This window comes from Gymnodraco acuticeps, unplaced genomic scaffold (genome assembly GCF_902827175.1).
Source record: "Gymnodraco acuticeps unplaced genomic scaffold, fGymAcu1.1, whole genome shotgun sequence".
NCBI classification, from domain to species: Eukaryota; Metazoa; Chordata; class Actinopteri; order Perciformes; family Bathydraconidae; genus Gymnodraco; species Gymnodraco acuticeps.
The window spans coordinates 21,479-93,567 of NW_022990771.1; the positions used below are offsets into that span (position 1 = coordinate 21,479).

A 72,089-nucleotide genomic window follows, 5' to 3' on the forward strand; every position below is an offset into this window, starting at 1 on the left:
CAAGTAGCTCTGTGTTCCCACACTGTTTAGGCTATCTTCTCAAATATGTTGTTTACTCTCTGCGAAACCAGTTAGATGGGCTGGCAAGAGAGAGGCTCTCCAGAATTGACGTGGCAACTCTACCGTGAAGTCAGAACCTCTGACTCTTGGACTTGTGATGTGAATCCTCCGGCCGTTAACTCCAAATAAACCATCATGTGTTTGACATCAAAGCTACTGCTCCTACCGTGTCTCCTTCCTGAGTCGGTGACTCCCAGTGCATAGCTACACAGAAGTTTCCTCTACAAATTGGCGTTGTCGGCAGGATGCCAATAAATCTACAGGGCTGGTAAGTGTGATTTTCAAATCTACATTTGGACATTGCCTTACCAGAATCTGTGATTGACGGTATCCTAAAATTACCTGTGAAACTGATCGGCTGCGTTTCCTTTTGGTTAATGAACATTTGGGGATAGTTAAACCCAGGGAATCAGTGTCTGAGGACTCAGTCCTGGCTTATTTCCTCTGTGTATGCTGCTCGGGACGGAAGTGCCATACAGGCATACACAGCTCATGTTTAGAGATACCTTAAAGAAAGAGCATCAGTGAAGTGGAGCTTCTGTGTGAATTGAAAGCAATGTAAAAGATTTGTATTGGACAAATCGCCGGATTTTGAGGGTCTTAGCGGCCAAACATAGCAGTTGAAAATAAGCAGCCAGAGATATTTACTGCTATCACCTCTCTGTAAAAACACGGCTCCAGCTGCAGCCTTGTGTGTGTGTGTAAAACCTCCCCGTGTGTGTGTGGGGCTGGAGCAGTGCAGGCTGAGAGGGAGAAAGTCACAGCTTATTGCCTATAGGCTTTAACTCACGGCACCACCGTCCTTCAAACGGGACGGTCTAAAAGCACTCGTTGTTTAGGACCGCTTTTCTCATGGTTAGACGGGCCAGCGCGAAGTGCGTGCATCACCCGATGCGCTACGGCTCTCTGGAGCAGGTGGCGGTCAGGAGTGCATACATAAAATTATAGGCTAATTGATCAGAGGTGTGTAGTGGCAAGCAAGCATAGGCAAACTGTGTTTCACCTTGAGGTGAACTCGATGGCGAGTAGATATAGGCTGGTCGTACGGACTACAGTCAACTGAGCTGTTGTTTGGAGAGAAAGGGCAGGGAAAAAGTCTGTGGGCTCCGATCGGGGGGGCACAGCGCCACTAGAAACAAATAGCCTAGTGGTTGTCGCAAGAGGATAAGCTAGTTACCGCTCTTGGACGGCTTTCAGGCACCGATAAATCACTTGTATACAAGGGTGAGGCGTGAGAAGACGCCCCACTAATTCCCCACCCCCTCTAAGATCTCTCTAAAATCCGGACTAAATTGAGCTGGATGAGCTTTGCTGTCGCGCTGGTGTTTATTACGAGTTCATGTTTTGTTTGTCTGATTGTTTGTATGGGGGGTCTATATTGGTTTGTCCCGCCGTCTTGTGTATGTTTTGTAACAACTAATAATGAATCAGTCCATAGACAGGGTAAAATGAACTAAACTGTAGTCATCTCACCAAAAGTAAATGACCTGAGAAAAATAAAAAGTGTTTTTATGTCCTGCCTCTGAGTGCAGGGGAACATGTAAACAAGAAGCACACTGTTCAGGGTGAGCGCTAGGTGTAAGAAGAAAATAAGATTATATTGCTTTAAGAATCCATTCTTAGATGGTATTGCTGGTATGTTAAGATATCTTTGTGACCTTGTATAAACCCTATGCCCCGTCCTGCGCCCCGAGACCCTCAGAGACCTGCCTGAGGAGATCAGAGTTGCAAAATCTGGTTTTAGGTCAATGTTGTATTATTTGTTTCATTTATTCTTAATCTATGTATTGTATAGTAATAATGAATAAAAACGTAATGTATTGAACACATTCCGAAACAAAGCAGATAAGACAGAACTAGACTCAGACATAATACTAATTGTTGTTGAAACCTTTTGCGCTGTTGCAGCAAAATGGAAACTTTGTTAATGATTCTGTTCCAACTGGCCACTGGAATCAGGTAATTAATATAAGTTGAAGTTCAATTACAGTTTTAAAAATAGTTTAACACTCTTTATTAAACTGCTTGAAAATATTTCTAGTATCAACCAATTGGTCTCCATAGACAATACTAAAATTAAAATAGTTGTTAAACTACTGACAAGTTTTCTGAAACCGAGCTTATGAACAACAGAGTAAAGGTTGCTGGTTAAGCCAGGATCAATATATTTGTTGAAGTTTTTATTGTGTGCATAATAAATGTGTTAAATTAATTGAGCAATTCTTTAAAAGTATAATGTTGCAATTTCTTTAAAATAAGTAATTACAGTTACAAAATAGGTGTTGTTTTCCAAGGGCCTCTCTTTCACAGGCCCACACTTTGAATCATAACACTTCCAAGTCCTACAGAGATCAGTATCATTTTGTGTTGCAAGCCAAATCCAGGGGTTCTACTCGAGCCCAATTTTAAATACCATAAAGAAAAGTATTGAACCCAGCTCGAGCTAAATGTCAAATGTATTTAATTAATGTGCAAGTGTTTTGATTTATTTAAAATGTTCCAGTCTAGCTTCCTTCAAGTTTAGTGTAAACAACAGATTGGTTCTCATAACATTCTCACTGCTGTGCTGTCCCAAATGTTTTAAACCTTGGGCAGACAAACACACACACACACACACACACACACACACACACACACACACACACACACACACACACACACACACACACACACACACACACACACACACACACACACACACACACACACACACACGCACACACACACACACACACACACACACACACACACACACACACACACACACACACACACACACACACACACACACACACACACACACACACACACACACACACTTTGGATGAGTAATCACTTCATCCAAATTGTAAATTGTTGCCTTCTTTAAAGTTATTAGTAATTCAAGATTAATTATTAAATTAAATTAGGTACATAACAATAAACAAAATAACTTTGACTTGATCATTTTGTTCACAACATTAGACCTTGTCCTCTAATCTCTACTAGAATAAGATAAGTGTGCATGTTTGGGTGTGGAACACTCCTGTAATGTACCTAATCTTGTTATCCTTTTCATTACAGAGCTGGGAAAATGGTGTATTGATTAGATTCTGATCCGTGCAAAGTCCAATTTTGACTGACTTTAGTTCTAATGTTAATTTGATTTCAACCCATAAGTAATTATTTAGATTAACTCAACATTTCACATGATGGATTAGTGATCCACATTTTTCTCACTAATTTGTTGTGCAATTTGGCCAAAGGTAAAGAGAGACATTGATGACCTTGTGTCCCTTTTGTTGGTACGTGGTTCCATTTTGTCTATGGCCTTGGACGGCTTCACTAAGAATCACCCAGTTCTGACACAGTTCTGAGTGCAGTCACAGAGATGCTATGGCTGCTCTACATGACATTAATGGTCTGGTCCGAGAATGGACACCATTACCTGCTTCCAGAGACAATGCCGCTCCTCAGACTGAACAATACTGTCTCACGTGGGCCACTCCCCCCACCAAGCCATGAACTGAAAGCTTGACATCTGCTTTGAACACCTAGAAGCCTCCCGATCACACCAGCACCAACCCTTGGGTCAGTCAGATGGGACTAACGGCTTAACTTAGGGCATTTGGTTCAGAAATATGACTCTCGTTACCGCAGAGTGGGTTGTTTTTTTAAGGCTATTCATACTGCTATGCAGAGGATGCCTGTAGGTTGGCAAGCTGTTAAAAGCCCCTACTATTTTTTAAAATAGGCCTAAATGTCAGGGGCCTCTTAATGTCTAGTTCTACATGTATTCACATTATATGGACAATGTTTCCACCTGGTGAAACTGAAGGCTGCACGGTACTCAGGCTACAATACGACCATTCTGTTCTGCTCTAACAATTCAATTGATAGATTCTACATCAAAACAATTAGCTTTTATTGTTTCCAATGATAACGTCATTTTAAGAGAAGGAATGCAAACCTGTTTTCAAATGTAAGGTTTTGAATGTGTTTGACATTTGTCAGTAATAACACCCTCAGACACCCACTATCATTTATGCTATGCTTTCAGTAATAACTCAGATGTTAAGGGGGATGAAGCTTTTCCTCCCAAATCAGATATGCTTTGTTTTTCAACAAAGGTATACAGTTCCTGCATAATATATGTTTCTCACAATTGTTTTTTTTTGTAAGCTGCACACAGGTGATACTGAGTCTTCTCGATTAATAGATTACACCATGCTTAAATAGACTCCTAAGTTATTATTTCATATGAGACATATGTAAGAAAGGGGAGGGAAGAGTCAATTATATTGAGTAATTGATTTTATATTGGAACATTTATTTCTCAAACCTGTTTTATGGAAGAGGAAAATATTTCTGATAAACTAATATGTTATCAAACGGTAAATGGTGAATTAATATAACATTTAGAATCATTGAGAAGGGGTGATATCCGCAGGGACTAGCTCACATTTAAATTACAATAACATTTCTCTACTTTGGACTGATGAGTTTATGATTCTTGCATGTTAAATGACTAACACAAACCTTACATTTATGCATGTGCATGTCTCAGGAAGGCTCCCAAATAATTCTGAGGGGCCTATCCTATTTTTGTATTTAAATGATAATGTGCTAATCCATTACCTTGAGTTGTCTGCACTCAGGAAAACATCCCTATCAAGTGTTAACCCAATAACTACAGCTCTGAAGGCCAAGGGTCAGAGAGAGAGCTACGTGGGTCCACGCCAGCCACTGCAAGGTCCTAGTCACCAACAAAAGTAGATGACAACAAGTGATGTGTCCTAATCACCAACAAAAGTAGATGACAACAAGTGATGTGTCCTAATCACCAACTTGCACCACACTTGCACTACATACACCAAAACACACTACACACAAGGTGTCACAAGCGAGTGCCAGCTGAGCGGTTCCATATGCTCTCTGGTTCCTCGTTTGTGTTACCGGTGTGCGGAGTCTGACTGTCCGTGTCACAAAATCGACCGAAGGAATACACACACACCCCATGGAGCATTCTCACCTCGTGATGACGGCTCGCCTGGGAAAACGACAACGCAACCGTGAGCAATACAACTGGCCTGGCCCAGTGATGTGGGGTTTAGCTCGCCACAAGATTACGTTTGGTTGTGCGGCGACAAGCTCTATCAAGTTCTGGCTCCCCTCTGGATAGGTACATGCACTCTAGTGGATTTGAATCCAGCAATCAGGCTTAACAACACTACTCTTTAATGTATTATCCATGATGTTTCAAGTACTGGATTAATTTCAGTTTTGGCCCAAAACAAATATTTAGAATATTTCATATAACAATTATGTAGCATATTTGATCCTCAAATTAGAGAAGTATAATTTAAAGAAATTGATATTCTCAACATTAGATAAACACAGAATAATCCTTTCCAAGTACCATAAGTAGCTCAGGTAAGTATGGCTAATATGAATACTTGATAGACTTAATTTGGTACAGATCAGTGGTAGCATTTACAAATGTAATAATTCAAGGTTTAAAAATGTTTAATCCTTCCTTTCCAGGTTTTTACAAATGTCTTTGAATATTTGCCTAACTTTTCCTTTTCAGATTTTGAACAATGTACTTGACTAAAATGAATGTATTGATTTCACTAAGTGCCTTACTCTTGACTAAAGCGTATTTAAGTAAACGTAAAAGTAATCCTAAAATTGAGGACACTGCACTTTTGCAGATTACAGATTGATCAAATCACCAGTGTGAATTCTATACTCTAACTGTACATTTGTAGCTGGATCTCTTACGATCCAGAGTTTTAAAATGCTTTTGACTAGTGATTGCCTTGAAGTAAATCTTTAAAGCGGCAAGCTGGTTTTGATTTTATAGTTTGATGAATGAAATTAACTAATGGTAAATGATAAAAGATATTAGTTTAAAACAAATATTTAGCCATTGTGCACCTGTGTTTTATGTGTGTTCATTATTATGCTTTTGACAAAAGATGATCAAACACTGATGAGAGATGATTTTTCCTATTATGATTGGCTGTATCAATCATTGTGATTGAATGTTTCAATCTTATTCTACTTTGTGATGTAATTAATGTAAGGTGAGACCACACTCGAATCTGGAGACGCCTATTGAGTTAATTATTGACCAAATTATTATTAGACTAATGTTTTTAGGTTATCATAAATGATAAAAAGAGAGGACTGTTATGGAAATAATTGTCATAGACGCCAAGATGTGACATACAGGACAAACCTTGATGTCTGTTTACCTTCTTTAAGGACACAGGCTGCTTAGCCAATAATGTTATTGTTCCCATTCTGTGACCGGTCAATACTGGGTCACAGATGGTCTGTGTTGTGGGTACACTGGGACATTTCCTTCTCTGTATTTGTGGACTCCAAGGTGAAATCTTCGAGGTCATAAGTGTCCGAGGCAAGTAGCTCTGTGTTCCCACACTGTTTAGGCTATCTTCTCAAATATGTTGTTTACTCTCTGCGAAACCAGTTAGATGGGCTGGCAAGAGAGAGGCTCTCCAGAATTGACGTGGCAACTCTACCGTGAAGTCAGAACCTCTGACTCTTGGACTTGTGATGTGAATCCTCCGGCCGTTAACTCCAAATAAACCATCATGTGTTTGACATCAAAGCTACTGCTCCTACCGTGTCTCCTTCCTGAGTCGGTGACTCCCAGTGCATAGCTACACAGAAGTTTCCTCTACAGTATGTAATGAGTATAACATGTCCAGTAAGTATAAAGTGTTTCCTAATACTGTGTATTCAACCACTATGGAATATGTATGTGGGCAGACAAGATTCAGACACAGTTGTTCTGTGTGTGATGTAACCTCAAGTCACTCCGCAGGCACATTTTGATGCAGACCAGTTTGTCAAGACAAAAAAGGGCAAGACTAGGCTGAGAGCAGAGGCTATACCCACCATCTTCGTGCATCGCCCTGTGGTCAAAAAGAGAAGGGCCCCTGCACCACGATTCACCCCGGGACCTGTATCTACAAAGCCCATAGCTCATGATCACAGCTATAGTGTGAAAGGTGACACAGGTATAATAAGTATGAACTCTTAGTAACAAAAGTAATATTTGTTATTTTTAAGTGGTATATTATTTAAAATGTTCGAAAATGTACAGTGCCATGTCTTCTACTTACATTAGTCTCAAAGATTGAGGGAAGAAGGGACGAGGAGACTGAGAGAAAGGAAAGTGAGGGTGAAGAAAGTGAGGACATGGCTAGTGAGGAGAGACAGGGAGGGCGGACACCACCCACTCAGCCAGCAGCCAGTCAGCATACGAGGGAACCAGCAGCCAGTCAAACAGATCTATTACAACAATTAAAGAGCCAAGAAGGAATCACCAAAAAAGCAAAGGCTGCACTAAGAAAAATCAGGAAGGAAAATGCAGCTCTCAAGAAAACAATGAAAATTAGGGACAAGAAATATAAGAAAACGTTTTCAAAAGACCAACTGAAGGTATTAGGCAGACTCACCACAAAGGGGATGAAATGGAGCAATGAGACAATTAAGAAGGCTTTAAAAATTCGCTTTGCGAGCGGACCAATAGGTCACAAAACTGCAAAGAAGGATGCAATGTGTTAAGTTTGAGCCTGGTGTGTTGACAGAAGTCTTTGATTTCCTAAAATTGAAGGCAATCACACCAAGTGTGGAGTTAGACATGATTACAGGCAAACTGTACGGTGATGTGACTTTACCAGGTCACACAGGGGTGGCAACACATGCTTGTGTGTTTATGTTGGCTGGAAACACAACACGGTGGAAGCAAGTATAGTGGCATATCATTACACTGGCAATTCTACCAATGGAGCAGAGTACAGGCCAATCATTATTGATATAATACAGAGGGCAGCATCCATAGGGCTACATGTGCTTGATGTCACCACCGACATGGGTAGCCCTAACCGAGCCATGTGGAAATCCTTTGGGGTGGACCAAAATAAAACATCGGTGCCACATCCAGCAAAACCAGACAGGCAGCTCTATTTCATGCCCGATGTCCCACATCTGGTAAACAATTAAAAAAGTGCCCTTGTCCACGGACAAGGGCACTTCAGGTCTTCATAATTCCTGAGGATGTTGTTAACAGAGAGAATCTCCCCTCTAACGAGGTTTCTGTGGTCCCCATTGTTAGGGAAATAATTATCATAGACGCCAAGATGTGACGTACAGGACATACCTTGACGTCTGTTTACCTTCTTTTAGGACACAGGCTGCTTCAGCCAATAATGTTATTGTTCCCATTCTGTGACCGGTCAATACTGGGTCACAGATGGTCTGTATTGTGGGTACACTGGGACACTTCCTTCTCTGTTGTCTGAGGACTCCAGGGCATGACATATCCAAGGCCATAAGTGGCGGAAACTGGTAACTTAGTGTGCCCAAACTATCTAAAGCTATCTTATCAAAACATGTTGATGACTCTCTGTGGAACCAGTTAAATGGGCTAGCAAGGGAGAGGCTCTCGAGAATTGACGTGGCAACTCTACCGTGAAGTCAGAACCTCTGGCTCTTGGACTTGTGATGTGAATCCTCCGGCCGTTAACTCCAAATAAACCATCAGTGTTTGACATCAAAGCTCCTGCTCTTCCTGTGTCTCCTTCCTGAGTCGGTGACTCCCACTGCGTTGCTACACAGAAGTTTCCTTTACACCCATTAAGGACTTATTGACCTTTCAGGAAGGGATGGCCTTAAAAATAGCTCCCCATCTTTCAGCTGCAGCCATCGAGCCAAGTCACTTTGATAAGATGAAGGTTGGTCTTGCTCTAAATGTGTTCAGTAAGGCTCCAAGTGCTGGGCTGAAATACATGGTGCAGCAAGAAAACCGCCCTCTGTCATACCTGACGACAGCGTGGTTCCTGGAGCAGGTTGATCGTTGGTTTGATCTGATGTCATTTCGCCATCCAATTACAGCCCTGAGCAGGCTCAAGATGGAGGAGTACCAAAAGGCCATCACCTTCCTCCAGAACATCGTCCATCTGTTTCGTGGGATAAAGATAGGTCAAAAGGGAGGTTGGAAGCCTGTTCAAACAGGGGTGATAATGGCAACAACATCAATTTTGGCCATATAAGAGGAGATGCTTACACAAGGACACAGGTTTGTGTTAACGTCAAGGTTCACACAAGACTGCCTTGAAAATACATTCAGCTGTGTGAGGTCTAAAAATCCTGTCCCAACTCCAGTGGAATTCCATCATGCACTGAGAATCATATCTGTGGGGCAGTTCCTCACCACCATCAGGTCTGGGAGCTACCAGGAAGACCACAGTAGCTTTTTGGCAGAATTCCTGGACACAGGGGAGCCAAAAATCACTCCATCAGTCAGAGTGGAACAGCTGATGGCGGTGAACAGAGCAGCAGCACCTGACCTCACACAAACTGAGAAATGTATTCTCTTCCATCTTGCAGGCTACATCGTCCACAAAATCATCAAGTTTGCCAGCATCTGTGAAAAATGCAAAATTGCAACAGAGCACCATGATGAGAGTCCTTCTGGTGACAACAGCTTGTTAGTGGACTTGAAAGACTTCAAGGCAGGTGCTCTTTGTTGTCCCTCCCAAGAAGCCTTTGACTTCATTCACCAAATTGAGGAACTATTTAGGACCAAAACTGGTTCCTCCCTCATGCAGCTCCCCAACGCAGTGGGTGTCTTGGAGAAAGAAGCTCAGGCCCTCTCCAGCAGGCTTCCGTCATGCTGTGGAGTACAACAAAAACTCGTAAAAAGATTCATACGGCTGAGGCTGAGAATTGAGGCCAAACAAATCAGAAATGACAGAAAAAAAATAAAATTAAAAGATGGCCATTTTGGAAGCAAGAGCCAATCCAAAAAGGTGAAAAGGAACAACAGCAGCCAAGCTACCACATCCAGCAACCCCCAAACAGATCCACAGCTGCAATCATTTCCATTAGCCGTTGCAATGGAAATATTTGGACTAAACATTGCTCTTCCACCTGCCAGCACCCAGCTAACATCACTGCCCCTCCACCTGCCAGCACCCAGCTAACATCACTGCCCCTCCACCCGTAACATCACTGCCCCTCCACCTGCCAACATCACTGCCCTCCACCTGCCAGCACCCAGCCAGAGGAGCGCAAACAACAAAAACAAGCAAGGTGTCCTGTCATGTACTTGGAAGTTTAGGTTGGCAAAATGGAGTAAGAGAGGGACTTGAAAAACCTTGGTGGCTCTCTACTCATGTTGTTACAGTTGTCTTGGTTACAGCTCTCAAGTTTTTGTTTTGTTGCCATTTCCACATCTTTAGAAAATATGAAATAAAAAATTGAAGTGAAATCAACCTCTTCTCTGGAGAACAAACTTTGATTTCTCTGTCTTGTGAGTTTGCAGTCTTGCTCCTCCACCTGTAACATCACTGCCCCTCCACCTGCCATACAGTAGGTTACTAACAAGATTACTTATATAATACAGTGATAGAATACATGTTTAGTATGCTTACTTATATAAAACAGTAGTATTAAACTTACCTTGTGTTTTCACTCTCACTTAAGTCCCTCTCCCTTTGCCATCAATCCAAAATCAGCTGAGCTGCAACATTATACAGACAGGTAATAATCAACATAATCACAAGGACACAATATGGCTCTGCTAAAAACACTCACTCTTACACGCACCAAAGTTATATTTATCTAATATTTAACTCCCTCCACCCCCGCATACAATCCCGTTTAGAAGCCCCTCTTCTCCAATTCAACAACGTTGGACGAAATGACATTAAGAGAACGGAATTTACAATTAAAAGGCTGTTCAACGTCTGTTGCTAACTTGCTTCGGTATCCTAGCTTAATCTGTTATCTGTAAACGTTCCCTAAATCTACTAATTTAGGGATAATCCACTGACATCCTTTAATACACATGTTAATGTGAATCAGATGTACTGATAATATCCGCAATATAAATCTTTAAACTTCTTCTTACCTTTAAAAGTCCGTCACGAACGGTCTATTATGCTGCAACTCTACAGCTCTGCTAGCCTTGGCGCTAACTTCCGGGGAACGATTGAGAGGCTCCACGATCCGCCATTGCTGTAAAAAAAGTGGTCCATTGGAGAGAACGGAGATGTCGTAACTCTTCTATTATATGGCTCTGGCGGGACGCTATGGAGCTCAGGTATCCACCATCTGAAGCTTTTAGGGCCGACAGGGGGAAGAGAATACAAAGATGTGTGTATTTATCGCTAAGCTAGCTGGACGCTACGGTTCAGGTATCCGTCCTCTTTATTGCGGACAGGTTGAGGAGGATGTCCCGCTCCTGTGTGTGTGTGTGTGTGTGTGTATATGTGTGTGTGTGTATATGTGTGTGTGTGTGTGTGTGTGTGTGTATATGTGTGTGTGTCGGAGCTCAGGAGGGCTCTGATTACAGTACACTGTAGGAAACAGTTCTGAACTGTTTCCGCCAGTTCTTTAACTTCGTCGTTGGCGAACAGCTTCTCTTTAGCTTTTGGCGGAAGGCGGCGACTCAAACAAACGAATCGTTTTGTGGGAGGAATCAGTTCATCTCGTTCACTTCAAAGATTCGTTCAAAAAGAACGAATCGTTCGCGAACGACCCATCACTAATAAATACCCTTCACTTCAGTAAGATAAGGTGGTAAGGCGATTTTATTTTAAAAGACAATGAAGGCAGGTTATATTGATTGATATATTTATTATATTGAAAGGCAAATTCATACATAGTCCCCTGAATCTGGAATACCGTACAATTTACAGCCTCACAATGTCAGGAACTTTTCATCTACAGATTGCTTTGGTCTGGCTTTGCTCTTCACTGATTGGTTACTGAAACTTTGAACTCAAACGGACCTCCCCGTTAATTAGCGCGAAACTACGCTCGAATAAACGCGCGAATAATGGCTTTCTCGCATAGCCGCTCGCGGGGGTTTAATCTGCGCACTAGGGTCATTTCATGCGCGTGTAAAAGCACATTTTCCGCTCGTGAGTAGCTTTGCGCGCTAGAATATTGACCCAAATCTGACTCCATAATAACCGAGCTGTCCGACTCAGTGCTGGAATTGGGCCGGTACTCACCGGTACGCAGTACCGGCACTTCTGGTTCTGACCCATGGAGTACCGGCACTTCTTTCTCAGTACCGGCATGCTGGCGGTACTCCGGTACTCATGCACCGTGCCAGTACTCAACACTCTCCCGCCGTTCTTATTATACATCCATATATATATATACAGCCGCCCGGTACTCAGTAGATGCGTCATGAGGTGCTGAACGGACATTCTCATCGCTCTAACCGCTGGAGTTTCACAGCGGCTGTCAGCTGTTTACTCCTGTCATTCAAACAGAACGTGCTGGAGAGGGGGCGGGGCTTATCTTCTCCATGTAAATACTGTGGTGGAAACGACTATGTCAAAATTAACCTATTTGACCGTGATTTAATAGTAATACACGTTTCAAAATAATAATAATAATAATGCCGAAGTAACAACATACTGAAAACTGTTAGTAAAACCATGTTTTAATGCTTTACAATTTACATACCTAGATGCACGTGTGTTGTGTTTATGCAGTGCAACTCCCACCCAGTGGGTGGCTATGTAGAGTGATAGAACAGAGCAGGCACGCCCCCGAGAGAAGGAAAGCAAGTCACGTCACAAATTAGCATTTCTAAAATGTTAGCGTGGATTAATAAAAGTGCAAAAAGACAGCGGTTGTCGCCGGAAGAAACTTCAAATACAGAGAATGCTGTGCCTGTGTTGGAAATTGTGTCTGATGGGGAGCTTTCTTTGGTTGATCCTCCTGCTCCAAGTTCTAGTGCATTAGCATTAGCACTAGCTCCGCCGCCTCCTCCAGAGCCTCTAAAGTTAGCTGCTGCTGGCGCAACGGCCACCACCAACACCGGGCAAAGCGATGCACCTGACTGCTGGACAACGGACCAGGTGCAATATTTTTGCAAGACCAATGCATGGCTCCTTCTTAAAGATAAGAAGCTAGGATGTCGGATATGCAGAGATGTCAAATCTTTGGGAATACACACTGGACAAGGACTGAAACTGTCAACTGAATGGGGTGAGTGTGCAGTGTCTCATTTCGGTGTTGACAAGGGCAAACAACAAGCTAGCCTGAGAAAAAAAATCAAAGAACATAAAGAATCACATGCCCATGTAAAAGCTGCTGACATCCTTACATCTGCTTCACGTGAAACTATTCAACATCAAGTGCAGTCTATGCATAAATCTGAATTAGACACCACTATCAGAGTTTTTCGAACGGCATATAAAATTGGCAAACATAGCCGGCCATTCACAGACATGCCAATTGATTTGAATGTACAGAAACTGAATGGGCTGAACGTGGGCAGGGTTTTGCACTCCAATAAAACCTGTGGCGAAATCATCGACCACATAGCTCATGAGCTGAAGAAAAAAATGGCAAAAGACATTACAGAAAACCAAAGAAAACTCTGTGTTTTGGTCGATGAATCTACCACTATTAGTGGTAAAACGGTGCTTGTTGTGTGTCTACGCTCAGCATTAGCTGATGCTGAGCCCGAAACGTTTTTTTGGGAGCTGATCGAGTTGGATGGAACAACGGCTGATGACATCACAAAGGCGTTAATGGAGTGTCTTGGAAGAGATTTTAACGAGGACTTTTTAGGTCAGTGTTTCGTTTCTTTTGCATGTGATGGGGCTTCAGTCATGCTAGGGAAGAGAACAGGCGTTGCTACCCAGTTGTGTAGTAAATTCCCAAGCCTGTTTGTGTGGCACTGCTCCAATCATCGTCTAGAGCTGGCAGTTGGGGATGTGGTCAAGGAGGTCTCAGGGCTCAATCATTTCCAGATCTTTTTTGACAAACTCTATTCCTTGTTCCATGCCTCCCCCAAAAATCAGAGGCAGTTAGCGCAGTGTGCGCAAGCAGTCGGACAGCGTCTCCTGGTGATAGGGCGTGTTTTGTCCATCCGCTGGGTGGCTTCAAGTGAAAGGAGCGTCAGAGCAGTCTGGGAAAACTACCGAGTGCTTCATGATCACTTCACAAATGCTGCAAACGACACGAGCAGGGATTCCAGAGACAGAGCAAAGTACAAGGGCCTGGATGATGTGCTCACATCTGCAACGTTTGTCAGCAATCTGGGACTGATGTACGATGCGCTCACAGAGCTCAGCGACCTCTCTCGGCAACTCCAAAAAAGAGAGATGACACTGCCTACAGCAGATAGGCTCTTAACTCGAGAAATACGAGTTTTTGAATCCATGGTCACCATGCCTGGCCCACACATGACTACAGTTCATACAGCTCTAGCTGAGAAGTCCTTCAAGGGTGTTGCCCTGCGTGAGAATGGCAGGCTTGTACAGATTCATGCAGGTCAGTTTTTCCGCAGTATGGTAGAGAATCTGAGACACAGAATGACTTCCACAACCTCCTCTCATGTCAGCACAAGAGAAATCCCATTACATGGCCGGGAGGCCCGGGACAATCAGCTAATCCAGGACATGAAAGTTATCCATCCTGGAAGTTGGCCTGAAGAGGAGTTAGACGTACAGTATGGGGACGTAGAGGTGCTACGTTTGTGCGAAGTGCTGAAAGTGGACAGAAGAGAGACTGTTCAGGGCTTTCGCGAATACAAGGAAACCAGGGCATCCCGTACACCTGCTGCCATGGAGCCTCTACTGAAAGCAGTCCGAACCATCGCTGTCTCCACTAGTGAGTGTGAGCGGGCATTCAGCTGCATGAACGATATCCTTACTGCAAAAAGGAATGCTCTCTCTGTCAGCCGACTGTCCAGCCTGGTTTTCATTAAATATAATGGACCATCACTAGGACAGTTCAATCCGGAACAGTATGTGAGGTCCTGGCTGGCAAAGGGAAGGAGAAGTGCTGATGAAAGAGCCTGTCCAGCTCCAGCCCCTGATACTGATGTCCCCAAGGCCTTCTGGAGCCTTTTCTAACAATGTGAAGTATATTGCAAAGCAGCTCACCCAGTGAGAAGACTTTTGGCATAATGTGCCGATTTGTACAGATCCTGGAGATAGAAGGACTTCAGACCAACCAGGGAGTTATCTGATCAGCTTGGTGTTCAATGTAACTCTTTACCATGGCTCAGACTTTGTTACTTGCAGTTACAGTTTCTCATTTTAGATTGTGCAAATTTTGCATTTGTTTTTACATGTTCTTTGTTCATGCTCTTTATCATTTTTCCGAGTTGGAAAGTTAGATTGCATCATAGTTTACTTTATACATATTTGTATTCTTCAGTGGTGAAGTATATTGCAAAGCAGCTCAGCCATGTGAGAAGACTTTTGGCACTTTTTCGTTTTTCGTTTTCTGAGTTGGAAAGTTAGATTGCATTCAAAATGTACAGAAATACTTAATTTTGTTAAAGCTTTTTATAAAAAATGCTTCTGACCAGAGCTTTGTTTCCTTGTCATTAATGTTGAACACCACCAGAGGGGCTCTCACCTGAAAGGTCTCTGCTTCATGTGTCTTCAGCAGAAGATCTAGACTTTGATTGCTATATTTTCAGTTAATATTGACCTTACTGAGCTTTAGCCATATCCGCTGCCTATCATAAAAAATGTTAAGTACAGTGAACCTTTCTAAAATATACAGTAGTAAAGAGACAAACCCACCAGCATTATAGTAGCCAAATTCTTGTTTGTGGGCTGTATATATAAAATTGACTTGAAAAAGTTGCTGATTTTAGAGTACTGGCACCTTTTTCATTCCAATTCAAGCACTGGTCCGACTTCAGGTGAGCTTTTTGAGACCTCCCCCGGCCGCAATCGGCTCGTCTACTTTCGAGGCGAGCAGCTCTTTAACGTGTTGTCGGTGGTCGCGAGACTCGCGACTGAAGCGCTGTTGTAGGGATTATGTTATATTTTATATATATATATATCTAAACATCCATGATTATTTGTGTGTGATGGAAACATTTCTGACTTTCTGGCATCATTGATTCAAGACCGCCTAAATGTAAAAATAAATCATCTCAAATGTGAACGTACCAAAGATAATAGCCCATTACCTTGCCAAAACATATTTCTATAAAGATTTGTTTTCCTATTTGTAAAATGCCTGCTTGATTGATTGGCATTAAAGGTTGCATGGTGCAAGCTTTAATGCCCACCACAAGGTGTCACGGTCCAGGCAAAAACAGGGCATGAAGACCGGCTGCCTATACTCTCCTCCTACATATTCATTGTTTTATAATACAATCCTGTTAAAGACAGTTTGGTCATTGGTATTTAAGCCTACGATTTGTAATACAAACCTTAAAACTAGAGGCAATCCTTTACTATATTCACTCTGTCTCATCAGGTATGAAGGGGGAGGGGTTTCAATCACATCACCTGATTCATCTGTTCAAACCTGGTTCTAGCCATGGTTCTAACGTAACGGCCCATTACCCGGAGTGAAGCTTTGAAGAAATTATCCAGTGTTGACAGAAACTGGTCTGTCCACCTTTTTCCTCATTTCCCGCCCCGCCCTCCCCTCCCTGTTCACCAATGGGGATATCACTGTGTCACCGGAGAGAAACATGTGTTAAATCGAAGAGGCAGCTTTCCGCTCCTTACATGCTGCAGGATCCATTCCTTCACTCACCAGGATAGCTTAACAACCTGACAAGAGCAATAAATGGAGCTGTTTTTATTTATTAACAGATGCTTACATTTGAACTGCTATCAAATGTAGTTAAATGCATGAAAGCACGTAGGTAACAGAGGACTTAATTGCTTGTTTTGCCTGAGAGGTTCAATAGAACCAGCCTCTTACACGCCTAGTTTTCTCAGTCTCCCATACAAACTTACCTGCACTAACTAGAAAGTCCAGTTTCTCCAGCAAGTCCTAGAGAACACCGGAGAGTCCTGGAGGCAACATGGACCTGGACAGGTAAGACATATTACATTCAAATTGCGAGCAATAACCTCTGTCAGTTTTACTGCAACATTTACTAGTGCTAGGAATATTTTAGATGTCTTTTGTCTCTTTGTTCTCTCATAGCCTGACATGTATTTAATAGGATTAATTAATCAACTAATTTTATATGTAGTACCACAGCTTGATAAGAATCCTGTCTTATCAAGCTGTGGTACTACATATAAAATGAGTTAATTAATTAATCACATAATGAATATAACTATAATAATAAAGTGTATTTTTTTTTAATTGAATGGGCTCTAGTTAAGCGATATATTTTTGATATGTTCAATTATTAGTAGAAAAACCTTTTACTTTACAGTAAATAAAAAGACTGTTGAATGTTTGCTCTTCTTGCTACCCTCCCTGAATGATTACAACATATATATATATATATTTGGAAATAACTCTTGTGTCACCCTGGTGTTTACAGAACACGTTTTTGTTGTGTATTTATAATATACTGAAGTGAACATAACATAAACACATAGAGCATAAAGCGGACAATTGCATTGAAGTTTGGTGAGAAACAGCCTGGGGCACAATTGGTGGCTTGGCAGACGCAGCAGCTGGTAATGACAGACTGGCTTTGCAGTGACAACATGGCTTGATCGCTCTCTTCCCGTTGTCCTGTGGCCTTCTCAGTAAACGGCTGGTACCAAATGAAGTGCTGGCGCCGTCTCGCAGAGTGTTCAGTGGCGAGGATGAGGCGTGGAAGAGCTACCTAGAGAACCCCCTGACTGCTGCGACCAAGGCCATGATGAGCATCAACGGAGACGAGGACAGTGCCGCAGCTCTGGGACTGCTGTACGACTACTACAAGGTGTGGAAAGTGTGACATCACAGCCAATTTACCAATGACATAACTGGGCTTGACAATAACATTTTCCAGGTTGCCTTGGTAAACTTTTTAATTAATTGCCAAACAATTACTGGCCAATGGTTGACATCAGTGGCAAATATGGACTTCAAAATACATACTGTATGTGGTGTTACAGTCCGAACTGAAACCAGACAACGTTGCATATGCGTTTACTCTCGTGCACTTACTGTGCTCACTAATTGACACGTTTGATGGACTTTGAACGTATGGTTTCTCATTTATTCCAAATATAAAGTGTCTAAATACATTCTGATTTGTTTTAAACACGTTTTGTGTGTTTGCTTTAACCCTATCAGGTACCCAGAGAGAGGAGAGAGGGCCCCAGCGGAGTCAAACCCACAGACCCCTCTGCTGATGGGCCAGATGAAGGCGGCAGCTTGGAGATGTTAGATCCCCATGTTCAGGCTCTCAGATCCATGCCTGTCAACCTCTCACTAAACAACAGCAACACTGCAGAACACCAGGGCTCCAGGTTTGGAGAGACCAGAGGAGGAAATGGTAAAGGTGGTTCAGCTCTTCCTCTGGTCAAAACCGAGGGCCACACATCTATGGGAGTTCCCTGCTTTGGAGGTTCCTACAGAGAAGAACCCAGAGAGCCGACAAGGATGGTTTACGAGCAGAGCCACTACTATTTGTCCCGTGCTGGGTTCTTGAAAAATGAACAAAGAAGCAATCCAGACAATATATATGAGGACGCTGTGGAAGGAGAGGTGAGACTTGTCATACAAGGGGGTGAGGTGGAGGTGATCATGTGTCTCACTTTGTAAACCAGGATCCCATTTGTAGCATTTCTTCTTCTGAAGCACAGTAAATATTCTTTTTTAACAGATGTACAACAGATGTCCCTCCTCAGGAGATGAATTCCACTACAGCACACCGACGTAAGTCAAAATTCACATATAGGTACAAACGTTAAACCTACATATTTTTCAGGGACATAAGCACAAAATGAAAATGAAAATGTTGAGAAATTAATATCACAATAGAAAAGATATATAAATATGAAAATCATCATATTGCCCAGCATGCATGGATCAGTACGTGCGGTCTTGTTTTGGGGACCATTTTTTGTTCTATGGCCCAGAGGAATGAGATATATCAAGCTTTCAATACTCACAAAATACTTTTTGGTTCTGGGATTTTCCTGGGTATTTGCTGACAAAATTAAAAAAAATACCAGACTTGTCAAATAAAGAGTTGCTGTTGTATGGGAGAACCTTTTAATACATAACAAAATCAGTTTGTTTAGAGCCTCATGGTCCATTTCTTGCTTTCTTTGAATGCTGTTTGTTCTTGTACCAAGAGATACTGTATTTTTATTAAATCTGCTCCTCACATGTTCATGTTCAGTGACGACTTCCAGTACTGTCTGGAGGCCAGCATGTCGCTGCGGCCGCGGCAGGGGGAGGGGCCCATGGCCTACATGAACCGGGGCCAGTTCTACGCTTTGACACTGTCCAAGGCCAACTGCAAATCGTCAATAAATCAGCCCAAAGGCAAAGTGCGGGTGAGTGGACCAGCGCCTGATGGGGGCCCATCCAGTAATGAGCAATGCGCCAGGGGAGGCTCTGAGCTGCAGCGGGACAGTATTGTTCAGGTGAGGGAGGAGGGGGGTCATGGAGAGGAAGCATAGGTTACAGTTCAGGGTTTTACTTTCAGCTTATTGTTGAGGAGCTTTAGATCTTGTTAAACTTACAAATGTAATATTAGTTTTTATAAATTGTTACTCCTTTGAACGTGTTTTAATGTATCATATCTTGTATACATGTGTTTCTACTTCAGAGTGTTATCATGGTTGTCTTTGGAGAAGACAAGTGCAGAGACGAGCAGCTGAAGAATTGGAAATACTGGCACTCCCGCCAGCACACTGCCAAACAGAGGGTCCTGGACATCGGTGAGCTCTTCTGCTACACTCATGGCTTGATGGGGTTTTAAGTTAAACCGGAATTACTAAATTACAAAAGGAATTTAATGTCACACTTACAGATATTATAACAGCAGAGCTCCACAAAATCAGAGAGTTAAAAAGAGAGTAAGTAGGTGGTAAACCTGGAGGAGCCTTCAACAGGATCCTGTCACATACCCTGAGGGGAAACCCGACACAATTTGAATAACTGTCAATCCACGATTCCCACAAGAGCACTATGAATAAACAGCCAATGGGTCTGCATTTGCATAGACGTTAACGGGTGAAATAGGTGGGGGCCTGGACTGAAGCCAGAGGCAGGCCTCAACCTGTGGTTGAAAACTTGATGGAATGTGGCAGAGGTATCAGACTCTGGTGGTTTTGTCTGTTGTAAGTTCATGCCAGAATAGTATTAACTTTAAAATATATAATCTTTCTTATGTGGGTGAAAATAGGCCCATTTGATGAGGAGTTGAGACTTTTTGGAGGTAACAATTTCAATGTTGAAATGTTTGCTAATTTGCAACTTGATTTGTTGGCTAAATTGTTTGACCGAAGAAATATGATAGATGAACTTAAAAATATGAATGTGAACTGGAAATGAAACCAGATGTTGGTAGTAGTTCCACTTGGTTTATTTTGATTAAAAGAAAGGGCTCAAGTTCCAAAGGGGTAAAGGTCTCCAATATTTCCCAAAAAGCAAAGAGTAAACATAAATAGTTAGTACATCCCCTCCAACTGGTTTTGTGACCTTTTTAGAGAGACAGATCTTCAGGGTATAGGAAACACGAGTCTCAGCTGCCAAAAAGTATAACGGTTCCACCATGCAGCTACACAAAATAAAACCGCCTGCTTATGCTTGATAATGAGTAAAATATCTTCTGTTGTTGTTTGTAGGGATATCACAAGAATCAATTTATGGGTACCTCGTCGATGCTAACATTTAAAAAAAAAACTTGACAGTAATATTTTTCCTACAGAACTGCATGCACCATAATATTTTGTAGTGCCATCAGGACTCAAGACAAGTGGCGTTCTGTCCTCCCGTGGCAGATGGAACCTGTGTTGGGGCGCAGAAATCTCACTATCTATGCATCCAGGGGACGCACCTCTTACAAAGAAATGAACAGTCTATACTTTTAATGGTAGGTTTATTTGAACAATGAGAGTAAGAATATCAAAAAGAAAATCCAGAAATTGACATTATATGAAAGATCAAAATAGATTTGCATTTAACTTTGGGAAATAAGTATTTGATCCATTGCAGAACATGTGTTAGTACTTGGTGGAGAAACCCTTGTTGGACACACAGAGGTCAGACGCTTCTTGTAGTTGGTCTCCAGGTCTGTGCACATCTCAGGAAGGATGTTGGTCCACTCCTCTCTGACGATGCTCTCCAAATCCTGAAGGTTTTGAGGCTGATGCCTGGCATTTGGAAGCTTCAGCTCCCTCCACAGATTTTCTATGGGATTAAGGTCTGGAGACTGGCTAGGCCCCTCCCTCACCTGAATGTGCTTCTTCTTTAGCAGCTCCTGTGTTGCCTTGGCCGTATGTTCAGGGTCATTGTCCTGCTGGAAGACCCCTCCATGACCCATGTTCAGAGTCTGAGGGAAGGAGGCTATCGGACAAGATGTTACGGTGCATGGCCCCGTCCATCCTCTCCTCGATGCAGGGAAGTGGTCCTGTCCCCTTAGCAGAGAAACACCCCAAAGCAGAATGTTTCCACCTCCATGCTGACGGTGGGGTTGGTGTTCTGGGGTTATAGTCAGCATTTCTCTTCCTCCAAACACGGCGTGTCGAGCTGATGCCAAAGATCTCGATGTTGGTCTCATCCGACCACACCACCTTCTCCCAAGCCTTCTCTGAATCATCCAGATGTTCATTGTCAAACTTCAGACGGCCTTTCATGTTCTTCTTGAGCAGGGCGCTGCAGGATTTGATCCATTATAGTGTAGTGTCTTACCAATAGTTTTCTTGGTGAATGTGGTCCCAGCTGCCTTGAGATCATTAACAAGTTCCTCCCGTGTAGTTCTTGGCTGATCACCTTTCTCCTGATCATCATACCCCACAGGGCCAGATCTTGTGTGGAGCCCCAGACCGAGGGCGATTGATTGTTGATTGATGCCCATTTGACTTTTCTTCCATTTTCAAATGATCGCACCAACAGTGGTCTCCTTCTCACCAAGCTACTTGCTGATGGTCTTGTAGCCAATCCCAGCCTGGTGCAGGTCTACAGTCTCGTGCCTGAGGTCCTTAGACAGCTCTTTAGTCTTGTCCATGGTGGAGAGGCTGGAATCTGACTGATTGATTCTGTGGACAGGTGTCTTTTATACAGGCAACAAGTTGATATTATGAGTACATTTTTGAAAGGAAATGGACTCATGTAACTGGTCTGAGGGAGCCAGAATTCTTGTTGGTTGCAAGGGGATCAAATACTGGTTTCCCACAGTTAAATGCAAATCAATTTATATCTTTTATATAATGTCAATTTCTGGATTTTCTTTTTGATATTCTTACTCTCATTGTTAAAATAAACACATTACAATTATAGATTGTCATTTCTTTGTAAGTGGGTGAACTTACAAAATCGACAAGGGATCAAATACTTATTTCCTCCACTGTCTATAACTTAATTTAAAAAAACAAACATTATCATGATCTGTGTGAAATTTTGGGCAACTTGAACAAAATATAATTTCACAGCTATTAAAAATAAGATATTGGCGAGGGAACTATGATCGTTTAAACTATCAACAGAAACCAGTATGCAAAAGGGACTGTTGAATTGTTTAGGATTAATGACTGTTTTTCAGTGTTAGCGTAGAGAATTGTGGAACTGACTTGGTTTTGGTGTTGACGAGTCCAACATCCACTGAAACAGTTCTCTCTGTTCTTCACTCTACATGCAGCTGACTACAAGGAGAGCTTCAGCACGATTGGGAACGTGGAGGAAATTGCCTACAATGCTGTCTCTTTCACATGGGATGTCAGTGAAGAAGCTAAGGTAAAAAGCAACAGAAGTATAGGGTAAGTTGCTGTTTAAAATAAAAGCAAGAAATGATTGATCTACAAACACACATTTCAAATACAATTGCTTTCACTATTGATTATTTTATTTACTCTTACATGCACTAAGGCACATGACTTGTTGGTTTTGTCATTTACTTTCTTTGTGTAAGTAAAAAATCAGAGCTTCCTGGAGATTGCTCCATGAAACCGCAGAATATTCAGAGAATTCTAAGGGGTGACAGAGGGAGCATCAGACCAAGGGACACATTTAGGTATAAAAGACATACAAAAGTGCATTTTGCATGATAGACCTTTTAACACACACATCATTATTTCAGCTGTGGAACAATAACTGCTCCAGCTGTGTTTCGTTAAGCAGTACTCCAAGTAAAAGGCCACAAAGAACATCTAAAGGTTAAAATGTTCTATTTGTCATATGCACAGTTACAGTGTAGTTGTGCAATGAAAATCTTGAATCATAGGTTTCTCCAACAATACATAAATGTAGATAAGACATAAAAGAACGACTAGAAACAAGACCGAAACAAAAGTTTTGCCCAGTGAAATAAATAATTTTCATTCAACTGCTGACAACACTACTTTGAGCAGGTCAATTATTTTCTGTTGCAACACTCAATCTAGATAGCAATTTCTTTTTTCTTTTTGTATGTTTCAAGATAAATAAATATTATTTCAAATAAAAAAACTCTTATAGTGTATATTGTGGCGAACAATGGGAATGGTCTAAAAAAGAATATGGAAGGTGGAATTGGAAGGCTCATTGTCGGGTAGTGGAGCACTTCATCCTCTTGTGGCCGACATAAGGATCACACAATAATAACTAGAAAATGCATTTCCTGCTGAAAATGCGTGCGAATGATGTAAGCTGCGTACATTTGTTGCTGAATTTAGCTGAAAAAGCAGAATATTTTATTAGTTGAAGGGTCTCTGTAGCTGCTTTTTATTTACAGAAACCAAGTCAATGTGTTGCTGAACTTAGTGGGAAAATGCAGAAAAGTGAAATGATTTGAATCAAAATAGTTGAAGCTCAAATTCAGGGCACTGATTTTGTTGGAAAACTTTAAAGTGGAATGTTAAACTGGAAGAGTAGGAAAAATAGAGATGAAGCTTAAGAAACAACACAATGTATCACCTCAATGACCTGAAATAGCTGAATAATTTAATAGTTGAATTTCTGTAGCTGAAAGTAGGCTGAAGGAGTTATATATCTACTGTAGTAGTGGTGGTGTAAGTAGTAGTTGTATAAGTAATAGTTGTGTGTATGTGTGTTAAAGGTGGGGTAGGTAAGTTTGAGAAACCGGCTCGAGATACACTTTTTGTTATATTCCATGGAATGCTCTTAACATCCCGATAGCAATGAATATCTGAAGTGCTTTGACAAAAAATCCATACATTTGTTTTCATCTGTGGAAGCCGTAGTACTGTAAAAAGCACGACCAATCATCTGAGCCGGCCCGGCTAAAGTAACTGGATGGCCTACCTGCCTGTCAGCCTTCCATCTGTGCACAAACTTATCTCGTGCCCTCATTGGTCATGTGCGCGTTCGTGTGTGTTGGAGGAGGGGCTCTGTGAGGAAGTGGCAGATTTTTTCCGGCAGTGTATTTTCAAATTCTAGCGCACTCGAGCTGGTTTCTCCAAAATTACCTACCCCACCTTTAATATTCTAGGGCTTTTATTTTGAAAAAACATCCCTCTTCCAGCACTTCCTGTAACGATACAGGAAAACTATAGGGCTTTTATTTTGAAGGGGTGTGTGGTTTGGGGGATACATGAGAGTAACACATGCGTCACTTCCGGCAAAAATTACGGCTCTGCCCACTATTGGGGGAAAACAAAGCTGTAATTTGAATGGCGGTCAATACAAATTCTGAAGTTTTTGCCAATCCGATCAGAAATGTAAGAAAACCGTGGATTTTTGGATCTTCAAAGAGCCCGATTACAATGGCCAGACAGGCAAACAATTACATTAAATCGTTGGAAATTGACGATCTGGCTCGATATATGGTTAAATATAGTAGTAGGCGATCAATATCCATAGAGTAACATCTACGTCACTTTACGGCCCCACCCACTTTTGGGGGAAAACAACGCTGTCATTTGAATGCCGTTCCAGCCTGAAGCCACAGAGCTCTTCTTTAACTGTCCTTTTTTCTTAGAGGAAGTACAGAAACACGTAACTCTGGATTTTTTTCAATGTTTGAGGTGCAATAAATGACACAGCAGCTTTTTGGCATGATAAAACTACAGCTGACAGTCCAAGTCCCTACTGACTGAGCCACTGTCGGACATACCGTAAATGTGTGTGCAGTGGCGAGCCGTGACTTTTATACCTAGGCCCTCTGACCCCCACCCCTTCCCTCGAAAAAGAAAAAAAGTTATTACGTCACAGCCTATACTTCAGCGGAATATCAAAACAACGGCCCGGGGTGCAAAACGCATCAATGAAAGCGACCCTCTACCACACAAAACAACTCCTGTAAATAACCCAATTTGTGTTCTTTGAAATTGAAATTGCATTGTGTTTGTTACTGTCGTTGCAGTTGTATGTCTTTCATTTTTTGTAAAGCACTTTGAATTGCCTTGTGTTGAAAAGTGCTATATAAATAAACTTGCCTTGCCTTGCCTTGCCTTGCCTTAAGTGTAATTTGGCATGCTTTTATTTTGAAGGCGAGTTTACGATGTTGACAGGAAGTTGTTGTTGCTACGGAAACAAGAAAACTATGGGCTCAGAACAGTCTCATAATACACACATGCACACAGAAGGATTCACACTTGTATTTCCGGATCCACACTTGTGTTTTTCAATGTACACACAAATGTGTTCAGTTTCATATACATGTAAATAAAATCCAAATACAGAAAAAAGTTTTACAAATGTATTTTTGATCCTCACATATTAGTTTTCCGTTTAAAACCTCTGCACCTGCAAACACAACCCGCTTTCTGTGCACGGATCGCTGTGCATTCGTGTGTGGGTTTTTTGAGACTCCCCTGACGGTCAGCCGATTCATACTTGTAATTTTTTCTATCTATAGCCAATCAGATGTCTCCTTCATTCTAAGCCAATCACATGAGCGTGCCCCCACGAGGGTAGATTTCTTGCGTTCATGACGTATTAAGGTACAGCGCCACTTTCCGAACCATTGATGAATGCTTGTGTACACAAACGGCAGGCAAAACCGTTTTAAATGTGTGTTTCCTGTACGGTGAATACAGCTGCTTTATTGATGTCTGTATGAAGTTGTTGTGAGTGTGGAGGGAGCAGCTACAGGTTAGCTTAGCCTTATCGATCAGTGCACTACGAAGCCAGTGCTAGACAGTGAACTGTCAACGGGGGGGGGAGGAGCCCCGCCGGTCATTATCGGCCGATATTCACTCTTAATAGTTTGATCGGTGCTCTCTATAAAGGCCGACCAGGAGAGCTGGATCTGATCGATATGGACATAAACGCGAGTGAAGTATAACCGGACGCGAGAGAGAGATCAGATCAGCTGCTGAGTCTGACGGAGACACGCAGCTCTGTATGATCACCTGATGCTCCGCCCTCTGTTTAGCGAGCTGACCGGACTGCGCAAAATGCATATATGAAGTGTCATGAACGCAATAAATCATACCCTCGTGGGGGCGCGCTCATGTGATTGGCTTAGAATGAATGAGACATCTGATTGGCTATAGATAGAAAAAAACCCACACACAAATGCACAGCGATCCGTGCACAGAAAGCGGGTTGTGTTTGCAGGTTCAGAGGTTTGAAACGGAAAAAAATATTTGAGGATCAAAAATACATATGTAAAACTTTTTTCTGTATTTGGATTTTATTTACATGTATATGAAACGGAACACATTTGTGTGTGCATTGAAAAACACAAGTGCGGATCCGGAAATACAAGTGTGAATCCTTCTGTGTGCATGTGTGTATTATGAGACTGTTCTGAGCCCATAGAAAAGCTTCACAGCGGGCGGAACTTGTCAGAAAGTCCGCGATAATAAAACCCACCCATTTAGAGGGAAGATATGATTGGTCATTTGTACAGTCATTTGACATTACTCTTTCGTTCAGTTACTATAGCGGGCCCTCTGTAAATTTACAGCAGGACCACCAATCAGCTCCTATCTTCACAGTAACTCGCAGAGACGGCTAAAGGAGCTTCTTTAATTTAACCCTTCACATTCAAACAGAAACTGAATAGGCAGATTCGAAGGATTTATTTCTTTGGAAATGTTATTTTAAATACAATTAAATCAAGTTATTTTGGTAAAACTAATGAAAAATATAACTAAACAAAATATATTTTTAATGTTTTTAAATATTATTTTGTAGAATATCTTAGGCCCTCTGGGTCTAGAGGGCCCTGATGGCTCGACACTGTGTGCAGGGCCGCCCAACTTGGGGCGACATTGTGAGATGAGGCCCCCCCCCCCAACCGACAGTTGTTTTTGGAAACAAAGTAGGCTACTTTGCAAATATAATTCCTGTTTATTATTATTATCAACACAGTTACTTTTTTATACAGTGAGGTAAATGTGCATGTATGTCATTCAGTATGCGTTTACAGGTACATCTGCATTTCCTGCCAAATACTAGCCTCAAAAAGATTAAAATATAATTAATGCAAATAAACTACTTCTACTAATAATAATAATAATCATAATCATAATCATAATCAATTCAATAATATAAATATATTATTTTATTATAATATTGTTGTAATATAGTCAAGACAAAACATGCTTATGACATGCTCAAAAACTGATATTTCTTAAATCTGTATTCAAATATAGTTCCCTCTGTCAGCAATGTATCAACAACTACACACACATTTCTATCAGTATTTCTGTGTGTTGTGGTTGACATGATGATGACTGTTAGGAGTAAAAGTTTACTTTTTATTCATGTACTTTTTATTCATGTATTTTTTATTTTAATGTTTCTTTTACTGTTTTTAAATGCCTTTGTCTGAATGTCTTTCATTTTTGTAAAGCACCTTGAATTGCCTTGTGTTGAAAGGTGCTATATAAATAAACTTGCCTTGCCTTAAGGGGAGAGGCTGAGCGTCACCATGAAATGTGCAAATAGACATAAAAAGGAATAAAAGGGGAAAAAATGCTCCATGTTTTTTAGGCTGCAAACTTTAACTGTTATGTAAGCCAACTAAACAGACAGTGTATCACTCTTCCTCCTGTACATTAGCAGATACAAGGCATCACATACTTGAATGAATGTTACATAAAGAATGCTGGAAATAACTGCATCTCCATTAGCCTGTATGCTCTGCAGAGACTGCCTTCTTCATGTCGTGAATTGCAGCTGATGTTTTAATATGGCAATTGGCAATTTGACTTATACAACATTCACAAGTTGTACATTTGACTCAAACAATAACCCACCTTCGAGTGATGCTCTAGTTTCTTCATGTTTTGTTTTTTTCCCCCTCTTGCTTGCCCCGGACTGAAACTGTCTTTTCACCGACATCTCTTCACCTGCACTAGTGGCCGTATCAAAGCCGTGATTGGTCAGATGTCGATTCATTGCAACGGTGTCGGGTTACACATGTGCTCCCCTTGTCACCTCTCACTCTCACGGAGAACTGCGCACAGCAGCTGAGGCCCTCTGGGCGGGGCCCCCTGCGCAAGGCGGGGCCCCATGCAGCCTGCGTGATTGGCCTGTAGGGAGGGGCGGCCCTGACTGTGTGTATATATAGATAGAGATTTTGGTCCATATTGACATGATAGCATCACGCAGTTGCTGCAGATGTGTTTGCTGCACATCCATGATGGGAATCATTGGTTCCATCACATCCCAAAGGTGCTCTGAAGCAGTGGTTCTCAACTGGTCAGGCCTCGGGACCCACTTTTTACTTTGTCAATAAATCGCGACCCAACATTTTGAACCACTCAAATCTATTCAACAAGAAATCGTGCTGTAATATATATATATGCTTTTCAGCATACAATATTAATTGAAGTGAAGTACAGTGCATATATCCCTTATATCCCTTCACAGAACTATAGTATGCTTTTAAAAAAGGTTTAATGAGATGATGGAATCAAAGCTGAAATGTATCACATACAAACGTGACCCAATCCCAGAAGGGGGGTCTGGGGGGATTTCCCCCCAGGAGATTTTTTAAATACTAACAAACTATGCATTCTGGTACACTCTGAGAAGAAAATAAATAAATATATTACTACCCGACATATTAATAATATTTGATGCCATTGTTTGTTTTTCACTTTGTTCTGACAGCTGAACTTGTCTGTGTGAATTACTTTGTGGGTAAGGGTAGATAGCCCCCATTGTTCTGTGACCTGTCAGTCATCAAACCGGGGGTCATATTTCATTGTGTTCATTTTTATCTGAAGTTGTACACATGGATGTATACTCCACCGCAGATTCCCAACGCATGTAGCAAGGCCAGCAACACATCACAGACTACCAGCAGAGAAGCGGGGGGGTCACAACCAGCCAACCCACACTGCCAGATAAGTTACATTTAGTTCTATGCCCGCTTTGAGGCCCTCAACACCAACCAACAGAGAGGGATTGTGACCACAGAGCGCACACAGGACTCACCACTCACTGTGACATCAGCAGAGGTGCGTACGGTTCTGAGGAGAACAAACCCACGGAAAGCACCCGGCCCAGACAACATCTCCGGGCGTGCCCTCAGGGTCTGCTCATCAGAGCTGGCTGATGTGCTTGCTGACATTTTTAACCTGTCTCTAGCACAAGCTTTTGTGCCCACCTGCTTCAAGACAACCACCATAGTGCCCCTCCGAAAGAAAAACACTGTGACCTGGCTGAATGACTATCGTCCTGTCGCACTCACCTAGTGATTAAGTGTTTTGAGAAGATAGTCATGACCCACATCAGGAAGAACATTCCAGACACCTTGGACCCTCTGCAGTTTGTGTACCGTCAGAACCGGTCTACTGACGATGCAATCAACACCGTCATCCACACCACCCTCACACACTTAGAGGGCAAGGATACATATGCAAGACTCCTCTTCATTGACTACAGCTCAGCCTTTAACACGGTCATCCCACACAAACTCTATGCTAAGCTCCTCACTCTCGGACTGACACCTGCTCTCTGTAACTGGGTGCTGAACTTTCTGTCAGACAGACCCCAGTCAGTCAGAGTTGGCAACTGCACGTCAGGCACTAAAACTGTAAGCACAGGGACCCCCCAGGGCTGCGTGCTGAGTCTCCTGCTGTACACCCTCTTCACACACGACTGTGTGGCCTCCCAGAGCAACACCTGTATCGTCAAGTTCACAGATGATACGACTGTCATTGGACTGATCACCAGTGGGGCTGAGGCAGCGTACAGAAGAGAGGTGGCGGACCTGGTGACCAGGTGTCAGCACAATAATCTCTCCCTGAATGCAGACAAGACCAAGGAGTATTGATCCACGGAGGAAGAGGGTGCAGCACACACCATACATAGGTGAGACAGAGGTGGACAGGGTGAAAACCTTTAAATTCCTCGGATCAGCGAGGATCTCACCTGGTCTCACAATGCACAACAGAATATTAAAAAAATCCCAGCAGCGACTGTACTTCCTAAGGAGGCTGAGAAAAGTGTGGCATGCCATCCAAAATACTCAGCAACTTCTACAGATGTACAGTTGAGAGCGTCCTTACCAGCTCCATTACAGTCTGGTATGGAAACTGCACTGCTCAGGACAGGAAGGTACTCCAGCGTGTGATAAAAACTGCACAGTACATCTCAGGAGCATCCTTCCCCTCACTTCAGGACATTTACACCACCAGGGTCACCAGGAGAGCACACAACATCATCAGGGACAGTACACACCCCCAGCACAGACTCTTTACTCTCCTGCCATCAGGCAGGCGCTACAGGAGTCTGAAATCCAGGACCACAAGACTGACAAACAGTTTCTACCCACAGGCCATCAGGCTGATGAACATGCTACCCCCCCCACAAACAAACACACACACACACACTGATTGAACTGTGAGTGCTACACAGACACACACACACACACACACACACACACACACACACACACACACACACACACACACACACACACACACACACACACACACACACACACACACACACACACACACACACACACACACACACACACACACACACACACACACACACACACACTGATTGAACTGTGAGTGCTACACAGACACACACACACACACACACACACACACACACACACACACTGATTGAACTGTGAGTGCTACACAGACACACTGACACTCACCATTTGCACTACCTACTTTAACAATGCATAGTGCACTTGTTGTCTGCCGTGCAATATTTGATACACTGTGAACCATGTGCAATACAACTATTTATATACTATTTAAATATATTTTAAACTGCTGCTACTTATGTGCCCTTTTATGCTGCTGTTGCCATGTGTAGTATTTATTTATTTTTATATTCCTGTATTTTACTTGCGTAGGGTGGACTAGCAAAGTAAGATTTTCATTGTACGGTGTAACTGTCTGTTTACTGTGCATATGACAATAAAATATCTTGAATCTTGAAGAATAGTTCTACCGCTAAGTTATTCTCCGTGGGGACTTCCGGCAACAATCTTGATTCTGATTGGCCAGAAGACTCGAAAAAACATCAGCAAAGATGTTTTATTGAGAAGATGATCACTACGTGACAGATGTTTTCAAAACAGTTTATGGTCTCCGGTACTTGCAGTCCAACGCCGACTGCATGCACAGCGTTAGAAAATCGGGCCTTCAAAATAAAAGTTTGACTTTTTTCCCAAAAAAAAATTTTTTAAGAGAATATCTACAGCGCAGATTGATCTCCAGAAGCTGATCTGTGTTCTACCTCTCTGCCCCCCTCCCCCCCCAGGTGTTTATCTCAGTGAACTGTCTGAGCACAGACTTCTCGTCGCAGAAAGGAGTGAAGGGCATGCCTCTGATCATCCAGGTGGACAGCTACAGCTACAGCAGCTGCAGCAGCAGGCCCATCCACAGGGCCTTCGCTCAGATCAAGGTTTTCTGTGACAAGGTGAGGTCACTCTGGACCCTTTATTGGAACTCCATGAGCATCCTCTCACGTTCTGTCCATCGTGCTTTTTGCAGGGTGCTGAGAGGAAGCTTCGTGATGAAGAGAAAAAACAGCTCAGGAAGAAGATGAAGGGTACAAACATTTGGTACTCTGTAATTTGAATGGTTGCCTGGCAACAGATGCAAGTTCACACTCTGTCTGAATAGGGAAAAATGGCAGCTCAGGGCAGACCCCCCCCTTCCAGAGGGCGGGCAGCACGCTGTTTAAAGCCTTGCTGGACCTGGATTCCCAGCCTGTGCTTTTCATTCCTGACGTGCACTTTGGAAACCTGCAGAGAGCTGGACAGGTGAGGGACACACACGCACGCACACACACACACACGCACGCACGCCTGCACGCACACAAATACAGTGCTTTCTTAAGAGAATATCTACAGCGCTGGAAAAAATGAAGAGACCACTGCAGCATTATCAGTCGCTGTTTTGTTTTTATTTATAGGTATGTCTTTGAGTAAAATGCACATTTGTGTTTTTATTTTTTTGCTCTATATATTTTTCATGTGTCTTGGCCTGCTTTCGACTAGTCCTTCACATTGCTTTTGGAGGACTTCATGCCACTTCTGACGCAAAAATTAAAAAAGCTGGGCTTTGTTTGATGGCTTGTGACCATCCATCTTCCTCTTGGTCACATTCCAGAGGTTTTTCAATGGGGTTCAGGTCTGGAGATTGGGCTGGCCATGACAGGGTCTTGATCGGGTGATCCTCCATCCACACCTTAATCGACCTGTGTGGACGGGAGCATTGTCCTCCTGGAAAAACCAATGCTCAGAGTTGGGGAACATTTTCCGAGCAGAAGGAAGCAAGACTTCTTCCAGGATAACCTTGCACCTGGTTTGATTCATGCATCCTTCACAAAGAGAAATCTTCCCTGTTCCAGCACCCCCTGATCGCCACTGAACCTCCACCGACCAGGTGTCGGACAAAGATGAACATTTGACTCATTAGAGGAGATGACCTTACTCCAGTCTTCTACGGTCCAATCCTTCTAGTCTTTTGCAAACTGCAGCCTGGCTCTTCTTTGCTTCTCATTGATGAAGGGATTGTTTCTAGCTCTGTGAGACTTCAGCCTGCTTCGATCCGTCCTCGCTGTGCACTTCTCCCCAGCTGCCGTTGGCCATTCTATTTGTAGGTCACTTGATGTCATCCTACGGTTGTTGAGTGACATTCGAAAGAGTTGGCGGTCATCATGGTCAATGGAGAGTTGTTTTCGCCCTCTGCCGGTCTGTAGCTTTGTTGTCCCCAATGTCTGCTGCTTGACCTTGTTCTTATGAACCGCTGTCTGGATGGAAGCAACCTAACGCTAACTGTATCCCTCTGCCAGTAAAACCAGAATTGAACCCTTCTTTTTCCTCACTCAAAACATCTCTTTTCAACTCTTTAGGCATGGTCAATTGTTTGAGGTAGCACTACTGTTTTTGCCATCCAGCTGATCCTATGGCAAGAGGATAGGGATGACCACAGCAGTGCTTTTTATACTTTTCCTCTTTAATACAGTACCTCATTATGAGGTGTGCTTGTGTTGGAATTCAACAGACACTTTTATGGAATGGCTGCCATACATTTGGAGATGCTGATTTAAGAAAAATTCGGAGTGGTCTCTTTTTCTGATTTTTTCCAGAGCTGTATGTCTGCACAGTCAATAGGCACGTTCACACCGCAGTACTTTTCCCATTAGTTCATGAGAACTCTTTAGTTCTCATGAACTAAGTACAGATCGCGTTCACACCGGAAAAAGTCCCTGGGGGAGGATTAGGCAAATGAAGCCGCTGACGTCACTTCTTCTTCTTCTGCTTTGGGTTTACTGGCAGGCCGCAGGCCGCAAACCACTTCACGGCGTATACTGCCGCCCAAAGTCCCCGGCCGGAAGTCCCCGTAGTTGGGGACTGGCTTCAGTAGAAGCTGCTGGGACTCCCCGCAGCTTCTACTGAAGCCTTCCGAGTAAATCGCCAGAACGCCGACACCTCCTCATCTCCACCGCTCCCATGTTTTATTTTGTGTTGCCATATGTTAGTCTCTCTGCGTTTCTGCGCTGGGCTAATGCTAATAATGCAATGCGAGGATAATAAAATGGCGGCTTCACAAAACTTTTTGGGAGTTTTACGGGGGTGGTTTGCAATCCTCCCAGCCAATCAGAAATAGGAACCTTTTTCTCCCACGAAAGTCCCTGCTCTCTAGCAGGGACTGAAAAGGGGGTGAAAAGGTTATCATGAACTAATTTAGTTCCTGGGGCTTTTTGGTGTGAACGCAACTATATCGTAGTTCTGGTGAACTATTGTTCAGAATGAATATGTAGCTTAAGGAAAAACGAAAATGTTCCCATCTTACTTGTTTGTTTTCCCGTTTATTAAAGTGAGAATAATAAACAAACAACTCAAAATGTACAAATAAACATTTCTGAGATTAAAAAATAAATAATCATTTACCAATACAGCCACCCTTTTCTTCAATAACAATCACAAGCAGTGTTTCCGCCAGGGGGGCTTCTTGCCGTAATTTGACGGCCTTATTCAGCTCGGAACGCCCTGAACTCGAGCTGAATAACATTTACTCGCCCTAGGTCAGGCGAGGAAGGGTTTAAGTCAGGTGAGGAAGGGTTTAGGTCAGGTGAGGAAGGGTTTAGGTCAGGTGAGGAAGGGTTTAGGTCAGGTGAGGAAGGGTTTAGGTCAGGTGAGGAAGGGTTTAAGTCAGGTGAGGAAGGGTTTAGGTCAGGTGAGGAAGGGTTAAGGTCAGGTGAGGAAGGGTTTAGGTCAGGTGAGGAAGGGTTTAGGTCAGGTGAGGAAGGGTTTAGGTCAGGTGAGGAAGGGTTTAGGTCAGGTGAGGAAGGGTTAAGGTCAGGTGAGGAAGGGTTTAGGTCAGGTGAGGAAGGGTTAAGGTCAGGTGAGGAAGGGTTAAGGTCAGGTGAGGAAGGGTTTAGGTCAGGTGAGGAAGGGTTTAAGTCAGGTGAGGAAGGGTTTAGGTCAGGTGAGGAAGGGTTAAGGTCAGGTGAGGAAGGGTTTAGGTCAGGCGAGGAAGGGTTAAGGTCAGGCGAGGAAGGGTTTAGGTCAGGCGAGGAAGGGTTTAGGTTAGGTGAGGAAGGGTTAAGGTCAGGTGAGGAAGGGTTTAGGTCAGGTGAGGAAGGGTTTAGGTCAGGTGAGGAAGGGTTAAGGTCAGGTGAGGAAGGGTTTAGGTCAGGTGAGGAAGGGTTAAGGTCAGGTGAGGAAGGGTTTAGGTCAGGTGAGGAAGGGTTTAGGTCAGGTGAGGAAGGGTTTAGGTCAGGTGAGAAAGGGTTTAGGTCAGGTGAGGAAGGGTTTAGGTCAGGTGAGGAAGGGTTTAGGTCAGGTGAGGAAGGGTTTAGGTCAGGTGAGGAAGGGTTAAGGTCAGGTGAGGAAGGGTTAAGGTCAGGTGAGGAAGGGGGCCATGTCATAATTCTTTCATCTTTAAGGCCTTTACTGGCTAGCCACACAGTGGAGTACTGATGCATGCGATTGACCATTATCCTTCATAAAATCATGGTCTTCCTGAAAGATGCAGACCTTTTCCTGTTCCACTGATGGAAGAAAGTGTCTTCTAAAAACTGGCAGTAGGTTCAGGAGTTGATTTTGAGTCCATCTTCAACCTGAAAAGGTCCAACTAGCTCATCTTTAATAATATCAGCCCATACTAGATCCCCAACTCCACCTTTTTGGTGTCGAAGTGGAGCTGTGTGTATAATTCTGCACACCTTGATATAGGGTGTTGACCTCCATAGGCCACACCTTCCCTCACACAAATACACAGCTGATATGGTTAAATCCAATATGAATTGAAGTTCATACAGCTTGGAGCTGGACAATTTGCATGACAAAATACTCACTTGTCTAATACTTGTCACAGAGTGTACACACACACACACACACACACACACACACACACACACACACACACACACACACACACACACACACACACACACACACACACACACACACACACACACACACACACACACACACACACACACACACACACACACACACACACACACACACACACACACACACACACACACACACACACACACACACACACACACACACACACACACAGGGCTCTGGTTTCAGAGAGAGGGTGAAAAGAGGTGTATGAGATAAATAAAGAGCTTTTTGAACATTAAGGCATGGAGACATGTCACAGTAGAGACACTGCATTCTGATATACACCTGAACATCAGCAGGAGAGGACTCTTTAAAGTATAGACACTACATACTGATATACACCTGAACATCAGCAGGAGAGGACTCTTTAAAGTAGAGACACTACATACTGATATACACCTGTACATCAGCCGGAGAGGACTCTTTAAAGTAGAGACACTACATACTGATATACACCTGAACATCCAACCCAGTCTCACAAAAAAACGTGTAATAACTACGTTGGTCCACAACGTAGGACGTAGTATATCTACAAAAACGCCTCTGAAATTGTAAGATGCCTACGTTTTTTTTCACCATTCATTCCAATGGCTGGCTTCTATGTCACGTGATCTTCAAATTTCTCCCTGCAGAAAAAAAAACATGGCCGACCTTCGTTTTATTCTCGGTGTAAAATGCCTATTTTAAGGTTAGTTTGGTCATTAAAATGCGTTTTGATGTCATTTCATGCGAGAAATATGAGTTGTTATTTAAGATTATGTGTGCAGTGGGTGTACATGATCTTTAGTTTGCTAGTTATTACGAAGATTACTTCAGGAAATTGTGTCCATTCAACGTTTTCATTGTTACTAAGATGGTTGCTAGGGACGCTGCTATCGATATTATTTCTGTTATGTTGTGTAAAATTGTGTTATCTTTATTGCTACCCCCTTCCCCGTCAATGTATAGTGTTGGTCCACAGTGCAAACGTAGGCCTATTAGTAGGGGTGTAACGGTTCACAGAAGTCACGGTTCGGTTCGTACCTCGGTTTGGGGGTCACGGTTCGGTACGGTTTCGGTTTTTGCTGTTATTTATTTTTAACAGTCGTGCAAGTTTTGGTATGAAAATAAGGAACTCTAACATTTGGAATCATTAACTGTATTACACAGTTAAAAACAAACCACAAACAGTAACACACACACTCAGATGGCCATATTATTTATAATGGCTAATGTCAAACAAAAAGGTTAAATAAGCTGTACAGCTAAAAAGAATGTCTTGAAAATATTAAAATAAATAATAAGAAAGTGTTTCAATCACAATCAATAAAAGGCAATACAGAACTGTATAACATCTCCTGATGTCAAAATATAAAATAAATACAATAATATAAAACAAAATAAAATCTGTACCTTTTAGGAGCAATGTCTAACATGTGTAATTAACTTGTGAGTGTGTGAGGCCATTATGCCTAAATAAAGGTACTCAAGCTTTACTCTATTTTCAAGTTGTTCTTCAAAAAGATGAGTTTGTCTATGTTGTCAGTAGTGAGGGCAGATCTTTTGGCGGTAACTATGTCACCTGCCGTCGAGAAAACCCTCTCGCTGGGGACTGAGACTGACTCGGATGTGATTGAGCATGTTTGACGTGTTACCACTAGCATACCGCACCGCTGTCGAACAACGCCGACACACCGTCCTCGTCCGATCCACAACTCGCACCCCATCATTGTTGTAGTCCACAGGGAACCCGAAATGTTCCCACACACCTGATTTAAAAGAAGCAGGTGGGTCTTCTAGCTCCTGTGTGTTGTGTGAACTCGCCATAGATACTAACTTTTCTTCTTCATATATTGTGTTCGTTTTGTTGTGTTTTGTTCTTGTTCTTCATTTGTTATTTACGGGCGGCTGGCTTTTAGGCGCAATACCGCCCCCTGGATTATATATAGTGTAATACTGCCCTGAGTGACAGACTTTTTTCCCACTCGTAAAAAAAGGCGTATTCGCCGTGTGACTGCATGTGCCGAACCGTGACGTCCGAACCGTGACGGTACGGGACGAATACGGATACCGTTACACCCCTACCTATTAGTTTAACAAAATCAAAGGTACAAGCTAGACTTTTATTTAGCATCTCAAAACACATCGGACCGGCGGAGACAGGAAGTCCGGCTCACTAAAATGTCCGTGCAGAACAATACCCTGGCCTAACCCATAGATCCGTGGGTGAATAATGTCAATCACCACAATAGATACGTTATTTTCCGTTACCAACACCGTTATTAGTGTTGGTCCACTGCTTTTCTCTTTGAAAGTCATCACATAACGGCATTGTAATACACGGTTCGGCTGCATTAAATGTTACATATCTGCTGTAGTTCTCTATTTATAGAGCCTTGATGAGACAAACATGATGAACTGAAAACGTGACATGGATCATAAATATATCAGTAATTAAACAACATCTTACATTTATTTTCACACAATACATCTCCTTGCAGTATCAACACTAATTCGGCTGACTTTTATATTTGATCCAATTGGTAGATAGGCTGTATTTACACCATAAACGTGCACACCTGATATAAAGGGACACCTAGTGGTTAAAGCATGTTATTGAATTTCATTATTTTTATTATTAGACATTAATAGGATCCCTATAAAGTATATTCATTACTCGTTATTCTCTACTAATAGTTAATTAAAGACTGTATATAATGACTATTTTGCACATCCCTTTCAAGATTTTCTAAGGTTCATTGACATATTCACAAATGGTGTAGTTATGCAATGAATGTAAAACTTTGTGTATACCTCCAGGAATGTTAACTATGTTGAAGCACTTATTTTAACTGATATTATACATATGTATTATACTCTTATAAGATGTAGATAGTATAAGAAATGTGCAGAATATGACAATTTAATGGTGGAGGTACACAAATATTGAAAGATGTCTTGTGATGCACTGTTGAGGAACCTGTGACCCAAGTTTTTCATCTCCGGCCTTGTCAGGTATTGAACAATCAATAAATAAAGAACAGAGAATTATTAAATATAAAACACAGAATTTGTGTGATTATACTAAATGATTTACAAATAAACACCACTGCATATGTACAACTGTAACACATGCTGATGTAACGCAAATGTTTCCAACTTGGGATCAATAAAGTATATCTTATCTTAAGCTGATCGATGGCTACTGCCAGATTTGCAAAATGTGCCTCTGAACCTTGACAAGTGCATGTTTCAGGCTTATCAATGAACAACAGGAGGGGTCACAGACATAAGACCAGCTGTTAAATAAAGCTCTTCTGACCTTAGCTGTCGTGTGGGTATATATTAATGCTGCCCATTGGGCACAAGCAATTTTCACCCATTTATTAATTATATTTTTTAAATTTGAGTGTTTCCTATCCCCTAAACCTCCAAAATCAAATCAAATCAAATCAAGTTTTATTTATATAGCACATTTATAAACGATTTTTGGTCGAGCCAAAGTGCTGTACATATAATAAAATTAGCCTACAGTAGAGACACTTTACAGCAAATACAACAGCACAGATTGTTCAGAATATCAGTATGAGAAAAACGACACCCTCTGTCCTCCAGGGATGTACACAGTTTAATACTGGCAACTTCTTATTATGGGAAATATGAAAACGTCTTTTAAAACTACAATTCCCAGTAGAGACGTGCCAGCATGTGTAGTTCTGGGGACGGGGTGGGGGAGGGGGGGACGCGGTGGACCCGTTCAAATCCAGTTTTGGACAGTCTGCCGTGGTCCCATCCCATTTCATGGGTATTGTTCTGCACGGACATTTTAGTGAGCCGGACTGCCGGTCTTCGCCTCCCGGGCATGAAGCTGTTTACATTTTGAGATGCTAAATAAAAGTCTAGCTAATAACTAATACGTTTGCACTGTGGACCAACACTATACATTGACGGGGAAGGGGGTAGCAATAAAGATAACACCATTTTACACAACATAACAGAAATAATATTGATAGCAGCGTCCCTAGCAACCATCTTGGTAACAATGAAAACGTTGAATGGACACAATTTCCTGAAGTAATCTTCGTAATAACTAGCAAACTAAAGATCATGTACACCCACTGCACACATAATCTGAAATAACAACTCATATTTCTCGCATGAAATGACATCAAAACGCATTTTAATGACCAAACTAACCTTAAAACAGGCATTTTACACCGAGAATAAAACGAAGTTCGGCCATGTTTTTTTTTCTGCAGGGAGAAATTTGAAGATCACGTGACATAGAAGCCAGCCATTGGAATGAATGGTGAAAAAAAACGTAGGCATCTTACAATTTCAGAGGCATTTTTGTAGATATACTACGTCCTACGTTGTGGACCAACGTAGTTATTACACGTTTTTTTGTGAGACTGGGTTGGAACATCAGCAGGAGAGGACTCTTTAAAGTAGAGACACTACATACTGATATACACCTGAACATCAGCAGGAGAGGACTCTTTAAAGTAGAGACACTACATACTGATATACACCTGAACATCAGCAGAACATTTCCTCTTTAACTCCATTTGCAGGTGTTCGCTTTTAACAGTGAAGAGGCGAACAGAGATCGGTAAGAATCATATCTACTGTTATTTTCACACTTCTGGTTTGAAGATCTTTTGGATTTGCATGAATTTGGGATTGTTTACCATTGTCCATATGAGGCCTAAAATAACGTGTGCGTGCCCGTGTGTGTGTTTAGTATTCCCATGAAGAGAATGGCATGTGTTGCTGAGGAGGAAGTCTGTGTGCCTCAGCCTAAGAAACCCAAAGTGGATCTGCAAAGGAGAGGTGTGTAAATGTCGCTCTTTTCTCATTACAGGATTTTGGTCTCTTACCTTATTTTTTTTGTCTTAATGAAAAAGTTATTATGCTTTCTCCATTCATTACTCATCACCAGTCCTGCTGTACGTGAGGAAGGAGTGTGATGAAGTGTTTGATGCCTTAATGCTGCGCTCCCCAACCCTTAACGCACTGACAGAGGCCGTGAGTATTAGCAAAATATTGTTCCGCTGCTTTGGTCTGAATAATGGAACATAGCTACATCCATTTTGCCCCAGATCATCAATACAATTATTTTTGAGATGGTAATAAACATGTAGGGCCTCATAGTGTTTTTTAATGTCTCTCAGATCTCAGAGAAATATGTACTACCTATTGACAAGAAGGCCAGAGTTTACCAGAAAAGCAAAAAAGGGTGAGTGAGCTAAATGCTAACACGAGCATTTGGCAGTGATACGGTTTAACGTGTTCTCCATATTTGCTTTCTTTGTTAGCTAACATTTGCTGAGTAGCACTAAATACAAAGGTAGCTGAGGATGATGGGATGTCGTGAGTTTTGAGGTTATAATGCATAGGTGGATATTATACTTAAAAGACAGGATAAGTAAAATAAGTAGTACAACAGTGTAAATATACTCTGTTACAAGTAAAAGTACTGCATTTACATATTCAATTGGACCTAAATTAAAGTACAAAAGTTTTAGCTTTAAAATATATTAAAATGTAAAATGTACCCATTACACAATGGCCCATATATGAGTTCCGATGCATTAATTACTTTTTTGTTTAACTATATACTGCCTGGTAACCTGTTACATTTACACAAGTTAAAAAAAAGAGTTGTGAAATAAATGTAGTAAAAAGAACAATATTTGCTTCTGAACTGTAGAAGTATTGAGTAGCTGTATATTTAGTCCCAGGTCATGTACCTCAAACGTGTATTTACGTACAGTATTTCATTGCTGTACTCTCATACTGTCCCATCTTCCCCAAGTGATTGACATATTTCAGTCTTAACCAAATTCATGTAACGACCTCATTTCATTTAATTTCAAACCTTTATTTATGCAGGTGAATCCCATTGAGATCATTGATCTCTTTTTCAAGGGTGCCCTGCTGCAAGTAGGTTCCACATGAAACATATATAAACATAACAGAAAAACAAAAAGGATATCATACAGCATATTTACAGCGACTACAGTTTACATAGCTAGTAACATTTACAGGTTCCAACAGTTTCCGATTGGATAGCATCTATCCTTGCTTTAAAAACATTTAATGGAACCAAATTGCTCAGCTTCCATTCCTTTTGCAGACTGTTCCAAGTTAGAGGAGCTGCACATCTAAAAGCTGTCTTCCCTAAAACAGTCCTAGCAGTTGGCACATGTAATAAAACCACAGCATTCGATCTCAGGCAGTAGCCACTTACAATTCTCCGTGAGATCAGGGAGCAGATATAAGATGGAAGTTTCCCTAACATGGCTTTGTATATAAAAATGTACCAGTGACTGAGCCTCCGTACAGTTAGTGAAAGCAAACCAGCCCTTGCATACAGGGTACAGTGATGGGTTAATGCTTTACAGTTTGTCACAAATCTTAGTGCTCTGTGATACGCAGCATCTAACTTGACCAGGCAATTGGCAGGTGCATTCATATACATCAAATCACCATAGTCCAGCACAGGTCAAAAGGTCACAGAGCCTTTTCCTGGCCTCAAGCGAGAAACAGGACTTGTTCCTGTAGAAGAAACCTAGCCTAACCCTCAGCTTTTTAAGCAGGTTATTGACATGAAGTTTAAAAGTGAGACAATCATCAAGCCAGATACCAAAGTATTTGTAACAGGTAACCACTTCAAGTTGTATTCCTTGCGTAGTTACAATATTTAAAACAGGCTCTGGTGTATTTTTAGCTTTTGAAAAGAGCATTACCTTGGTTTTATCAACATTTAAAAGAAGCTTAAGCTCAGCAAGCTGAGTCTGAATAATGTTAAAAACAGCTTGCAATTCAACAACAGCCTCCTTAATGGAGGGACCTGCACAGTACATCATGGTATCGGACCTACAGACCAACATTACCATTCATGGGATGAAATGAAATAGATATGCAGATGACCTCAGAAGCGCTGTTCACTGTAGACTTTGCCTCAAAGTAACGGGGCCTCTGGTCTGAGATGTGTTTCCTGTCCCTCAGGGTCCTGGTGAACATGGACGACAACATGATCCAGCACTACTCCAACGAGGACACCTTCATCCTAGCTGTTGAGAGCTCTGCGGAATCCTTTCGCGTCACTCTGTCAGAAATCTGAGGGTTTCTTACTACCTGTTAACTTAAGTTCGTATGCAGATAGACAGTAGGTAATTGTTCCGGTCCCAACAGAGCGCCCGGCCTCCTGCTGTGTCCGCCGGATGAACAGCAGCATCTGCTTCCTCTGTCTTCCAGTTATTCTCAACGTCACCTCTGGTGGTGAAAGCTTTTCAATGACTTGATCAGGTGTATGAAAGGCATAGTTTTCTGGCACTTAACAGTTTAAGTTAATGGATTAATGTTTTGTATGAATGTTGTTATTTTTTCAATTCCCTATAAAGTGCTTTTGTCAAGTTTTTAAACTGAATTTCTCTTTTTTTTTTGGTTGCCCATCTTTTATTGATTGGTCATATTGTAACTGGTGCCCATAAGTGCATGGGAAATCCCAGTCTCCCATAGTGGTGACATGCTGGTGTCTCAGCATCGATAATTGCATGAGGCCTGGTTCTGGAGATGCTGGAACAGGACAGTGAGTCTCCAGTATGCTGTTGAACTGTTTTGCTTCCCCTGTGCATGTGTTTATTGTTTTTCCTCCTTCTGAAGAGACTGTACTCATTAGTGTTTATGACATTAGTCGGGGACTTAACTGCTCCATCCATTTACACAATCTTTTTCTGAGGCCCCGGCGAATATCAGAGCCTAACAGTGAAAAGTTTCAAGCCTGTTTGCACCTGATTAATTGTATCCTATTAGCATCCTTAATTTGCTTGATGCAACATAATATAGAGTATTTTGAATAAGTTGATTTTTTTTTACTATTTAATATGGCACCCTTTATTAAGTCAATAATAGGAACACAATAGTTGCCAGGTTGTGATGAATAATACCTGTTTATTTAATCTTTTTTTGCTTGTAAATGTTCTAAATTGTGGTCGGCATCCTCTGTGGTCTTCAGGCAGCTTTTTAAACACGTGCTAATTATTGGGTTGTATCTGGGCTGGTATGAATAAAGCTGCTTAAATAAAAAAGTGAGTAACAATATTAAAACTCCATGGCAATGTTTATTTATTGCACTTGCTCTTAATGCTAATCGAAGCAATTGAATCATTCTGTGTCAGAGTTGGATTTAAACTGCTGGATGATTTCAGAGTCAGAAGTGGTGATTAGGTTTTGTAATGGTAGGACCATAGACTATATATAAATGGACGTAGGGTCTGTGACGCCACCCATAGAATTCTGCAGACTTGCCGTGAAGCCCTTAGTAGGCGGAGTCGGCCACTAACGGCTCGACAGTGACGTCAGAGTTCAACTCCCGCCTGCGCCAAATAAGGGCAAAGAGGTGGAGCCGAGGCGGGACCTGCCGCCACCGAGCTGGAAGTTCCAGAGCTAGCTGAAGCTACCAAGCTAAGCTAACATGCTCCCCATCTGCACACTGCCATCGCATTTTACGTTTCTAAGGTAAGCGGACATGAAACTATTCAGCAAAACTATAAATAATAATCTAAGTTATTGAGTTTTTAGCATAATACTTCAGAATCTTAAAATCCCTTAATGTTTGTATGCAATTGTGCTAAATTCAACACTGGAATCAAGAAAATATTAATATGTTTGCATGACATTAGTTATTTATATTTTGATATCACTTAACTATATGTTTGATACATTTAAGTCAAGCTAAGTTACATGTGATGGTAGCTAGTTAGTGCTCTTACCTGTGAGGCCTCCTCCAAACAGCATAATAACCAGACTGTATCATTAAAACTAAGTACCAGTTCTAGATCCTTGAATTAAGACAAACAATTCAAAAGACATAATGTATTTAAAGACCAATCTTTATTTGAATGTGCCTCTTAACCTAATATATTAGTTATACAGTAATAGTATTGACAATCTAAAAAAACTGAGCAACTCAACAGTCGACTTTATGTTTCTTATTGTCTAAAGCATTTATTATTTTCATTTTCCCAATCTCATATTCAGTGTGGACGGATTGAGACAGCGTGGTGTCCAGAGAGCTGCAGAGACTTCAGAGAGAAACCTCCGTGTGATGGACGTCCAGTCTGTTGGTTTGGAGAGGACTGAGGGTCTTTCCTCTGCGAGGAGGACCAGGCCTGATGGAGGAGCCCATGCTGGGCATAGCTGATACCAACTGCACAGGCCTAGTCTGTCACTTCATCTACTAAATGTATTTACTTAATAGGTTTACACCTTCTGTCCATATGTGCTTTTTATTTAAAACATTTGATTAACTTTTGGTTCACATTTCAATAAATTGTATTTGTATTTGCACTCCTTTTGTCCATTATTCTTACTGAAAATGTTAGATTACACATTCACATCTGACTGAAGATTGGCCCCATTTATTTGTGACGTTGCAAACTCTGCGGTACAAGGCACAAGTGATGTGAAGCTCATAAAGCAAGGCAAATAGAAATAATCAGCTGATGGAGTGTAGATGTGGAAATAGGTGCATTCGATCAGCTGACTGTGTTTTCACAATAAAAGTAGTTTCTTAGTGTACTGGTCTTAAAATCTCATAACATCAGCTTTTAATGTTCCTCTTGGATGTTCTTCTTGACCCTCAGAGAAGGAGAAAATGTCCTGTCTTTCAGGTATGTCCTTTCCTAACAAAAATGACAGGAAACATAAAACATATTATTGCAGAACAAGTGTGTTATTTATGAAAGCGGTGTGTTTGTGTGTTTAGGGGCTGTAGATATAATTATTTTGTAATTGTAATGTTTTTTTTTTTATTTCAACAGAGCTACAAAGACAATCAGATTATGAATGAACAGTATGAAGCTCATCAACATTGAAATATATGTTATTATCAAAATAATATTTAACTGTTATCAAAACGTAGTGCAACTGTAGAAGCTTGCTCTGTTGTCTCACTGAAAGAATAACTTTTACCACGTTTTTTACAGACAATATTGAGAGATAAGTAGTAGCAGTTCTCACTATGTGTTAAATATCTTTGCCTTCAATACATTAAATTAGAAAGCTGACAAAGTCATATTGCTAAATATCTAAATGTAACTTTTTGCATGGAAAAAACCCTCAACTTAACTGATGTGTAGGTGATCTAGTATTTAGTATTGTTTAATGGAATACATATCAGTGTATTAAAGTCAATACTTCATTAATTTAAACCAATATATTTCTTGATTCTTTGTACAGTATGAAAAAAGAGTCTTTGTACCTGTGCTGAAGTTCACTGCTGTGAGGAGTCCAGTTCTGTCTCTCACTCTCTGGTCCAGCCTGTCTGCATCACCTGGACACCTTAAACAAACACATATATATGTAAAGTACCATGTGTACAAACAATATAACTGATTATCTTCTGTTGAACATGTTGGATTGTGTATTGTCCGAGTCAGGGTCCTTTTTATTTTACTGTAACTTTGGAAGTTGTGTTACCAATGCTTACTGTTTATTTGATACCCATTTGGTAATGCAATTAATAAAAACAACAAGGTTTGGGTTCGTTCTTCAGATGACTGTGACATTAACGTGTAAGCTCAATAATGAACTCCAGCTCAACCAACCATATTGTGATATCTAAGTAATCATCTTGAAATATGACATTAATAATTGTAATATACACATCTTATTGTGAGGTTGATTTTACATACACTACTTCGACGTTAGCTTGTCTACATACTTGAGCATAGCCAATTTAAATTAACCTTAGCGATGCATACAGTTCCTACCTACATAATAAAATATCTCTACGTTACAAGGATGACCTTATTTTATCAACTTCAAACAGAAGCCGTTTGTTCAACAGTATTATCCCACTTAACGCTTAACACTTGTCTATTTCGTTTTAACCTTTATATATACAGTCTATTATTTTACCTTGGAGGCTACAATTAGCATCGTTAGCACCAATGTAGCTACCACTCGCTACACCAGCGTTTCTCAAAGTGTGGGGCGCGCTCCACTGGTGGGGCGCAGGGATGTGATAGGTAGGTCGCAAACGGACGCGATGAACGGGATAATTATTATTTATTTATTTTTAATACATTTTTTGGACCTCAGGCCAGAATCGAACCTGGGTCCTTGCGGGCGGTAGTGGACTGTTACAGCCGGAGACTCGCAACGGCGGTGGACTTTCACAGCGCTGCTGCGCCAGAACCGCCAGGTGTTTGCGGCGGCGGATGCGGTACCGGCGCAGCGGCGCTGTGAAAGTCCACGTCCCACCTATGCCAGAGCCAGCGGCCCACCGATGGCATCAGCCCACCAACGGCAGCGGCCCACCAGGAAAAGTCCCGAATCTCCCGATGGCCAATCCGAGCCTGCTCACACACACACACACACACAACTGAAACCAAAATCATTTACAGACATATGTAAAAATCTGTCATACACGCATGTGAAACGCTCTCTCACACACACACACACACACACACACACACACACACACACACACACACACACACACACACACACACACACACACACACACACACACACACACACACACACACACACACACACACACACACACACACACACACACACACCACACACACACACACACACACCACACACACACACACACACACACACACACACACACACACAACAGCGTTGCAGTCGGGAAGAAAAGCAATGTGGAGCAGCACCTCACCACTTCATAAGGAGTTTAACAGTGACACTTTTCGAAATCCCGTTTGTGTCCCCCCACTTTACAAATAGGCCTATGTTTATTATTATTTTTTAACGCAAGCCGCCATCGCCACGGAGGAGCACACAGCCTCTGTGAGCGAGCGAGACAGAGTAAAGAGAGAGAGAGAGCTAGAGAGAGCACACCTTTATCTATTTAATATAGATGTAAAAAATAAAGTAAGAAATCATTCCAATGTGTACTATAGGACAGTAAAAAAAAAAAATGATTTAAAAGGGGAGTGATTAGTAAAATATGCATAAATAAAAAGAAAGAATGCTAACGAGGTAACATAAGATAATAAACAAGTTTAAATGATTTGTTATTGGTTGTGATCATATTCTAAAGATATTTTTGATGCAATGATGCATTTCACTTCAACATTTAAAAAAAATTCTTCCCGGGGGTGCATGCCCCCGGACCCCCCTAGAGGAGGTGAGGTCCACCCCCAAATAAAGTAGGTTAAAATAATTAAATTGCATACATTTTAATTTAGTAAACACTGAAAACTGGTCCCACAGACCCAAACAGCACACAAAGGTTAAAGGTAAGCATATAATAATGTTAAAATGTGCTAAATATATACACTGCAAAAAACAAAAAAAAGAGGAGCAAAAGTAGCTCACAACTTGTTTTATTTTTTTAAAGTAGCCCTCATCCTAAAAAAGGTTGGAGACCCCTGTTATAGAAAGACACATTTGACAATTTTAAGCTTGGCCAACCATTTTATTGGAGCGATGAGGAACAGGTGGGCCTTTCAAAGTGGGGAATGACAGAATAAGTTTGAGAACCACTGCGCTACACGCTAACCCAAGCCTTAACATTCATTACGTAGCTGATTAAAATCATTAACACATAAATAAAGCACTCGAATTTCACTTACCGCAAAACCGCATTCATGCACCGTCTGTTTTAACCGCAGAGCGAGTCACAATAGTCCGATATATAAGCATGAAGAACAAACAACCACGGCCGGCTTCAAGTTGTGTTCCCTGGATGAACTGACCCTGTAGCTAGCTTCACGGAGCAGGTAGCAAAGAGAAAAGAAGCTAGCAGCAGCAGTCACTTGACAGAGCCGTCACTCAATGTGACCACGCCCTAATTTATGCAAAAACGTTAAGACCTAATATAAATAAAAGGGTCGTGTTAGAAAACAATTCACTCACAGATCCATAATCATGAAGGTGGAGTCTAACTATATCGATAATAACATGTATGGAGCCAGGGGTAGAAACATGTTTTTTTCTGCTGTAAAATTGGGCATTTTAACATGGGGTCTATGGAAATTGCTCCTTTCTGCAGCCATCGCCTATCGGCCAATATATGAACTGCAGTGTGTGGCACTTCCCTATTGGCGTCCCGGCTATTCCCCAGAGTTTGCCCCTTGGGTAGGACTAGCACTCGGTACAACATGATGGATACAACCTACGTCATGCAGCCAGGGGCGCCGCCAGGGATTTTGGGCCCCATGAAAAGATATCACATTGGGCCCCACCACCAGGCCACGCCAACCAAGCACAATGCTAACCACACCTCCAGAACCCAACCGACTCATTTATGCTTTAAATAACTCTACCTGTATAGGCTTGCATCTATCTTGTAGTCCAATACTAACTGCACAATATTTACTGACACTGAGCGGTGAACATATAACATTGTGCAGACGTGCAACATTCTACTGTAGTAGAATTCACTATTTTATATAACACTAACATTCCTGACAATAGACCTCAATAGTAATCTTTTATGGTGTACATGCCTTTTTAATAACATTTTTGAATGGAACATAAATATTAGGGCTGTCAGTCGATTAAAATATTTAATCGCGATTAATCGCATGATTGTCCATAGTTAATCGCGATTAATCGCAAATGAATCGCACATTTTTGATCTGTTCTAAATGTACCTTAGAGGAATATTTTTCAAGTTTTTAATACTGTTATCAACATATGAGTGGACAAATATGCTTTATGCTAATGTTTATTATCATTTGAACAATGACAAATATGCTCATGAATATTAAACACAACAACCTCTGAACATTACAAATATTCACCTCAATTCAACCTGGAACCTCTCTCATACAATAATACAATACAAATGGTGTGTGTGTGTGTGTGTGTGTGTGTGTGTGTGTGTGTGTGTGTGTGTGTGTGTGTGTGTGTGTGTGCGTGTGTGTGTGTGTGTGTGTGTGTGTGTGTGTGTGTGTGTGTGTGATGGATCGTTGCCGCTATGTGCAACTCCAGGCATAGGCCAATGCTCGAACGGGAGCTGCCTGGACGCTGCAATCATGTTGCGCACTATCTGTCTGGCTTCCTGCATAAAGTCAAGTGCTCGGCGCAGTTGTGGCGAAATGTCGCTCCTCTGTTTTCATTTAAACAGCTCCATATCCGTAGCGCAGATAGCTAGCACCAGATGCTAACAACAACAATGCACGTAAGGTCTCTCTCTCGCTCGCTCGGGCCACACATACACACACCCTCCCGGTCCTCCCAATAGCCAGTCGGTGCCTGCCGGTGAGCGTGGAAGTGTGGTCTGCCACAAGCGGGCGGCAGGAGCGGGGCTGTCAGCATCAGCTTGTAGATGGTATTTTAAACTCGATGCGCTCTGAAACTACGGGGCGGCCGAGGAAAAAAAATACACATGCGTTAATCGCGTTAAAATAATTAGTGGCGTTAATTTTTTTTTGCGTTAACACGTTATTAACGCGTTAACTTGACAGTGTGGTGACACGTTATTGGACATAATTCACCTTGCTTATTGTGTTGCCACACGGACCCTTTAGTGGGGAACACCTGTAGCTTTAGCTGCCATTCCTGCTAGCTCATCAGGCAGAGCAGTGCATGTGTTAACCTCTCTGAAAGTAATGGATAATAAAGATTGGAACTCCATTCTTAATACACCGCCTCCGACTCTCTTTTCACGGCACTACACTGGTGACCCCGACTTTTCCGAGAAAGTTTCCGGAAAATTAACGAACATGGCTGAGCGCGATGTTTTCATAAAGCTGCCGGAATTCTGGGAGCACGCCGCGGAGGCATGGTTCGCACACGTGGAGGCACATTTCGCCTGCCGACAGGTCCGTGACGGGGACCTAAAATACTACCATGTGGTAGCAGCGCTGGGGAGCTCCACGTCGTCCAGGTTGGTGGGATTCATCGCAGCCCCCCCACATCATGGCAAATATGAGGCGATTAAGGCCCTTCTCCTTAAGACATTTAGCTTATCTGCTAAGGAGAGGGCCCGCCAGATACTTGACATTCAAGGCCTAGGAGACAGCAAGCCATCCCAGCTAATGGAGAAAATGCTAAATCTGCTAGGGGGGGAAGATCCCCGGATTTTATTCACGGAGATTTTCCTGCGTCACTTGCCTCCCCGGGTACAGACGGCGCTGGCCAACACGCCTGTCACGGAGCCCCGTGCTTTGGCTGAGGAAGCGGATCGTTTTTTCCTGGCTACGCAACAGCCCGGGGCAGAGACGTTAGCCGCGACGCTCAGCGGCCCACCGGCAGTCAAGAAAGCGTGGCGGAGGCCGGACACGGCTGTGGCTAGCCGGCGTGGAGACGCCGGAGAGTGCATTTACCACGCACGTTTCGGGACAAGGGCGAAGAGATGCATCGCTCCGTGCAGCTACAAACCCCCGGGAAACGGAGGGGCCGGCGCTCAGTAGTGGCTCTGAGCGTCGGCGGCACGTGCAGGCTCCTCTTCGTCAGCGACAGCGTTTCGGGGAGCTTGTTTCTGTGTGACACGGGCGCTCAACGGAGCGTAGTTCCAGCGTCGAGTGAAGACGTCGCCCGTGGGGGGCACGGACCGCGATTGACGACGGCTAACGGCAGTCTCATTCGCACATACGGCGTGAGGCCTATGTGTTTGTGCATCGGAGGACAGCGTTTCAGCTGGGATTTTGTGACAGCGGACATTTATTTTCCCCTCCTCGGAGCGGATTTTTTGTGTGCTCATGGACTCTTAGTGGACGTTAAGAATAGGCGTTTGGTTGATGCCTTAACGTTTTCTTCCCTCGTGTGCACACTTGGCAGCGCAGCGTACGACGGGCTGTCGGGCAGCGACAGGTCTGGAAACTCGGCCAACAGTCTGAGAAACGTGTCTGCCCTCGACAGCGAGCCCGACAGCCCGTCGTACGCTGCGCTGCCAAGTGTGCACACGAGGGAAGAAAACGTTAAGGCATCAACCAAACGCCTATTCTTAACGTCCACTAAGAGTCCATGAGCACACAAAAAATCCGCGGGCTGTCAGGCTCGCTGTCAGGTGCAGACACGTTTCTCAGACTGTTGGCCGAGTTTCCAGACCTGTCGCTACCCACCTTCTCTGCGCTTACCACTAAGCATGGTGTGGAACACCACGTCACTACCGGGGGGTCTCCTGTCTACGCCAGGGCCCGGCGGTTGAACCCTTCTAAGCTGGCTGTAGCGAGGGCGGAGTTCGCAACCATGGAGCGCCTGGGCATTGTCCGCCGCTGCGACAGTCCTTGGGCTTCCCCTCTGCACGTCGTTCCCAAATCGAACGGCGGGTTCCGCCCGTGCGGGGATTACCGCCGACTCAACGACGCCACTACGCCTGACCGCTATCCGGTGCCGCACATTCAGGACTTTTCGGCGCATCTGGCCGGTACGGGGGTGTTTTCCAAGGTTGACCTGGTGCGTGGATACCACCAGGTGCCCATGCACCCCCTGGACATTCCCAAGACAGCAGTGATAACGCCTTTTGGACTTTTTGAGTTCCTGCGGATGCCTTTTGGACTCAAGAGTGCCGCTCAGACGTTCCAGCGCCTGATAGATTCGGTGCTGCGGGACCTGCCGTTTGTGTTTGTTTACCGCGACGACATACTAGTCGCCAGCACTTCAGTGCAGGAGCACCTGTCCCACCTCCGAGCCCTTTTCACACGGCTCAACGAACACGGATTAATCATCAATCCTGCAAAGTGCCAGTTCGGGGTGTCGGACATCGATTTCCTGGGGCACCGCGTCACCAAGGGCGGTGCGACACCTCTGCCAGCGAAGGTGGAGGCTGTTGCGGCGTTTCCTCGCCCGCTCACAGCCCGGTCGCTCCGTGAGTTTCTGGGGATGGTGACTTTCTACCACCGTTTCATCGCCCGGGCCGCACACATCATGCGGCCGCTGTATGAAGCGTTGAAAGGCAAGACCCCCGTCCAGGAGATCGACTGGACAGCAGAGGCGGACGGCGCTTTTGCTGAGGTCAAGACCGCGTTGGCTCAGGCGGCTTTGCTGGCACACCCATCATCTACGGCTCCCATCTCCATCACCACGGACGCGTCAGACTACGCGGTCGGCGCAGTGCACGAGCAGTGGGTGGAGGCCGCTTGGCAGCCGCTCGCCTTTTTCAGCCGCCAGCTGACGCCTAGAGAACGCAAATACAGCGCCTTTGACCGGGAGCTCCTCGGACTTTATTTGGCCGTGCGGCACTTCCGTTTCATGCTGGAAGGCCGTGAATTTACGGCGTTTGTCGACCACAAGCCGCTCACCTTTGCCATGTCAAAAGTGGCGGAGCCTTGGTCGGCACGTCAGCAGCGGCAGCTGTCCTACATATCGGAGTTCACTACGGACATTAAGCACGTGGCTGGCAAGTCGAACCTGGTTGCTGATTGCCTCTCCAGGGTCGTCATCGGTGCCGTCCAGTTGGGCCTGGACTATACTCGCATGGCGGCAGACCAGGTCACAGATCCCAGCGTCCAGGCCCTGAAGGTGGAGAGCGCGGGGCTGCGCTTGGAGGACGTGGTGTTCGGCGACGCGGGCATTACTCTCCTGTGTGACGTCTCTACGGGCCTGGCGCGGCCTGTCGTCCCTGCCAGCTGGAGGCGTCCTGTGTTCGAGGCTGTGCACGGCCTGTCACACCCCGGCGTTAAACCTTCGGTGCGTTTGGTAGCGGCGAAGTTCGTTTGGCAAGGACTGAAAAGGGACGTGAGGACTTGGGCCAGGGAGTGCGTGGCTTGTCAACGCGCTAAGGTGCACCGCCACACGAAGGCCCCGTTGGAGCGTTTCCTGGTGCCTGAGAGGAGGTTTGATCACGTCAACATTGACCTGGTTGGTCCGTTGCCTTCCTCTCAGGGGTTTTCCTACCTCCTCACCATGGTGGACAGAACGACCCGTTGGCCGGGCCTTCATTGCAACGTGGGTGTGTCGTTTTGGCACCCCGTCAGACATTTCCTCAGACAGGGGCTCTCAGTTCACGTCCGAGCTCTGGAACGCTGTGGCAGGCGGTTTGGGGGTTAAGCTGCACAGGACTACCGCTTACCACCCTCAGGCTAACGGCCTCTGCGAGCGCTTTCATCGCTCCATGAAGGCGGCCCTCAAGGCCGGCCTTACGGACGGTAACTGGGTCGACAAGCTGCCCTGGGTAATGCTGGGCCTGAGGACCGCACCTAAGGAAGATCTGCAGTGTTCTACAGCGGAGATGGTCTACGGTCAGCCGCTGAGAGTTCCGGGGGATTTCCTCCCAAATGCATCGGCTCCCTGGTCGGCGTCGGCCCAGCGGGCTTTCCTGCGTGACGCCGCTGAGGCCTTTGCTCCGATCCCTACTACTCAGCACGGTACTCAGGTGTCCCAGGTTCCCGCAGAGCTCCGCTCGGCGGAGCACGTGTTCATCCGGCACGATGCGCACAGAGGCCCCCTGCAGCCCCCTTATGATGGGCCTTTCCGGGTCTTGGAGCACGGGGACAAGCACCTGGTGGTCGACCTGGGTGGCAAGGTGAAGGCTGCTCACCTGGACTTGGACCAGCCTGTGGTGCTGGCTCGACCTCCGCGACGGGGCCGCCCCCCGGCCTCGTCCCCTGTCACGGATTTAAGACCTGTTGTTACGGTCCCTCCCCTTCCGGGGGCCGCACAGGCGGGAGTCACTTTTCCGACTCCCGTGCTCAGGAGTCGTGGGGGTCGGCGTGTCGTTCCTCCCCGCCATGCTGATTTTGTTTATGTGTGAATTCTGGGGGGGCTTGTGTGGTGACACGTTATTGGACATAATTCACCTTGCTTATTGTGTTGCCACACGGACCCTTTAGTGGGGAACACCTGTAGCTTTAGCTGCCATTCCTGCTAGCTCATCAGGCAGAGCAGTGCATGTGTTAACCTCTCTGAAAGTAATGGATAATAAAGATTGGAACTCCATTCTTAATACACCGCCTCCGACTCTCTTTTCACGGCACTACAACAGCCCTATTAAATATAAATGTCCTCTTAAATTAAAATAAAGTGAACATTAACACCAATATTATCATTTATAAAATGCTATAACAAAAAAAATAACATAAGCAGTAGATTTTTTTATTAAATATACATACCAACTACAAAATAAGCGGGTATTAAAGTTTAAACGGACAACAAAACGGAAATGGAAATGAAAAGGCCTGATGGTGGTGCTAAATCAGAGCCTATTACCTGTTCTCAGTCTTTTTCTCATCATGCATCTTGTGTGTAGTGATCCAATATCGTTACCATAGCCTTGCCCTTTAACAGTTATTACGAGCCCTGGCTCAGCCTTACTCACCAAGAGCCCAGCGCCTATTCTTCTTACAGGCAAAGTCACTGATCAAGTCCTTGAAGTCCAGCTTTCTAGCCAACTGGCTTTCAATGGACAGCATGGCAAGACTGCAAAGCCTTATGGGGGGACAGGGCTGCGGAGCCTAAAGATCCTAAAGATAAAGTTGGTCCTGGCACCAGGGGAGGGACAACTCATTTAGTATGAATACCTTCTAAAAATGTACCTGCATTTATTAAATGTCAGCTAAAAGAGCAGTGAAATGAAAAATCTCTGAATTATTATTTACAATGGACTACGCTTAGCTAACAGACTAATTTCCACCACTCATGGACCACACCCACCTTTTCTTGTGAAAAACTGGGTGACATACTGTCGCCCTTTAGTCCCTCTCTCTTGTCTTTCTCTCCATTATTTTCTTTCTTGTAAGCCTGACTTTGTTAGTCATTGATACATGGTACACACGTAAGTACTAGTATCCCTGCTCCTCACATTCTCTCACTCTTCACTCTCTGCTAGAAAGGGCCGGTGCCGCACAGCGTTTGGAGGCAGGACCAAACCATGTAAATAGAGGGGGTGTTCGATGCTTTGGATAATTAACTTTTGGAAGAAAATAAGTAAATTAATCATAAGTTTAGTGAGTACATTATCAATATAACGTTATATTAATGTTAATTATTGATGATTGATGAAAGGTTACTTAAAACATTTTTCTTAATGTTCTAAAGATGTTTGGGGCCCCTGTCAGTCACGGGCCCTTAGAATCGTCCTAACTTTTCACCCCCTTACGGCGCCCCTGCATGCAGCGCCCACCATACTTCACTGTAGGGACAGTTTTTCTTGAGGCGTATGCAAATGTAAGGTTTGCTCAACACATGGTGTTAAGGGAAATGTTTACAAATGTCCTCAGTTATTATATGTATAGACTCTAGAGAGATGTCTATTCTGTACTGTCGGGAAGTAATATTGGTATTGTACCACTGTGAGGCACTGTATGTTACGTGCTGCATAAGGCTTGCGTCATGTAAATGAGGGTGTGTTCACCTGATGCACGTGTACACTGTCTATGTGTGTTCATTCTAAGTGAGCTCGGCTGAGCGAAAGGGAACACCTGAGAAGCAGAGGAAAATAAATCATGCTCAAGGGCTAAACAGTTCATCGTCTCCACTATTTCTCTCCGAGTGTAACGTATGAAGAAGCTGCCATCATAAACCTTAACAGGTTATGGGCTGTTAACTGTGATGGTTATTCTCGCGTCCAGGAAAGAGAAGCTTAAAAAGGAGACTAAATGGAGTCTCTGAGATGTTTTCAAATTGGTACTTTAATTAATAAAAAAGGCGCGGTAAAGTTACAAACAGGATATTTGTCCGTTGGAGAGAAAGTCTGCAGCTTCCTCTCCAGTTGCCGGCCGTGCAGAAGAGAGCGTACAAGCATTCGTCCTTCCCGCTTCCTCGCTGTTCGCTCCTCCTCTCTGTGAGCTGTAGGGACGTAAGGAACTTCCCCCTCTCGTTCGTCTGTGTCCGATATCACGTTAAACAGAGGATTTCGACATTTTACATTCATTGCTTACTTCCACATGCCTTTTCTCCTCCTTATCTCTTTCATAACTTTATATGTAATACATGTTAACGGCGTCAATAGCCACTTTAATGATACTAATGGGCGGTAGTCCCGGATGTCGTCATGAAGGATTTTCAGAATAAAAGCTTAACTGGACGCACAAGAACTTCTGGTTTTTCAGTATAAAACAGCATTTAAACTGACGGTATGTTTAGGGTACATTATGCTATCAAAACATTGATTTTAATTTCTAACAGTCCCTCCTTACACACCTAAAAGGTGTGTATAATACTGAAATAAATGAGTTCTTCATCTGAACTCTGCATAGTACATAACTCATATCAAAAACATACAATCAAAATGGAATGGTTCGAATAGACTGTGTTCAAACATAAAAGTTTTCCCTTTTGCATAACTTCTAGTGTTAACATTCAATATGGCTCTTTAAAATAGCAGCAATGGCTTGGTATCAGAACATTTCTTCCTCCCTCCTTTCACAGAAACCGTTCCCATACCACGCTCAGTGTTAAGGCACTTGTTTTTACAAAGTGAAAAGAAACGACCCGTTTCAGAATCGCAATGATTTATAAAACATGGGATCCATCATATTAGAACAGTGAAAAATAATAAAAATGAAATAAACTATCTTGGACCAGTGTAATGTTATTATAAAAATATACCATCTTGGAATAGTATATTATAAATTGAAATGGATTCACTCCATTTTAGCATTTTATTTTGCTCACTTCTTCACATGATTTCATCATTTAAAGAATCACATTGGCTGGACATTCATTGAACAACCTGGTCTCTGAACATCCATATAATTTAACATCATTCAAACTAACTCATCATTTTCATCAACATCTGTATACAGGGGTGGATCGTCCTGTTCTACTAGCATTTGTAGCTGTCCCCCAGCAGACATGTACCCTCCCTCCTTTCATATCATTTAAGGTATGAAAGTAATATGTTCTCTAGAAGAGGCCGTTGTAATCAATCGGTATTTTAGGACATGGAATTAGTGCAACATTTAGGCCTCCCCTGGGCGCCCCTATGCTATCCTTTTACCCTGGAGCCTAAACTCCCCCTGGGACTGGTCTCTTAGCCCTACTGGCTTTGGGGTGGTCTGTTCTAATACAGTGATAAAGTCCCTGAAATGGTGTGAAAACCGGTGGAATATCAATAACTCATTATACTAATTTGTTTTCATTTCTGGTCTACTTAAATAACTATGCTAACCTCCTTAACAGTGTGTGGAACCTTGGGTGCTTTAACAAGGACTTTAAAAACAGAAGTCATTTCATTAATGGTTTGTAGTTCAATTCAGGAATTTTCACTCATGGCAGATATGTTTCTCCTTTTAAATAACATCTCTAAATGTCAGGTCATCACTGATTAAATGGATGAGCATTAGGAGGTGGTGGCACTTGTCTTTTAAAACTCATACTCTGGTGCCGTGCGCTCCCTCTGAAGCTGCAAGTAAGATTTAAAACATCTGCAGGGTGGGTTGAGCAACCCCTTCTCCCTGAACGATATTTGTTGTTGAAAATATGCACCATTAAAATGAGTGATCCAAGGCCCCGCATGTATTACTCCCAATTATACTAGTTTTTTCAAAATTAAAATCTTCAATCGCTCTTTGCCTAGTGTCTTTTTAAAACTCTACATCTTGGACGACAAACAAATGTTGTTTCCACCTTAACAGTTCTCCTATGGTAATAAACATGCTACAATGGTGAAATCAATACTCTAGATTGGAATACTTTCTTTGGCTTGGTTCCAGCTCTACCTTTAACATTTTCCATTCAAATAAAGATTTGCCTGCTATCTATATTGTAACAAATTAAATCTTCCCCAAATTCTCACATGAATAAGAATCTCTATAAGAATAATTTGTTTATATTATGAAAAGATTGAATAATATGTTCTACCCTCAGTGTGTTTTTAGGATTATTTTCTAATAAGTGTGTTTATGTGTAAACTCACTCACTCCTGTGTTCCTTCTCTCCCCCTCTGGTCGTCAAGCCACGACCCCCTCACGTTCTGCTGGCCCATGCCAACTCCTCTGGTTCTGTCTCCTCCTCCGTCCTGTCTTCTCCTCAGTCCATCCGCACTTGGATCTTCCCGCTGTAATTATTTTCAGTGGCCCAACTGCTTTGCATTTCATCTCCTCCTTTTCAGTCTCTACGCTGTTGCATGGAGTGGTGTATTCTGCTCTCATGTCCCACTCTGCTCTTGTGCCAAATCTCGCGGCTCAGTTTGGAACTTCATGTCCTGTTTGAGGGACCGATGAGAGTTTGCCTCTTTGTCAGCATGCTGGTTTGGTTCTGGATGCCTCAGGTGGAGATGGTTCTGGATGCCTCAGGTCGTTGTTGGTTCAGCTCGGGTTGTCTGTCTGTTTGATGGAGGAGGAGTCTCCTGTGGTGAGGTCATTTGTCTGAAGATGGGGTCGTAGCGTTCTGACAGACAGGCAGAGAGAGAGAGAGAGAGAGAGATCTCGGGCCGCATTACCTATAGTTAATTCTAACACACTGAGGTAAAACATATCCAATCCTTTCCACTCTATTTTCCTAATCTTACTATCTCTCTTAGATGTTAAATGTCATCTAAACCCAATTAATGTCTACTAATGGTTGTGCCATATCCCTAAACATTGTTTCCACCCACTGTAACATGGCTACTCCAAATAACTCTTTCAGGAAACCATTTTCTTCTATAAATTAAAAATACCTACATGTTTCAAGCACCACATATTTCACACACTATAAAAGAACGTCCCCATATTTTCTCCATTACTTTAAATCTCACTGTTATTTAGAACATAAGTAACTTTTGTGACTGAACATATCTGCAATGTCGCCACAATCTGCTGGGGAATTTTGTTCATAGAGTTTGTACGTACAAAGCTGTACTTGTGGGTTAGTAGCCTGTTTCTACTGTAATCATTTTCAATAATTTTGCTCAGGTCACCGGTGTAGAGGAAACTTCTGTGTAGCATGCAATGGAGTCACCGACTCAGGAAGGAGACACGGGAAGAGTCGGAGCTTTGATGTCAAACCACTGTGATTTATTTGGAGTTGGTACCAGAGTATTCACATCACAAATCCAAGAGTCAGAGGTTCTGACTTCACGGTAGAGTTGCCACGTCAATTCTGGAGAGCCTCTCTCTTGCCAGCCCATCTAACTGGTTTCGCAGAGAGTAAACAACATATTTGAGAAGATGGCCTAAACAGTGTGGGAACACTGAGCTACTTGCGTCGGACACTTATGACCTCGAAGATTTTACCTTGGAGTCCACAAATACAAAGAAGGAAATGTCCCAGTGTACCCACAACACAGACCATCTGTATCCCAGTATTGACCGGTCACAGAATGGGAACAATAACATTATTGGCTAAGCCGCCTGTGTCCTTAAAGAAGGTAAACAGACATCAAGGTTTGTCCTGTATGTTACTAATTGGCGTCTATGATAATTATTTCCATAACAACCGGTCGGTTGTCCATAAACTTAACAGGGGTGTTTCTGGCACAGACTAAAACATGGATCCAGTGTTTTTTTAGATTCCCCTAATCTGTAAATTCACCTACATATCCCAATCACTTAAACCCATCTCATCATTTGATACAAGAACTGCATATATGGGGGGTGAATCATCTTGATTGTAACCGCCTCACCTTTGGGACCGAGTATTTCTAACTCCTCCTCTTGTTGCTCAGCTGATCTTTTGGCTCTAGGGATAAGTGAAACTCTCTGAAACACAGCTGGAGTTTTGTTAGTGATGTGGGCATTCTCTATGAGTGGACTAATGGATCCATGTCTTACTTGATATTGTACTCCCCATCCAACCAGAAAGGTGCCAAGTGTAATGAGTACAATCAACAATGCTATTCTGACTCTTATCCCTAGGGGACCCCACAATAGCTTTGGCTTTGTTCTTGACATCATCTCTATTTTCTCCCTTGGTGTCAGTTACATAATTTAAATAATGAGTACTACAAAAAATTGGACTCTTTTTCAGATGTAAAACTAAAATAGGTTTTCACTTTAGTGTACTATCTATACAAATCTATAGACAATTCGTCTTTTGAGCTGTTTTTATCTTTATCTTATTTCTATTTATTGTTTTGTTCCAGCTCTGCCAAATCAGTCCTAACTCCCAATAATGTTCTGGAAGTTGCCAGTGAAGGGTGACAATGTGTGAGGTGGTGTCAATTTGCTCCTTTTTCTTTACCTTTAAACCGGAGCGCGTGTGAAGTTCGTTACAACTTCTCACTGTTCCGTCCACCGGGGGATCAGCTCACTGTCTTTTGTGAACTTTCCCCCTCACCCAATCACCTGGCCGAACAGGAGTCTCTTCTGGTGTCTCGTCTTGTATCTCTGTAGCTTTCTTAGCCTGTGTAGACAAAACTTGGATTATATTACTCAGAGTTCTGACATATTCATTACTTTTATTCGTCTAATATCTAAAACTGGACCACTCCCTCCTTGGAGGAGGCCCAAGCTTTGGCATACCTTTTGTCGTTATGAGACCTATTATATACTACATGTTATTATTTATTAACTACAACGTCACTGAAATCAACATATCTATATAATCATGACACTCCCTCCTTTGAGCAGAACATGCTCAATTAATATTGCAATGATTACCCTATTCTGAACAGGACATGTAAAACCCATAACGTTGCACAAAATAAATATAACTTCTCCGTGTACTCATAAGGTGTACAAAAAATATCGTATGATGTGTGGCTTTCTGATGGTATAAAAACATATTCACTAAAATCTGCCATTAGCACAAAAAATTGTTTACTTGTTTCAATAATGGCTTTTGTCCTGGTATTATGCATCATTGTTGCTGCGAAAAACAATACCCCTGGTGTCGCTAATGCGTCTCAATAATTATAGGATTAGAGGATTGTTTGATACTGCTGTACAAAGATATGATAAAATAATATTTATCTAAACTAGAGGGAAACATACAAACCATTCTCACAGAGGGTGACATGCATGAAGGGCTGGTGGCACTCACTCAAAATGAGATCGTGCCTTACGCACTACATTATAAATCAGTAAAATTACTCAAGAATAAATAAATAAAAAACTGATTCTTGAAACTGTTGTAAAAACCCTACAACTTCTTCATCCAAGCTCTCAATCAGTGTTATGTTATTTAATCTGCAGCTCATTGCCTTAAAACAGATACTTCAGACCGATTATAAAATTGTGTTTATGAGAAAAATGTAATCTGACTCCATAAATCACATAATTGTTTGACTAAAAACTACACTTCCACTAACAATAAATGAAGTTCCCCTTTAAACACAGCCCCGGTCTTCTGACGGGGTCTATCTACGTACTGGCTGGAAAATGTTGTGCCAGTCTCTGTCGCTCTGTCACTGTTCTCCCGCTAACAGTCACTCTCTAGTTCTGCTGGGTTCTTGTTGACTTCTTCACTGGTTTGAGACAAGCGACCCTATCGGACACCTCCCTTTGTAGCCAGACTTCACCACAGCAGAATCGAGTTTCTGTTTTTAGGTCTCAACAGCTCCACGTCAGGTGTATCGCCGCCCCTTGAACTGCAGTCGGTGTAAACAGGAGGATTCGGTATGGATCCTCCGTCTTGGGCGAGTACTAGGTTTCCGTCTTCATATTTTTTGGTGGAAACCCGTCGTCTTGACCTCACTAGCTGTGTGGACACAATAGTTTTCTGTGTGGGGGAACAACATCACTCGTAATCTCTTTCCTTCTCATATTTACAAAAATAGTCTGCTAAATGTTCTATTCTGTGGAGGCTTTATGTGTAAATGCAAATGCTACTCTCGATTTTGTTTTTACATTAAACATTAAACCTCTCCCTTCTGTGGTGACAGATATGGCTCAATGTAGCTGGATTTCAAAATACCCTTGTGCTGAAGATGCATCACCTGGTGGTCTGGCCCTCTGAGCTTCCTCATTGTTGTGGTTGATACCAGGGTGTCAGTGGCATTTGGGTCATGTTTGGCAATGCTGTTCGTCTTTGACATCCCTGAGACCCCCTGCCTCCGTTGTCATCATGGAAACCTACCCGGGGTAACTGCATGGAGGGCCGTTGTTTGGTGCAATGTTCTGCGGACACTCTCTGGACCAATGTGTCAGCTGACCACATATGGAGCATCCTTCACCTTGGAAACCTTGTCCTGTTGATCGATTACCTCCTTGGAAACGCCCTCCTTCTCTGCCACTTTGTCTTCCTCGGAAACCTCCTCCCCCCTCTTTGTTGACTCTGCACCTGAATCTCTGGCACTTCCTGAGCTTGAATTGTTGGAGGTGTCTGACCTGCCTTCTCTGGAAGTTTCCCCTCCCTTCTCCTTGTCTTGTTCCTACAAGCTACGGTGTCTTGTTTTTTCTGCTATGTCTTCCCTCACTGGCAGGTCTGCTACTCGGACCACATTTATGCTGTGTGCCAATAGGCTGGCATATTCCAGATGGAGTATCAGACTTGTAACTCTTATAAATCTTTCTTCATCTTCACGCCATATAGTTCTTTTAATTGGAAAGGTTAAAGCATCTGATCAGCAATTTATAGATTTTTTATTTTATTTATGATTTTTTAAATAATAAAGTTAATTAAAAGATACAAATTATGCAAATTTTAAAATCTGAAATGATAAAATAAAAAATTGTACAGTGTATGGTTTTGACTTTAAAATATGAAAATTAGAAATCTGGTGAAAATCTAAATCTACTGTGTACAGTGCATACCAAAGTGTATGAAATTATGTAAATGTCATAATTTGTGTTAGCTTTAATCAATTGGTGTTTGAATATTCTACAGCCTAGTTTGAAAGTTTCTCATCTTTTAATTAGAAACCACTTTGTAATTCTGTCCTGGCGATTTGCGCATGTGTTCATTCATAATAATCAAAATCAAGCTTCAAAATGTTATAGTATCTTTGTAATAATTCTGTATTACCAGCAGAGTGCGCTGTTGTAATTTCCAGCTCAATCCACTAGGGATAGCTGTTGCAAAACTGACCTATTTTTAACAAGAAGAAGCTTATTTCCTTAAAAATGGGAAGAAAATTAGAATATGGTTAAACAACACAGCACATAACCGCCAAAACACATTTGCAAACAAGAATATCTCAAATAAACCGCCAATACGCACTTGCAAACAAGAATATCTCAAATACAGACTCCTACAAATACCAAACTTCCCACGGTAAGATAACCTGTCTATTTTATAGTTCCAACTCTGCCAAGAAATATGATTTGTCCTTCTCAAGATGGAGTGCCTAGGCTCATGTGAGTAGGACTGAGTACTTTCAAATTAACATTTCACGAAATGGCGACTGCCATTGCTCATTGTAAACACGAGGACAAGACAAGATGGCAACTGATTTTCCAACCTTTGACCTGAAGAACAAAGGGATTTGAAAACACCTCGTGGCTCTCAGAGCGGAGTTGAAATAATGAGGGTGATCTTTTAATTCTCAACACAAAACAACACTGCAGTTTAAAATAACATTTCTATGTAATTTACAATTATAAATGGGCCTTATACCTTTACGTCACAGCCTTCAACCTGTGTACGTAATGTTTTGACTTTAAGAGCCAGTATGGTTATCTCCTCTGTTTAAACACGCTATCATGGGACAAAGTAAGGCGCCAAGCAAACACTATCAGAAGAATATCGTCTATCTAACGCACGAATGTCGCACTCCTCGTCGTAATCCACGCGCAATGTCTGTTTGAAAACAGAAAAACAACCACTGAAAGCTTCAAACTTTTCAGGCCTTTTCCTCAAAAAGGACTTTTTTTAATAAGAAAGCCCCTTGCTGTAATTAAAACACTCACTCAACTGTGTTCTTGTCTCAACCAGTCTCCACTGATTAATGGCCTAGAACCATTCACGTTTAAATTAGGACGTAACAAGAAACACTTTAAATGATTGCCATCATCACACAAAGAACTTTTAAAAAGAAAAACAGCCTCACACTGTCCTTAACACAAACACTCACTCCACTTTGTTCTTGTCTCAACCAGTCCCCACTGATTAATGGCCTAAAACCATTCCGTTTAAATTGAGACGTAACAAGAAACAATTGAAATGATTAGCCTCGCCGACATGTAATAACAGACAAACAAATAGCATGCAGGGTTAAATATAAGAAAAATAAGTAATTTGAACTCACCCTGCTTGTGAAAATGCAACGCCACGTGTTATGATTGTTATTGTTATAAATGTGGTTGTTTTAACATTAATTTCCCAGCTATTTTCAGGAACCGAAAGCAGCCGTCCAACACACAGTCCTAAGATTGTTCTGCATAAACTATTGAAGAATTTTGACATAACAGGCTTCTTCTTTACCGTAGTTTGAGCTCTCTGTGTGTCGAACGGGTTTGCCAGCGGCTCCGGAGAACAGCCGCGTGTATAGTCTCTCCCGGTGCAGCGAGAATCACGTCGGGGTCATTCCATTTGTTAACTGTGATGGTTATTCTCGCGTCCAGGAAAGAGAAGCTTAAAAAGGAGACTAAATGGAGTCTCTGAGATGTTTTCAAATTGGTACTTTAATTAATAAAAAAGGCGCGGTAAAGTCACAAACAGGATATTTGTCCGTTGGAGAGAAAGTCTGCAGCTTCTTCCCCAGTTGCCGGCCGTGCAGAAGAGAGCGTACAAGCATTCGTCCTTCCCGCTTCCTCGCTGTTCGCTCCTACTCTCTGTGAGCTGTAGTGACGTAAGGGACTTCCCCCTCTCGTTCGTCTGTGTCCGATATCGCGTTAAACAGAGGATTTCGACATTTTACATTCAATGCTTACTTCCACATGCCTTTTCTCCTCCTTATCTCTTTCATAACTTTATATGTAATACATGTTAACGGCGTCAATAGCCACTTTAATGATACTAATGGGCGGTAGTCCCGGATGTCGTCATGAAGGATTTTCAGAATAAAAGCTTAACTGGACGCACAAGAACTTCTGGTTTTTCAGTATAAAACAGCATTTAAACTGACGGTATGTTTAGGGTACATTATGCTATCAAAACATTGATTTTAATTTCTAACAGGGCCCAGGAGTCATTCGGGGAGAAGTTTGAAGATGTATCACCGTCTGAAAGTCACGGTGAACAGTGTGCTAACGGGATAGCAAGATAAGCTAACATGGATCATCGAGGGACAAGCAGGTTGCCTCGACGGAGATGAAACTAAGTATGAACTGTGGGAGACAAAAGTGTTAGGACACCTTCACCTATTAGGGTTAAAGAACACGATTATAAGAGAACCAAATAGTGAAGCCGAGATAGCGGCAGACGGCAAGAAAAATGCAGACACGTATGCTGAGCTAATACAACTTTTAGACGATAAAAGCCTCTCGCTAATTATGAGGGATGCGCCCGACAATGCAAGAGAAGCCTTAAAGATATTAAGAGGATATTATGCCGGGAGGGGAAAACCCCGGATAATAAACTTGTATACCATGTTGACATCGCTTCAGAAGACGAACAGTGAAAGTGTCACGGACTATATCATACGGGCAGAAATCACCATCACGCGCTACTGAACGCAGGTGAAACGTTAGGCGGCGGCCTACTGATAGCCATGGTCTTAAAATGACTGCCTAAGATGTTTAGGCCGTTTGCAATACACGTGGCACATAATGATGACAATATAACGTTTCCAGAGTTCAGGACAAAGCTAAGGAGTTTTGAAGACACAGAGAAATTAAGCACGACAGAGTCGAGTGATAACGTGATGAAGACTCAAGCGAGACCCGGACGGCGGCCCGCCAAGCAAGGTGCATATGACAGGAACAGTGACAATGCAGATATTGTGTGATTTAAGTGCGGCACAAAAGGCCACAGAGCGAGATTGTGTCGGCAGAAGACATGGTGTAGTCAATGCAAAAGTGACACACACAAAGACGCCACGTGCAGGCGTAAATACGGCGACGCCGATTACGTCTTCAGGATCAAAAACGGAGAAACCAGGGTCCAGCGGTCGACACAGGAGCCACCTCGCACATCATCACGGACATCACCAAGTTCAAAAACTTCGATGACATGTTCAAGCCAGAGACACACTGTGTGGAGCTGGCAGACGGTACCCGGTGCAACGGCGTCGCTCAACGCAAGGGAGAAGCAGAGGTTTGCCTGGTCGACAGCAGGGGACGGCGACATACCACTACGCTGAGAAAGGCGTTGTTTATACCGTCATATCCCCAGGACATCTTCTCAGTGAAGGCAGCGGAGCCACGGTCGTTTTCAAGCAGGGAAAAGACGTTTTGATACACAAAGACGGTACCAGGTTTGACATTCACAACAGGTTGTATTATTGGGACACTGAAGGTGAGAATAGTGACAAGTGCAATGCTTGCCATGATGTACAGACGTGGCATGAAATACTAGGCCATTGTAATTATGATTACGATGTGCTAAAAATGCAAAATGTGGTTGAAGGTATGCAGATCAAGGGCAAAACAAATAGACCCGACCAAGAATGTGAGGTGTGTATTCAGGGGAAATTTGCACAAACCAGAAATAGAAACCCTGATAGTAGAGCAAAGGCTCCATTACAAATGGTACACACGGACCAAGCCGGTCCAGTAGCTACAGAGTCAAGAGATGGTTACAAATATGTACAGTCATTCACTGATGACCACTCGGGTGCAATATTTGTATATTTTCTAAAAACTAAAAGTGACACGGTACAGGCAACGGAAAAATTCCTAGCAGATACAGCCCCATACGGGAAAGTGAAGTGTACAAGGTCAGACAACGGCACCGAGTTCACATGCAGGGATTTCCAAACGTTGTTAAGGAAAAACGGGATTATACATGAGACGTCGCCCCGTACTCACCCCACCAGGGGCCTCATTTATAACGCCGTGCGTAGGATTCACGTGGGAAGGTTGCTTACGTAGTAGAAATCCAAAAATTAGGTACAGAAATGTCCCGACATTTTCCGATTCACCAAACATTGCGTACCGGCGAGGAAAGTGCGTACGGCACTTCCTACGCCGGTTTCCCTTTATAAATCACAATCAACTCGAAATGCGGTGCAGCTTTTGTGGGCTTCACGTAACGCCCATATTTGCCTATAAATAGTCAAAGAAACGCCCATTCATTCATTCATTTTGACTGACTGCATGAAGAAGATCGCAGGAGATGACGACAGAACAGCTAAAAAAGACATCTCACACCGTGTCAGATTCTGGTTATTTTGGGGAGATCGAGATAAATCATATTGTTTGGTGGATGCAGTTTGAACCAGAGTAGCAGCATGGAGGTCGGATCGTCACCAAAATAAATAAATAAATGGCCCGAAAAAGGTTAATGACAAAAAAAATACACATAGCCTTCCTCAGGCAGTGTGTTTGTACCGGGGACAGGAGACACCCCCTTGATGAGAAACTGTAAGAAATGATCGGGGAATCCCTCCGGAGTGGAGTCGACGACTGGATCTGACGACCCCCCCCCCCCCGCAGCAACTCTATATCCACCAGTTAAAGGAAATACAACTATTGTGTTGTGTTATATTTGCTGTACAATTTACCACACATGGTGTTCTTAGTTTCCATACCTCCTGTGTTTTACGAGTGACTTATCAAGTCTTGACAAACGGCATAAAACATGATTAAACGTGATAGTAGGCATATGTAAAACCATGCTCGTATCTACAACCTATAGAAATGCTAAACGGCATCAGTTTAGACGTAATTCTATCCTCCTGCTTACTGCATAATTTATGAGAAAACATTTCATAACATTAACACAACACATTCGAGGTGGTTTTAAATAACATATACGTATTTATTTATTTCTCCAAGTTATGTTTTTGTGTGCACTGAGGAGTCTCAAACAGGCGTTTGTTTAATCATTTTAAGATTGGCTTTAATCAATTTGTGAAAATGAATTCTTCATATATGATAAATGAGAGGTAACATTTTATTTATGGTAGACCTATTATTTCCACACATTTCTCTCCATTCTTCCTTCTGCCAACGATGTCACAGTTTCTCGTCTCTCCCGTTTTTGTGCTTAGTGCGTACGCATGGGTCAGAGTTTGCGTGGAGGACAGCACATTTTCCCGTCAAGTTAGTATTTTATAAATCGCAAACATTGCGTAGAAACTGGCGTACGACATTATTTGAGCGTATATCCCTTTATAAATGAGGCCCCAGAACGGTACAGCTGAGAGAAGCTGACGTACTCTTTTTGAGATGGGTAGGTGCAGGGCCGCCCCTCCCTACAGGCCAATCACGCAGGCTGCATGGAGCCCCGCCTTGCGCAGGGGGCCCCGCCCAGAGGGCCTCAGCTGCTGTGCTCAGTTCTCCGTGCACCCCCCGCGAGAGTGAGAGGTGACAAGGGGAGCACGTCTGTAACCCGACACCGTTGCAATGAATCGACATCTGACCAATCACGGCTTTGATACGGCCACTAGTGCAGGTGAAGAGATGTCGGTGAAAAAACAGTTTCAGTCCGAGAGGGAAAAAAACAAAACATGAAGAAACTAGAGCATCACTCGAAGGTGGGATATTGTATGAGTCAAATGTACAACTTGCGAATGTTGTATGAGTCAAATTCAGGGTCGGCGTCATGGGGGGTCATTCGCGGGTCATTCGCGGGCCACGCAGGGTGGGCAAGCCTTACCACTTTGCCGTTTTTTTTAAAATCATATAAGTGAAAACGTTTCCACTAAAGGTTTTTTGTGTGAAATACATCAGAAATAAAGAATACAAATATAAAACACAGCCTGAGGTGTGCTCACTGCTGCTCTCTGATTGGTGTGTTGCTTGACCAATGACCCCCGACTTTTGTTTTGTTATCATTACGTGGCTGTGTGTTTAGATGAAAGCCCAGTGGCGATCTGTTAAACTAATTATACAGTAAAGCCATCGAAAATAATATGATATACAGTACAGTACAAGTAGCCTACTTCTGAGTCTCTGTGTTTCATTCAAGCTCGGCTCTGTGTGTGTGTGGCACGAGTGCATTTTGTGAGTGCGCGAGCGGTAATGTGGAATGTTGTTGTTAGCATCTGGTTAGCTAGCTATGCTAACGGATATAAAGAGCTGTTTCTACACCAAGGTGGAGGAGAGTCCTCTCCTGTCAGACTGAGAGGATCGTATAACCTCAGCTCAGTGAGGTAAGGACTCTCTCAGTGTTTAGATAGTTCACTTTAGTGTAAGTTATCTCAGTGGGTCTCAAACGGTTTGGTCACCATTTATGTAATTGCAAGTATTTGCGAGGAACACCTTTATATGATCATTATAGTTATTAAAAAATAAGAGAATAAATGAAAAACGGGTATGAAATACTATAGGACAGTAACACAAGAATACAGTTTAAAAGGGGAGTGATTAGTAAAATATCCATAAAGAAAAAGTAAATCTGTTTACAGTTCTGTTTCTTATGGGTGCTGCTGAGAGATGTAGGCTATCCATAGATCTCTTCATTTAGCTCTCAAAGTGCACCAGATTGATGCATTTAACTTCAATATTTTAAAAATAATCTTCCCGGGGGAGCATGCCCCCAGACCCTCCTAGAGGAGGTTAGGTCCACCCCCACCTAAAACATGTTCACATGGATAGGATACTAAATACATTTGCACACTTTTTATATGGTGGCCTATGTCCATATTGTGAAGAAAACTTCTGTTATCAATGCTGAGCCAATGCTCGTGAAAGGAATGGAAGCTGGATTCGCCTTAGTTAAACACTGGCATTTATTGAGAGTATAATACGGCCGGAGAATTCACAAGGTATAATCACAACTTCTTTATGAGACACCAAGCAAACTCTGGAGACAAAGGATCACAGCACAGATCTATACATTAAAAGAGGAGGGATCTATATTCCCGCCAGTAGTAGTACTAATGCCACTTTCGTCTCATTAGTACGCATAGAAAGTGACAGGTCACACCTCTAAGCCCCGCCCCTTCCGGTGGATGTCCCGCCCCCACTTCCGGCATAAGCCCCGCCCCCTTCCGGCGGATGTCCCGCTCCACTTCCGGTTTTACAAAATGAAATAAAATAATAATTTAAAAATGAGAAAAATAAAATAAAAAATAATTTAAAAATCAATCACATTAGTATGCATAGGATCCATGTCCCGCCTCCTAACCACTTCCTGTGCCCCCTAATCCTGTATACAGTATTGACTGTAACTTACAAATACTTGCAAATAACATGAAATTTAGCAACCATATATTTAAAAAAGTAATGTCAGCCTCTGTCAATCTCTCTAACCCCTCTTTGCTCTAATCGAGTTCTGTGAAAAGTTTTGTGAACAGTCTGGACATGCCTGAGACAAGTCAGGACAAGTGTGGGAGAAACCATAAAACCCCCTGGAGCTGTCTGACATCCTCTACAGCCAAATGGCGGCCGAGGACACACACACACACACACACACACACACACACACACACACACACACACACACACACACACACACACACACACACACACACACACACACACACACACACACACACACACACACACACACACACACACACACACACACACCACACACACCACACACAACACACACACACACACACACACTTCCCCCGCCCCTCACCCCCTCTCCCGTTATGGGGGTTGGATAAATAAAAGCCAGTCGTCTTTGTCACTCTTCGATATTTTTCAAGTCGAGAGAAATGACAAAGAGACGTCTTGATATGGGGTTAATCTGCGAGACACCGGTGAGAACCTACAGCCATCCGTTGGGTGCTCCAATCAAGAAAAGATTGCGGTTTGTATGCCGTCTCCAAACGCCTCCAACCGATGAACTTCAGGGAGAATGGACTCTGGAAAATGGCGATGTTTGGGGTTATGCATTCAACTATATAGCGAATGAATTGCATTTCTACAACCTAAAGAAGGCGGAAATGTACGGACCCCAGAGTGCTAAAGCGACGCTGACCTCGACAGATTGGGCTGTGTTAACTCTGGTGTCTTCCAGAGAGCTCCACCCCACCACTGGATTGGAAGAAGGAGTGCATCAAGAAAACATAGTGGAACCAACGGTGTACAAGATTTTTGCAAAGAAAAGTCAAGAAACGCAGACAGCAGGCGAGATCAAAAAAGAGTTTGCACCGCTGCCCCTCAAGCTGGAGGAAGTGGAAGGAGATATTTCCCCGCCGCCAGAAGTGAAAAGAATCCTGTCAAGCACCGTATGGGAAACTAAAAGCGGACCCTCTGGGCGCTGGTATTACCGCTCAAGCCGTGTGGTGACGTTGGGTAAGGACCCCTCGGATGATTTTGTTTTGGAGTATTTCAACTCTACATGCGGGGTTTTTCAGACATCCTTGCGGGTGCCTCTGACTGCTTGGCTGAAAATGATTGATGAGAAATCTGTAAAGCTTAAAGAACTTTTTAAACAGAGTCAGACATCGATCGACATTATACTGGTGAAAAATACCCTCACTTATGCAGACGACTCCGCCCCCCAACCAACATAACAAGTCCCACCCCACCTCAACAGATCATTTAAAACGAAGGACCCCTCAAGAACGTTCTGTGATCAACAACCATGGATCTGAAAAAAAACAACTATCACCGCGAGCTGCAGCCTGGATCAAACG

General features: G+C 42.9%; 1 protein-coding gene across 3 annotated transcripts; it reads left to right on the forward strand.

Annotated features, from left to right (window-relative positions):
* The first annotated feature begins 16,610 nt into the window (after positions 1-16,610).
* Positions 16,611-43,825, forward strand: LOC117556922 (grainyhead-like protein 2 homolog). 3 transcript variants are annotated; one of them, XM_034232522.1, is made up of 15 exons: positions 16,611-16,905; positions 17,578-17,755; positions 18,112-18,525; positions 18,644-18,696; positions 19,166-19,322; positions 19,598-19,709; positions 22,631-22,725; positions 31,621-31,779; positions 31,854-31,911; positions 31,986-32,125; positions 40,285-40,322; positions 40,455-40,543; positions 40,653-40,738; positions 40,885-40,949; positions 42,725-43,825. In XM_034232522.1, exons 1-15 carry the CDS (start codon positions 16,892-16,894, stop codon positions 42,837-42,839), a joined length of 1,773 nt encoding a protein of 590 aa, XP_034088413.1. In that variant the 5' UTR covers positions 16,611-16,891; the 3' UTR covers positions 42,840-43,825. The 3 variants fall into 3 exon arrangements, with proteins under 3 accessions (XP_034088413.1, XP_034088415.1, XP_034088412.1); XM_034232521.1 differs by having other exon boundaries at positions 16,892-16,905; positions 19,166-19,412; XM_034232524.1 differs by lacking the exon at positions 40,885-40,949 and having other exon boundaries at positions 19,166-19,412.
* Positions 43,826-72,089: the final 28,264 nt, after the last annotated feature.

Bases quoted from the DNA above. Each gene is read 5' to 3' on its own strand.
- LOC117556922 (XM_034232521.1), top strand. The intron at 22,726-31,620 runs GTAAAAAGCAAC...CTCCCCCCCCAG, and splicing joins ATGTCAGTGAAGAAGCTAAG to GTGTTTATCTCAGTGAACTG. The intron at 31,912-31,985 runs GTACAAACATTT...CTGTCTGAATAG, and splicing joins GCTCAGGAAGAAGATGAAGG to GGAAAAATGGCAGCTCAGGG.